This window comes from Protopterus annectens, chromosome 10.part0 (genome assembly GCF_019279795.1).
Source record: "Protopterus annectens isolate FY-2018-M chromosome 10.part0, PAN1.0, whole genome shotgun sequence".
Lineage (NCBI taxonomy): Eukaryota > Metazoa > Chordata > Ceratodontiformes > Protopteridae > Protopterus > Protopterus annectens.
In genome coordinates, this window is record NC_056744.1 from 365,173,262 (window position 1) to 365,245,350 (window position 72,089).

Sequence of the window (72,089 nt, forward strand, 5' to 3'; positions counted from 1 at the left end):
ACTGTGGCTGACCAAGTTCGCAGATGACTGCAAACTGGGCGCCATAATCGACTCTCCAGCCGACACAAGCATCCTTCAAAAGGGCCTCATAGAAACAGACAACTGGTGCCAGAGCCATGGCCTCAAGCTAAACTCCAAAAAGTGTATAGTCATCCCCTTTGGCAAAAACAAAGTGCCCACAAATTACCACATAGGTGGTAATCCATTAAGTATGGAAGAAGTAATTAGGGACCTGGGGACCCAAGTTGATAGCAATCTCTCATTTGACAACCACGTGGCCAAAGTGGTTAGAAAAACATTTTATATAGGCCACCTAATCATGAAGGGATTCACATCTAGATCAGGGGAGGTCATCTTGCCTCTTTACTCATCCCTCATCAGGCCCATAATTGAGTACAATGCCCCTTTTGGGATGTACCTTACCAGACACCTGCAGCAACTGGAAAGACCCCAAAAGTACCTCACCAAGAGAATCAAAGGGCTCAAACAGATGCCATATGCTGCCCGGTTAAAGAAACTCCAGCTCTACTCAGTGGCATACCGCCTGCTCAGAGGCAATCTGTGCCTGACATATAAAGTCATGTCCAACCCAGAATTAATGGACATGCTGCACCTCAGAAAATCCAAATCCCATCGAGCTACGTGCTCAAGAGACTTGAACCTCAGCACTGAAATAAATAGGACATGCTGGAGGGACAGATTCATAACCCAGAGGCTCCCTTCACTCTGGAATAAAATCCCAGTCCAGGTTAGGCAGAGTCCCTCATTGACTCTCTTCAAGAGGAATCTTGAGTGGATGGGAGATCGTAGGTTTACCCCGGGTATCAGTTCTGTGTCACTGCTAGACAGAGGCACAGTATACTAACCTCGAAAAAGGGCATAGCAAAATTCATTTAAAATGGGTGGCAAAAGCCAAACACACTCTGGCTAGGCTTATAAATGCCCTAGGGCAGATAGCCTAGTATGAACCTATGATTATAAGAGGTTGAGAGGTATGAACAGATCAACAAAAATACTTTGATCTGATAAAAGCAATGTGCAGTATTAGAACAGACCAGACCAGGATCTATTGTAGACTACTGCAAATAATAAACTAAAGATATCAGCACAGGCAGAAAAAGAACTCTTAGAACATATGCAGATAAATAAATATTAACTATAAATACAAAGGAAAAGTACAAAATAAGCAATTCGTTGATGACTCAAAAAAAGTTTTATAGAGAATTTAGAAACAAGTCAAAAAGAATAGAAATACCACCAAAAAAAAAAGAAAAAAAGAAGAAATAAACACATTTTGGAGAAATATCTATGAAGACCCTGTGGAACATAACAAAGATGGTGAATGGATAGAAGAAATAAAAGAAACAGTAAGAAGTTCAAATGGACAGAATATGTAATGGGATGAAGTAACAATCAGAGAAACTGAAACAAAATTAAGAAAAGCTTCTAATTGGAAAACCCAGGCCCAGATGTAGTACTTAACTTCCTGCTAAAAGTACTGTCATCTTTACATGAAGATTTAATCCTGAGTAAGAACTACTTATATGTGCACCCTGAACAAACACCAACCTGGTTACCAACAGGAAAAATGATGCTCCTCCTCAAGAGTGAACCTGCAAGATATCCTAAAAACTATAGACCAATAACTTGATTTCCGCCAGTGTATAAACTGTATACTGGAACTGATGCTGAGAGAGTTTATAGTCATTTCGAAGAAAACTCAGTCACGGCAATAGAACAAATGGATAACACAAAAGTCACATGAAACAGAGAATCATTTGTTGTTAAAGTCAAAATGGAGAATTGAAAAAAGGGGAAGAATCTAAGTATTACATGGATAGATTACAAAAAAGCATTTGACAGCATCCCACAATCATGGAAAAAGGAGTGCTTACAGATGTGTTAGATACACCCTACATTGATCAATTACATAACAGTGTTCATGAAACAGTGGCAAACCACTTTGTAGCTGAGCCATGATAAAGGACAAATTATCTTCCCAGGGATAAAAATTAAAAGGGGGATATTTCATGGGGTCTCTGTCACCACTCTTTTATTTTGCCCTTAACCCATCAAGCTGTCTACTTAACGAATTAGGCCATGGTTACAAGTTGGCTCCCAGAAAACAATTAAGTGTAAAAACTTTTCATCTTTTTGTGGATAATTTAAAACTGTATAGTTCATCAGATGAGGAACTGAAAGCACAACTTCAAGTAGTCAAAGATAAGATCATCATTTGGTTTTGACAAATGTGCAAAAGCAACATTTAAAGCAGGAAAACTGCAGTACCAAGAAAATATCAATCTGGGACAAGAATGTGATATAAAGGAACTTGAACAGGATGGAGTGTATAAATATTTAGGAACTGAAGAATTGACAATAAAACGTGAATAAAACTCAGTAAAGAATATTTTAGAAGACTAAAATTAATGCTGAAAACGTCCCTGACATTTAGTCCAAGTTATAAACTAATTTGGTCTTCCTGTTCTAGCTTACAGTTTTGGACTGGCCCCAAAAGGTACTGTATCAGTTGAACAGAAAAGCAAGAAAAATGCTTCACTTATCAAATGGTATATAAAAATCAGTGTATACCAAGATTGTATATTCCTCATTCTGAAGGAGGTAATGGCCTCCTCAAAACTGCTTACATGTATAATCGTAGGACTGTACATGTATCTGTTGACCTCGCCAGAGCCAAACACAGTGAAAGTTTTTAAAACATGCAGAGAACAAGTCGAAGATGACTTCCATGGTTAGTTTAGCAGAAGCATATCGGTGTAAAGTGGGAATGGAAACCAAACCAGAAGAAGACAAACGTCAGGCTGTAACTGAATGTGCCCAAAAAAACAAAAGAAAGAATATAAGGTGAAGGATCAGATGAGAAAGCAAGAAATGTGGAAAAGGCATAAATACAGTTGCAAGTACAGAAAACTCCTGGAACAACCTCATTTGTATCAGGATTTGATGCAGGAATGGTTTAAGAGAGGTGGATTTAACCCAAAAGATGAAAGGTTAATTATAGTAGCTTAGGACAGTGGGCTATATACATGATGGTTTACAAAGTCTATTGAATATGTGAGAGAGACAAATTCAGGTTCTGCAAACAGAACTGGAAACAGTCGCACTTCTTGTTGCTGGGTGTGATACACTAAACGCAGAGGGTCTGTATACTGAAAGGTATAATAATGTGACAAGACTGTTGCATTAGGATTCATGCAAACATTACAATATTGAAGTAACTGAGAAGCATTGGAAACATGAGCCACAAAGCATTATAGTGAATGATGACATTTATATCACATGGGATTACCCAATGTCAACAGTTAAAAAAATAGATGCAAGAAAAACAGATATAGTAGTCATTTAAAAAAAACAAAAGTAACATTGATCATAATAATTGCTACACCCAGTGACTACAGTTTCTTATGTACAGAGAGACATAAAGTCATAAAATATCAGGTTTTGGCCACAAAAAAAAAAGTAATATGGAAAAATTCTGGGACATTGTGGGTGCTGTGAAGAGCATGATTGGCTAACATCAAATATTGAAGCAATACTAATTTCACAAACTTTAATCATACTTAGGAATGGGGTCCAGTCCCGTCATGGTATTAGAAACCCAAACGACTTGGAGAAAACCCAGCTCATACAGCCAGGGCATCCTAGTATGACAATCAAGTAAAACAGTGATGGGTAATAAAATGCTGTAGGTGACAGTAAAGGAAGACGTGAAGATAAGAGTGGGTTACCAGTGGGAGAACCCTAATGTTTATTACTGCTGCTTGTGTTCTTTATAGATGATGCAGTCTATGGAAAGTATGTTGATTATATATATGACACAATGATCTAAAACAGAACTAACATGCGATGCAGTACTAAATGAGGTGACATGACTTGTGGAATCTTAAAGAAATTGTCAGCATTATAGTGACAAATCAGATACATGCAGATCTAATTAATGCAATTGAAGAAAATAGCAAAAGACATACAAAATCATAAGAGGGCTAGAGACAGTAAACTTTAGCCTTTCAACCTTTACTGTTACTCCAAAACTAGTTCATAGGTTCATAGGTTGGTACTAGGCTATCGGCCCTAGTGCCTATACAAGCCTAGCCATAACAATTCCCTGGATATTTCTTCCCACAATATTTACTTCTCTGGACCCCTGTCTAGCAGGGTGACTGGCATGATCCCCAGGGTGAATTTCCTATCTCCCATCCAATCACCAAGGTTCCTTTTGAAGAGAGCCAATGAGGCGCTCTGCTTGACATGTATGGGCAGTCTATTCCAGATTATGGGGAGTCTCTGGGTCAGGAACCTATCCCTCCAGCATGTTTTGTTCATTGTGATGACAAGGTTTAGATCCCTGGAGTGTGAGGCTCTGAGGGATTGGGATTTCTATAACTGGAGCATGTCCAACAGCTCAGGGTTTGACATGGCCTTGTATGTTAAGCAGAGATTGCCTCTGAGTAGACGATATGCCGCAGAGTATAGCTGGAGTTTTTTTAGATGGTCAGCATATGGCATCTGCTTTAGGCCTGTGATTCTTTTAGTGAGGTATTTCTGTGGCCTTTCCAGCTGTTGCAGATGTCTTGTAAGGTACATAGCAAATGGGGCATTATACTCTATAATGGGTCTAATGAGGGATGAGTACAGTGGGACAATGACCTCCTTTTTTCTGGATGAAAAGCCCTTAGTGATGAGGTGTGCCACATAGAAGGATTTCCTGACTGTTGTGGTGATGTGGTTATCGAAAGTGAGACCACTGTCCATCTCTGTCCCTAAGTCTCTCATCACACATTCGATGTTCAGTGTCCTGCCACCTATGTGGTAATTCATGGGTACACTTTTTTTCTAAAGGTGATAACTATACATATCTTGGCATTAAGCTTGAGCCCATGGCTCTGGCACCAGGCATTTGTTTCTGTAAGGCCCTTTTGTAGACTATCCACATCATTTGGGGATTCAATAATGGCTCCCAGTTTGCAGTTATCTGCGAACTTTGTTAGCCAGAGTCCCTTAGGGTTGGCCTGTACTTCAGAGAAGTAGATGCCAAACAAGAGTGATCCCAGGACTGAACCCTGAGGTACTCCACTTGTCACTTGTCTGAAGCTGGATTTGGAGTTGGCTACTTTTACAGTCTGGGTTCTGTCAGTAAGCCAGTTGGCAACCCATCAAGTGACGTAGGGATTTATGCCCAGCTTAGTAAGTTTATCTATGATTCCAGAGTGGAGGATGGTGTCGAAGGCCTTGGTAAGGTCCAGATAGGCTGTGTGGACTGCCTTACCCTCATCCACAGTTCTGGAGACTGATTCGAAGAAGTCAGTTAGATTCAGGAGACAAGATCGGCCCTTCACAAACCCAAACTGGGTGGGGTCCAGTGTTTGAAGGTTGCCAATGTCTTTGTTTATAAGTTCCATGATAATGCGTTCCATGCCATTGAAGATCAGGCTTGTCAGACTGATGGGACGGTAGTTCCCAGGATCCAATGTGGATCCTCCCTTGTGGAGCGGGATAACTGTAGCTGTGCGCCACTCAGTGGGCACGAAGCCTGAGGTGAGGCTATGATTAAACATGACACTTAGGTGAGGTGCCAGTTCATTTTGTAGTTCATGTAGTACACAGCCTGGGATGTCATCTGGTCCCATGGATGCTGTATTCTTAGCTTTGGAGAGTGCGGTTTCTACCTGTGTGGCCGTGATTACCGGAATTTGGCAATCCTTTGGTACTGAGATGGGCCCTTTAGTGGGTGAGAGGGGGCGAAGTTGGCACTAAATTGATCTGCCATGATATTGGCAATATCCCTGGGATCAGTATATTTAATGCCATTCTGTTGTAGCTCAGAGCAGATCTAAGCATTGCCATTTAGATTCTTGACATAACTATAGAATGCCTTGTGGTTGTCTTTGGAATCTTTGGCAATTTTATTTTCGTAACTAGCTTTTGAGGATTTTATGAGGGATCTCAGCTTCTTACTGAAGCTGGTGAGGGAGTTTTTTGCATCCTGGGATTTTTCTCTTTTCTGCAACAGTTTCTTCCTTCTGTTGTATAGTTTGTTTATAGCAGGGGACCACCAGATTGGCTTCCTTTTTTTTGAGAAGAGCATCTTGGTTCTATTTGGTTCCTTGGCTTATCTAAGCATTAAGTGTTTTACTGAAGGCTGACTTTAGTCACAATTGTTTGCTTCAGCTGTGAGTTAGCAAGCTTTTTTTTCCTTGGAAATTAGAATATCTGGCCGATTTTATGTTTGCAAGTTTTGTAGATTTTGTATTAGGGTTTGCAACTGGTTAGATTTAGTGAAAAGTTTGGAGTAAAAGCTAGAATTAACTCTACATTTAGGATTACTGCTGAACTTGTTATACATTTTATTTGTTTGACTGGTTAATTATATTTTGTGCAGGACTTGTTAAAGCTTAAAGCTATTGCTTCAATAACAGTGATTGTTAATCGTAGTTACAGCATTTTTTGGTATCACACTTATTAAATATATTATAGGTAATAACGATATTCTATTAGAGCTAGGGTCAGAGCTCAAATTATGGTTGCAGTTCCTTTTAAGGTTAGCATTTAAGATAAAGTTTGGGTTAGCATTACCAGAAACCTAGAGCAAAAGTTTGGGCTAAGGTTAAAATTTGTTTAGCGTAAAGATTGAATTTGAGGCTGTAGTTTGTAAAGTTGCAGCCTAGGTTTGGAAATGGGCTATCAGGTCAGTCAGATTTAGGTTGTTATGGTTATATTTAATGCAGGGATTGTGTTAAGGTTTATGGTAAGAAATTATGTTGTATTTTTTAGATGATATGTATGAGTAGAGTATTACGTCATAACTCAAATTCAGTATAGTGCATACAGTATGGTCATAATATAGGGAAATTATTAAAAATATCATCCATCCGTCTTCTTTAGCTGCTTTGTCCAGTTCAAGGTCACTGGGGAGATTGCACGTCTCCCTGCTAGCAGCTGGCACAAGGCAGATATGACCCTTCATGAGACACCAGTCTGCCACAGAGCACATCACACATCCACCTAGAACCAGTTGAAAGTTGCCAATCCATTTTCCAGCATATCTCTGGAATATGGAAGGATCACAGGGGCCCTACTGAAATCCAGCATAAATACAAGACAAACAACCATTTTAATCTCAGCACCACAACGACAACCTTGGAAAATATGAATCCATTCCAGCACATTAGTACTGGTTCATTTAGAGTTTCTGTTACCTCAGTATATGGATGGATACTATATGCACAAATGTCATGCAACAAGGTCTGTAATCTAATTCCAAAATATGTGTTTCAATGTGAAGTCCTTTTACACTGACTCCTATCCTGCAAATGAAATATGCTTAAATATTCAAGTGGTAAACATCTAGTACAAAATGCTTCTGATGTGGATCTGTAAAGAAATGACAAAATAAATACATGTGCAACTCTCTTAAAATGAGTAGATATTCATCTTAATGAGTAGACAACAGTAGACATACTATTTTTCTGTATGTTATAGTTCATTGAATGATGTACTGTTTTTCACATGTGGGTAGTTTGCACAACTGTCTTCCTTCTGTCTGTAGGTTAGGGACTGCAGAACAGACACAGTGAGGCATCGTTGGTGCTTCACTGATGATGTTTTCTTCACCCCTTGCAGCCAGGCAGTGTGTTCACTATTGAAGGACATTCTACAGTGCTGGTGTGGGATGTGGGGTGTGTGACTCTATACACTCATCTCAGCTACAGTGTGACCGTTTCTGAAGGACATTCTACAGTGCTGGTGTGGAGTGTGACTCCACACACTCAGCTCAGCTACAGTCTAACCATTTCTGAGGATGACTGTGGTGCCTTAATGGCATTGTCCTATAACAAGTGTGATGTAATAGTGACCCTTGTACCAATTCTCACCAATGATGAATACGACAAAGCTGGATTTTGTCTCCCTCCATCCTACCCAACCTGTTTCTTCAGCACCAAGATCTTCTAACTGCCCCTGGCCACCTGTGGGCAATCAGGGCTTTATCTCTGTGAGCCATGGGATCACCTATAGAATTGCTGTCTGATTGCTGTGATGCCCTGCACCTCCCCCACCTGTGTGTCTGTCTCTAGTTAGAAAATGTGCTTTTATTGTAAGGAGATACGGGCTATAACTTAGAACACCAGTTAAGGATTTCCCTGCTTTTTCTCAGTATGCAAGCTTAACACATGCATAACATGACTGTGCGAGGGATAGCTAGGCAGTAGTAAGCAGCTGTTATTTTCACATGATATGCATGCCTGTCAGGATGTATAACATACACTTTTTAGTAGCAGTAGAATATAATACTGCACCGCCATTTCTTTTTTATTTATATTTGTTTTCCAGGGTAGAGTACTAATCTCTATGGATCTTTTTCAGACTTAGTCTAGGAGCACTGTCTGTTTAAGTAAATTGCTCAGAGTTGCACAGTTAGGCAAGCGAGGCTGAGGGAATCAAACTTTGCACCTCTGGACTGCAGAAAACAGCTAATTAACAGCTCATTATTTATCTAAGCCAACTGCCAGCATTCAGAAGGAAGTGTGCCAATCACATGGAGTCTTCTCAATATAACATAGTAAAAAAAAAAAATTACATACATCTAAGGGAGGCCGAGTCTGTGTTTTTGATAGAAAGCAGGAAGTATGCCTTGCATAATTGTTTGGACTGAAAACAGTGGAAGGCTATTTTTTTATCTTAAACCACACTTCATTGAAAATGAGTATCACAAACCACGTATCAACAAAACAATGACACCTTCTTCCTTTCAATAAATAGAAGTCTGTTTATTCCACAATTAAGTAGATAACAATGAATTCCACCATAAAGTCTCCTAGCGCCTCGGCCATAACAGCCTTTACAGAGTAAAATGCAAACACTAAATGTTTCTTATTTATAACACAGTCAATTTCCATTGATTAATTACATCAATTAAGCAGAATAAAAATCTCTTCAAGGTAAAACAATCATTAAATAAAACTTTTGTCAGTTACATTCTTTATTTAGCCTATTAGGCTGCATAGTGTTATATTTAATAATAAAAATCAATTCCTTTTTCCTTAATGAATGCTTAAGCATATCTTCACTGGCAAACTGTAATGAAACCTGTTCCAAAAGTGTCACTTTTAAACTACTTGTATCTCCTAAATGTACTCTATTAAAGTGATCTGCTACACTCTTATAGTTTTGTTATTTTTTATATCCCTGACTTGCTCTTTTATCCTTTCACTTAAGTTTCTTTTACTTTCCCCAATATAAAAACAGTCGCAAGAACATTTAATAGCGTAAACTATTCCTTTAGTTATACAGGAAAAACTATCCTGTGTTTCAAACTTTTTGTCGTTTATTCTCTCAAAAGTTGATAATATAAACTGGCAGATGGAACACCTGCCACAAGGACTCATGCCCAATTTTATTATATTCCTGTTAATTTGAACTTTTGGTTTACTGTATCTACTATGTACTAAAAAATCTTTTAAATTACGACCCCTCTGATAGGATATTCTTAATTCTACTTGTGATAAAGAGGAAACTTCCTTTTTATAAGTTTCCAATATTCCTTTAATAATCTATTGAGTCTTTCTGAAAAAACAGTATATTTAGTAGCAAAAAATAAAGAATTGTCAGCTGAAACCATTTTTTATTTCCTGTGTTACCTATATGACTTCTTATTTCCTGTGTTACCTATATGACTTCTTTTCTTGCTTACACCAAACTTCCCATATATTCTGGCATAGCTTTCCATAACCAGTTGCTCTTCATATTCTCTTTCCAAAAACATTTTTATAACTTTCTCAGCTTCTATTTGTGACTCATTTGTATCACTACATAATCTCTTAATTCTAAGCAACTCCCCGTAAGGAATATATGCTAAAGTATGGATGGGTGGCAACTAGTGGCCTGTAACATTAAATTTAGCTGGTTGAACTTTCTGTGTATCTTAGTTTTAATTTTCTCATTAATGATGCCTTCTACAGTAATGTCCAGAAAGTCAACTTTCAATCCTATTTGTGCTTCATCATATTTGATTCCAAATCTGTTATTATTTAAAAAATGCAAAAATTCAAGTACCTCATCTCTACCTCCTTGACACAAAAATATGAGATCATCTATATATCTAAAATAGTGTCTAACATATCTTTGATAGAATACACTTCTGTAAATATGTGTACTTTCCATCAACCCCATAAACAAATTAACATACATGGGAGCAAAGGCTGCCCCCATGGCTGTATCTTGGTTTTCTCTATAAAGGTTCCCCTCGAATTCAAATATATTATTTTTCAAACAAAAGTGCACTAACTCTTTGATATATTGAGTTCTGGGATTATCTCCCAGAAAATACTGTAAAGCTTCTAGCCATATTGATGTTGTATATTAGTATATAGACTAGTCACATCTACAAATACAAAGTACATGTTTTCTCTTCACACTATTCCTCCCACCTTTTTCAAAAAATCAAAGAAATCCTTAATATAAGACAGGAGCTTAAGTGCTTCTTTCAACAATTTGTTTGTGTCTTTCGGCTTTTCCCGGTTAGGGGTCGCTACAGCGGAACTCCGGTCCGCCAATGATTGGTAGTTGATTTTTATGTGCTGAGTTACCAACTCTGACGCACAACCTTCAACGAAGGTACGCCCATTCAAGCATGTCTCCACGCAGAAGACGCTCGAGCTGAGAATCGAACCGGATAGCGTCTTACTGTGAGGCAACAATGCTACCACAGCACCACCACCGCGTGCTTCTTTCAACAATAATTCATGCAAAAGACAGCCCAAATTATGTGTAAAATATCCAGTAGCTGACACTATTGGGCAACCTGGAGGGTGCAACCAATCTTTGTGAAAATTAACAGGAATATAATAAAATTGGGCACGAGACCTTGTGGCAGGTGTTCCATCTGTCAGTTTATAGTATTAACTTTTGAGAGAATAAACGGCAAAAAGTTTGAAACACAGGAAAGTTTTTTTTGTATAACTAAGGGAATAGTTTACGCTATTAAATGTTCTTGCGACTGTTTTTATATTGGGGAAAGTAAAAGAAGCTTATGTGAAAGGATAAAAGAGCATGTCTGGGACATAAAAATAACAAAACTATAAGCCCTGTAGCAGATCACTTTAATAGAGTACATTTAGGAAATACAAGTAGTTTAAAAGTGACAGTTTTGGAACAGGTTTCATTACAGTTTGCCAGTGAAGATGTGCTTAAGCATTCATTAAGGGAAAAGGAATCAATTTTTATTATTAAATATAACACTATGCAGCCTAATGGGCTAAATAAAGAATGTAACTGGCAAAGTTTTATTTAATGTTTGTTTTAGCTTTAAGATATTTTTATTCTGCTTAATTGGTGTAATTAATTAATCAATGGAAATGGACTGTGTTATACATAAGAAGCATTTAGTGTTTGCATTTTACTCTGTAAAGGCTGTTATGGCCGAGGCAGTAGGATATTTTATGGTGGAATTCATTGTTATCTACTTCATTGTGGAATAAACAGACTATTTATTGAAAGGAAGAAGGTATCATTGGTTTGTTGATGTGTGGCTATTTTTTTATCTTTGAAGCCGGAACAATTCCCTGTCCATAAATCATCTCTTACCTGCCAATATTAGATTCAGATTTGGGAGCCCTAGACTTTGCATTATTAAGAATATTGCATTATGTTGCAATAGCTGCCTGTATTAATTTCTGAAAATGGCACATTGATCTCCCCCATGACTGTAGATCATCAGCCCCTCTTCCAGTCAAATGGCCCATTCTTTCCCCATCAGCTGGGTGAGATTGGACTAGAAGAGGCTATCATTCAGACAGTCATAAGGGGTGTATAAAGGGGTTTCTTTGTTGCAACCCTAACTCCCCATGTATGGTCAACTAATGAGTGGAAGGGGGGGGGGTTAACAATGGGCTGACCAAGCCGATGTCCCTCACTTCTGCAAAGGATATTGCCAGAAAGCAGCCCTTCCCCTTCTCTTAAACATGGGAAGTGTTTTCCCCAGCCTGCAGGGGAGAAATCTCACTTCCATGTGTGCACCCTGAGAGACTGTAACTTTCTCCTTCTTCTGGGAGAAGCAAACAGACACCACCCCTTCACTCCTCTCCATCCATGCCTGGATCTAACAGTTCTAGGGCTGCCAATCAAATCATTGTAACCTGGATCCCTTTTGGTGCTCCATCCTCCCTCCCTGGGTGACAGAGCCAGACGCATAGCTCATTGATGACATATTCAGTATGTTACAGTTGCACAAATACATTCTATTTGTTCTTATTTCATTGTCAGATGAGCAAGTACCTTCTGAGTGCTACTAGCCAATCAAATTTCAGGAGTCTTTTAAAACCATTTTCTTAAAGGTATTTAGCTCGTTGTTTTGAAATTGAAACCTGCCTTATTATAAAGCCTAACATTCTACAAATGGTATTCTTTAGTGAAAACTGTTACCCAAAAGTGCCTGTTTTCCATCATGCTTCTATTACAAAAGGTTTATTCAAAGAAAGCGGTCACACTACCATGTCTGGCATTTGAAAGACACGGGTAGCCAAGTCTCTGTGGATTCCAGCCTTTGTCTATAATGCTTTTGTGATGACTTTCATGTATGTTACATTGTACATAGAAGAAAAATCTTATCCTCCCATGGAGACACACAGCAGTCAATTCATGTGTTTAGTATTTTAGATTTAAAATATCTGCGTATTAAAGCAAAACAGGGATTTCATTTGGGACATGTCTAAAATTCTTTCTGCCCAAAAAGAGTGCAAACTTTATTAGATTTACATTAAAATCAGTTGTCTTACTAAGTGCTGTGCAAGCTGTAATCTCAAAAGAACCACTAACTTTATTAAATTTTGGCTTCTTACAGTTCCAAATGTATGCATTTTGTAGATCAAAGCTAGCACATAGGTATGAAGTTGTAATGTCCCAGTTCTAACACTAAATAAAACCATTCCATAATATGTATCAGCTGAAATGCTATATGAATTCTACTCTGCCTTATGCATTTGCAAAATAATCTACATTTACAGTTATATTTCCATATTTCTCCCTTGCTTTAGTAAGCTGTGTGTGTCACATGATGTATATTAACATCTAAGGCATATATAATTAAATGGATGGTATATGTATTTATATTTCATTCTAACTTTTTGCATGCATACATAGGCACTGTATGAGAATTTGTGTTATGCTATTCTTATGATTTTTCTTTCTGCAGCTAGTAGGAAAGTACATATCCAAGATGATTTTCTGCCAAAGCTGTATCCCCCTGTAAGAGCTAATAATCTAGCTGAAAATGATCACTTAACACAAACCATCCATTCATTTTTGTATTGACCTAAAAGGTCATTGCAGACTAAGTCTCAAACTCCAGCAAATATCTTCCACCAGCTGTATTCCCCAAAACCTTTATAAGCATATCCCTCATGTTTGAAGTGTCTGCTGTTTGCATGGTTTCTTCCTCTGATGGAAAACAGTTCCAAGTTTCTGACAGCCATTCTGAGATAAAATAGTTTGACAGTTTAGCACAGGAGGTTAAGAATATGAGCTGCTTATGACTTTGATCCTATATTCCTGCATCGGAATCCCTTAATCTCCATTTGCAGTTTATTTTATTTTTTTATTTTATTCATTTGTTAACTGGGCAAGCCCACTGGATACTAGTGTCTCGTTTCAGAGGTGAACTGTCTAGTGAAATTACTTAGTCACACAGCAGACAGATGGAGGTGGGATCTTGGCCTTAATCCCACTGTGCCAACTACAAGATGATCTTTGTTTTTAGATAAACAGTACTTTTAGGTCATCCCTTAAGAGAGGCAATTGCAGCTAGTGTGCTTATCTAATTAATAATGCGTGGGCCTGTTGTTGGTATGTACTTAACATTCACCCTCCATCTTAACCATAGCCTCCAATTAAAAAGGTTAGGTTTAGGGTTAGGCCTGGGGCTACAATTACAATGAGACTGGAGTTCAGCTTTACTCTCAGCCTCTGGTAACTCCATTTGTTGTGTATTAGGAACAGATCATTTGCCTTCTAGAATGACTTTTGGCATCCATCCCAGACTTCCTGTTTGTGCAGAGACGCCATTTTGCATCTTACTTTTCACGGCTTAATAAATAAATAACTAAAGAAAATGAGAATAGTTTCACTGTGCTATATGAAGGGGTGTGTCACGCTAAATAACAAACACACTGATGTTATATGTGTGTCATGGATGATTTTTGTGAAATTGGCTATTGTTATGATGATTCACGAACATATTTTTTCATATTTTTGTTAATGTACGATGAGCAGTTTTCAGAACCCACCTGATATTATATAAAAACGGACACCATAACATACAAAGCAGCACTGATATTTAACATGTACCATTGCTGTTACGGAAATAGCTATGTTTATATAGTTATTTGTGAGGAAGTGCTGTTTCTCTTTTTTATATGACAGTAGTTGCTTGAACAGTAATATTCTAGAAAAGTTACAGTTTTTGTAATAATTGGTTTCTAGTTTTGATTTTCTAGTAGTCATGATTGCAAGGGAGTGTCGTCTTCCTTTTGTATCTTGGTATTATATATAAAATTTTGGCTTATTAAAATAAAAAATATGCAGTTTCCACATTTTGTTAATATGTTAAAAGATAATAGAGTTTCATAAAACTGCATGGCAGCCTGTGAAAGGCAATCCCCTGAACACAACTGCTGCTTATCCTTTATGTTACCTGTGTACATCTGTGGAGCTATGCAGTGCTTGCTTATCCTTTATGTTACCTGTGTACATCTGTGGAGCTATGCAGTGCTTGCTTATCCTTTATGTTACCTGTGTACATCTGTGGAGCTATGCAGTGCTTGCTTATCCTTTATGTTACCTGTGTACATCTGTGGAGCTATGCAGTGCTTGCTTATCCTTTACGTTACCTGTGTACATCTGTGGAGCTATGCAGTGCTTGCTTATCCTTTACATTACCTGAGTACATCTGTGGAGCTATGCAGTGCTTGCTTATCCTTTATGTTACCTGCGTACATCTGTGGAGCTATGCAGTGCTTGCTTATCCTTTATGTTACCTGCGTACATCTGTGGAGCTATGCAGTGCTTGCTTATCCTTTATGTTACCTGCGTACATCTGTGGAGCTATGCAGTGTTGCTTATCCTTTATGTCACCTGTGTACATCTGTGGAGCTATGCAGTGCTGCTTATCCTTTATGTCACCTGTGTACATCTGTGGAGCTATGCAGTGCTTGCTTATCCTTTATGTCACCTGTGTGCATCTGTGGAGCTATGCAGTGCTTGCTTATCCTTTATGTCACCTGTGTGCATCTGTGGAGCTATGCAGTGCTGCTTATCCTTTATGTCACCTGTGTGGATCTGTGGAGCTACGCAGTGCTGCTTATCCTTTATGTCACCTGTGTGCATCTGTGGAGCTACGCAGTGCTGCTTTTCCTTTATGTCACCTGTGTGCATCTGTGGAGCTATGCAGTGCTGCTTATCCTTTATGTCACCTGTGTGCATCTGTGGAGCTACGCAGTGCTTGCTTATCCTTTATGTCACCTGTGTGCATCTGTGGAGCTACGCAGTGCTTGCTTATGCTTTATGTCACCTGTGTGCATCTGTGGAGCTACACAGTGCTTGCTTATGCTTTATGTCACCTGTGTGCATCTGTGGAGCTACGCATTGCTTGCTTATCCTTTATGTCACCTGTGTGCATCATTGGAGCTACGCAGTGCTTGCTTATCCTTTATGTCACCTGTGTGCATATGTGGAGCTACGCAGTGCTGCTTATCCTTTATGTCACCTGTGGGCATCTGTGGAGCAATGCAGTGCTGCTTATCCTTTATGTCAACTGTGTGCATCTGTAAAGCTACGCAGTGCTTGCTTATTCTTTATGTCACCTGTGTGCATCTGTGGAGCTATGCAGTGCTTGCTTATCCTTTATGTCACCTGTGTGCATCTGTGGAGCTACGCAGTGCTTGCTTATCCTTTATGTCACCTGTGTGCATCTGTGGAGCTACGCAGTGCTGCTTATCCTTTATGTCACCTGTGTGCACCTGTGGAGCTACGCAGTGCTGCTTATCCTTTATGTCACCTGTGTGCACCTGTGGAGCTACGCAGTGCTTCCTTATCCTTTATGTCACCTGTGTACATCTGTGGAGCTATGCAGTGCTTGCTTATCCTTTATGTCACCTGTGTGCATCTGTGGAGCTACGCAGTGCTTGCTTATCCTTTACGTCACCTGTGTGCATCTGTGGAGCTACACAGTGCTTGCTTATCCTTTACATCACCTGTGTGCATCTGTGGAGCTACGCAGTGCTTGCTTATCCTTTACATCACCTGTGTGCATCTGTGGAGCTATGCAGTGCTTGCTTATCCTTTACGTCACCTGTGTGCATCTGTGGAGCTACGCAGTGCTTGCTTATCCTTTACGTCACCTGTGTGCATCTGTTGAGCTACGCAGTGCTTGCTTATCCTTTACGTCACCTGTGTGCATCTGTGGAGCTACACAGTGCTTGCTTATCCTTTACGTCACCTGTGTGCATCTGTGGAGCTACACAGTGCTTGCTTATCCTTTACATCACCTGTGTGCATCTGTGGAGCTACGCAGTGCTTGCTTATCCTTTACGTCACCTGTGTGCATCTGTGGAGCTACGCAGTGCGTGCTTATCCTTTACGTCACCTGTGTGCATCTGTGCAGCTACGCAGTGCTTGCTTATCCTTTACGTCACCTGTGTGCATTTGTGGAGCTACGCAGTGCTTGCTTATCCTTTACGACACCTGTGTGCATCTGTGGAGCTACGCAGTGCTTGCTTATCCTTTACGTCACCTGTGTGCATCTGTGGAGCTATGCAGTGCTTGCTTATCCTTTACGTCACCTGTGTGCATCTGTGGAGCTACGCAGTGCTTGCTTATCCTTTACGTCACCTGTGTGCATCTGTGGAGCTACGCAGTGCTTGCTTATCCTTTACGTTCCCTGTGTGCATCTGTGGAGCTACGCAGTGCTTGCTTATCCTTCATGTTCCCTGTGTGCATCTGTGGAGCTACGCAGTGCATGCTTATCCTTCATGTTCCCTGTTTGCATCTGTGGAGCTACGCAGTGCTTGCTTATCCTTTACGTTCCCTGTGTGCATCTGTGGAGCTACGCAGTGCTTGCTTATCCTTTACGTTCCCTGAGTGCATCTCTGGAGCTACGCAGTGCTTGCTTATCCTTTACATTCCCTGTGTGCATCTCTGGAGCTATGCAGTGCTTGCTTATCCTTTACATCACCTGTGTGCATCTGTGGAGCTACACAGTGCTTGCTTATCCTTTACATCACCTGTGTGCATCTGTGGAGCTACGCAGTGCCTGCTTATCCTTTACGTCACCTGTGTGCATCTGTGGAGCTACGCAGTGCTTGCTTATCCTTTACGTTCCCTGTGTGCATCTGTGGAGCTACGCAGTGCTTCCTTATCCTTCGTGTTCCCTGTGTGCATCTGTGGAGCTACGCAGTGCTTGCTTATCCTTCACATTCCCTGTGTGCATCTGTGGAGCTATGCATTGCTTGCTTATCCATTACATTCCCTGTGTGCATCTGTGGAGCTACGCAGTGCTTCCTTATCCTTCGTGTTCCCTGTGTGCATCTGTGGAACTACGCAGTGCTTGCTTATCCTTCACATTCCCTGTGTGCATCTGTGGAGCTATGCAGTGCTTGCTTATCCTTTATGTTCCCTGTGTGCATCTGTGGAGCTACGCTGTGCTTGCTTATCCTTTACATTCCATATGTGCATCTGTGGAGCTACGCAGTGCTTGCTTATCCTTTACATTCCCTGAGTGCATCTCTGGAGCTACGCAGTGCTTGCTTATCCTTTACATTGCCTGTGTGCATCTGTGGAGCTATGCAGTGCTTGCTTATCCTTTACGTTGCCTGTGTGCATCTGTGGAGCTACGCAGTGCTTGCTTACATTGCCTGTGTGCATCTGTGGAGCTACGCAGTGCTTGCTTATGCTTTACGTTGCCTGTGTGCATCTGTGGAGCTATGCAGTGCTTGCTTATCCTTTACGTTGCCTGTGTGCATCTGTGGAGCTACGCAGTGCTTGCTTATCCTTTACGTTGCCTGTGTGCATCTGTGGAGCTACGCAGTGCTTGCTTATCCTTTACGTTGCCTGCGTGCATCTGTGGAGCTACGCAGTGCTTGCTTATCCTTTATGTTGCCTGTGTGCATCTGTGGAGCTACGCAGTGCTTACTTATCCTTTATGTTGCCTGTGTGCATCTGTGGAGCTACGCAGTGCTTGCTTATCCTTGACGTTGCCTGTGTGCATCTATGGAGCTATGCAGTGCTTGCTTATCCTTGACGTTGCCTGTGTGCATCTGTGGAGCTATGCAGTGCTTGCTTATCCTTTACATTGCCTGTGTGCATCTGTGGAGCTATGCAGTGCTTGCTTATCCTTTACATTGCCTGTGTGCATCTGTGGAGCTACGCAGTGCTTGCTTACATTGCCTGTGTGCATCTGTGGAGCTACGCAGTGCTTGCTTATCCTTTACATTGCCTGTGTGCATCTGTGGAGCTGCGCTGTGCTTGCTTATCCTTTACGTTGCCTGTGTGCATCTGTGGAGCTACGCAGTGCTTGCTTATCCTTTATGTTGCCTGTGTGCATCTGTGGAGCTACGCTGTGCTTGCTTATCCTTTACGTTGCCTGTGTGCATCTGTGGAGCTACGCAGTGCTTGCTTATCCTTTACGTTGCCTGCGTGCATCTGTGGAGCTACGCAGTGCTTGCTTATCCTTTACATTGCCTGCGTGCATCTGTGGAGCTACGCAGTGCTTGCTTATCCTTTACATTGCCTGCATGCATCTGTGGAGCTATGCAGTGCTTGCTTATCCTTTACATTGCCTGTGTGTATCTGTGGAGCTACGCAGTGCTTGCTTATCCTTTACATTGCCTGTGTGCATCTGTGGAGCTACGCAGTGCTTGCTTATCCTTTACGTTGCCTGTGTGCATCTGTGGAGCTACGCAGTGCTTGCTTATCCTTTACGTTGCCTGTGTGCATCTGTGGAGCTACGCAGTGCTTGCTTATCCTTTACGTTGCCTGTGTGCATCTGTGTAGCTACGCAGTGCTTGCTTATCCTTGACGTTGCCTGTGTGCATCTGTGGAGCTACGCAGTGCTTGCTTATCCTTGACGTTGCCTGTGTGCATCTGTGGAGCTACGCAGTGCTTGCTTATCCTTGATGTTGCCTGTGTGCATCTGTGGAGCTACGCAGTGCTTGCTTATCCTTGACATTGCCTGTGTGCATCTGTGGAGGTACGCAGTGCTTGCTTATCCTTGACATTGACTGTGTGCATCTGTGGAGCTACGCAGTGCTTGCTTATCCTTTACGTTGCCTGTGTGCATCTGTGGAGCTACGCAGTGCTTGCTTATCCTTTACGTTGCCTGTGTGCATCTGTGGAGCTACGCAGTGCTTGCTTATCCTTTACGTTCCCTGTGTGCATCTGTGGAGCTACGCATTGCTTGCTTATCCATTACATTCCCTGTGTGCATCTGTGGAGCTACGCAGTGCTTCCTTATCCTTCATGTTCCCTGTGTGCATCTGTGGAGCTACGCAGTGCTTGCTTATCCTTCACATTCCCTGTGTGCATCTGTGGAGCTATGCAGTGCTTGCTTATCCTTTATGTTCCCTGTGTGCATCTGTGGAGCTACGCTGTGCTTGCTTATCCTTTACATTCCCTATGTGCATCTGTGGAGCTACGCAGTGCTTGCTTATCCTTTACATTCTCTGAGTGCATCTCTGGAGCTACGCAGTGCTTGCTTATCCTTTACGTTCCCTGTGTGCATCTTTGGATCTACGCAGTGCTTGCTTATCCTTTACATTGCCTGTGTGCATCTGTGGAGCTATGCAGTGCTTGCTTACGTTGCCTGTGTGCATCTGTGGAGCTACGCAGTGCTTGCTTACATTGCCTGTGTGCATCTGTGGAGCTACGCAGTGCTTGCTTATCCTTTACGTTGCCTGTGTGCATCTGTGGAGCTACGCGGTGCTTGCTTATCCTTTACATTGCCTGTGTGCATCTGTGGAGCTACACAGTGCTTGCTTATCCTTTACGTAGCCTGCGTGCATCTCTGGAGCTACGCAGTGCTTGCTTATCCTTTACGTTGCCTGCGTGCATCTGTGGAGCTACGCAGTGCTTGCTTATCCTTTACGTTGCCTGTGTGCATCTGTGGAGCTACGCAGTGCTTGCTTATCCTTTACGTTGCCTGTGTGCATCTGTGGAGTTACGCAGTGCTTGTTTATCCTTTACGTTGCCTGTGTGCATCTGTGGAGCTACGCAGTGCTTGCTTATCCTTTATGTTGCCTGTGTGCATCTGTGGAGCTACGCAGTGCTTGCTTCTCCTTTACATTGCCTGTGTGCATCTGTGGAGCTACGCAGTGCTTTCTTACATTGCCTGTGTGCATCTGTGGAGCTACGCAGTGCTTGCTTACATTGCCTGTGTGCATCTGTGGAGGTACGCAGTGCTTGCTTATCCTTGACGTTGCCTGTGTGCATCTGTGGAGCTACGCAGTGCTTGCTTATCCTTTACGTTGCCTGTGTGCATCTGTGGAGCTACGCAGTGCTTGCTTATCCTTTACGTTGCCTGCGTGCATCTGTGGAGCTACGCAGTGCTTGCTTATCCTTTATGTTGCCTGCATGCATCTGTGGAGCTACGCAGTGCTTGCTTATCCTTTACGTTGCCTGCGTGCATCTGTGGAGCTACGCAGTGCTTGCTTATCCTTTACGTTGCCTGCGTACATCTGTGGAGCTATGCAGTGCTTGCTTATCCTTTACGTTGCCTGCATGCATCTGTGGAGCTACGCAGTGCTTGCTTATCCTTTACGTTGCCTGTGTGCATCTGTGGAGCTATGCAGTGCTTGCTTATCCTTTACGTTGCCTGTGTGCATCTGTGGAGCTACGCAGTGCTTGCTTATCCTTTACGTTGCCTCTGTGCATCTGTGGAGCTACGCAGTGCTTGCTTATCCTTTACGTTGCCTCTGTGCATCTGTGGAGCTACGCAGTGCTTGCTTATCCTTTACGTTGCCTGTGTGCATCTGTGTAGCTACGCAGTGCTTGCTTATCCTTGACGTTGCCTGTGTGCATCTGTGGAGCTACGCAGTGCTTGCTTATCCTTGACGTTGCCTGTGTGCATCTGTGGAGCTACGCAGTGCTTGCTTATCCTTGACGTTGCCTGTGTGCATCTGTGGAGCTACGCAGTGCTTGCTTATCCTTGACATTGCCTGTGTGCATCTGTGGAGCTATGCAGTGCTTGCTTATCCTTGACGTTGCCTGTGTGCATCTGTGGTGCTACACAGTGCTTGCTTATCCTTGACGTTGCCTGTGTGCATCTGTGGAGCTACGCAGTGCTTGCTTATCCTTTACATTGCCTGTGTGCATCTGTGGAGCTATGCAGTGCTTGCTTATCCTTTACGTTGCCTGTGTGAATCTGTGGAGCTACGCAGTGCTTGCTTATCCTTTACGTTGCCTGTGTGCATCTGTGGAGCTACGCAGTGCTTGCTTATCCTTTACGTTGCCTGTGTGCATCTGTGGAGCTACGCAGTTCTTGCTTATCCTTTACATTGCCAGTGTGCATCTGTGGAGCTATGCAGTGCTTGCTTATCCTTTACGTTGACTGTGTACATCTTTGGAGCTATGCAGTGCTTGCTTATCCTTTACGTTGCCTGTGTAAATCTGTGGAGCTACACAGTGCTTGCTTATCTTTTACGTTGCCTGTGTAAATCTGTGGAGCTACACAGTGCTTGCTTATCTTTTACGTTGCCTGTGTACATCTGTGGAGCTACGCAGTGCTTGCTTATCCTTTACGTTGCCTGTGTACATCTGTGTAGCTATGCAGTGCTTGCTTATCCTTTACGTTGCCTGTGTACATCTGTGGAGCTACGCAGTGCTTGCTTATCCTTTATGTTACCTGTGTACGTCTGTGGAGCTATGCAGTGCTTGCTTATCCTTTATGTTACCTGTGTACATCTGTGGAGCTATGCAGTGCTTGCTTATCCTTTATATTACCTGTGTACATCTGTGGAGCTATGCAGTGCTTGCTTATCCTTTATGTTACCTTTGTACATCTGTGGAGCTATGCAGTGCTTGCTTATCCTTTATGTTACATGTGTACATCTGTGGAGCTATGCAGTGCTTGCTTATCCTCTGTGTCACCAGTGTACATCTGTGGAGCTATGCAGTGCTTGCTTATCCTCTGTGTCACCAGTGTGCATCTGTGGAGCTATGCGGTGCTTGCTTATCCTCTGTGTCACCTCTGTGCATCTGTGGAGCTATGCGGTGCTTGCTTATCCTCTGTGTCACCTGTGTACATCTGTGAAGCTATGCGGTGCATGCTTATCCTCTGTGTCACCTGTGTACGTCTGTGGAGCTATGCGGTGCTTGCTTATCCTCTGTGTCACCTGTGTACGTCTGTGGAGCTATGCGGTGCTTGCTTATCCTCTGTGTCACCTGTGTACGTCTGTGGAGCTATGCGGTGCTTGCTTATCCTCTGTGTCACCTATGTACGTCTGTGGAGCTATGCGGTGCTTGCTTATCCTCTGTGTCACCTGTGTAAATCTGTGGAGCTATGCGGTGCTTGCTTATCCTCTGTGTCACCTGTGTACGTCTGTGGAGCTATGCGGTGCTTTCTTATCCTCTGTGTCACCTGTGTACGTCTGTGAAGCTATGCAGTGCTTGCTTATCCTCTGTGTCACCTGTGTACGTCTTTGGAGCTATGTGGTGCTTGCTTATCCTCTGTGTCACCTGTGTACGTCTGTGAAGCTATGCAGTGCTTGCTTATCCTCTGTGTCACCTGCGTACATCTGTGGAGCTATGCGGTGCTTGCTTATCCTCTGTGTCACCTGCGTACGTCTGTGGAGCTATGCGGTGCTTGCTTATCCTCTGTGTCACCTGTGTACGTCTGTGGAGCTACGCGGTGCTTGCTTATCCTCTGTGTCACCTGTGGTGCTTGCTTATCCTCTGTGTCACCAGTGTACATCTGTGGAGCTATGCAGTTCTTCCTTATCCTCTGTGTCACCAGTGTACATCTGTGGAGCTGTGCAGTGCTTGCTTATCCTCTGTGTCACCAGTGTGCATCTGTGGAGCTATGCGGTGCTTGCTTATCCTCTGTGTCACCTGTGCATCTGTGGAGCTATGCGGTGCTTGCTTATCCTCTGTGTCACCTGTGTACCTCTGTGGAGCTATGCGGTGCTTGCTTATCCTCTGTGTCACCTCTGTGCATCTGTGGAGCTATGCGGTGCTTGCTTATCCTCTGTGTCACCTGTGTACATCTGTGGAGCTATGCGGTGCTTGCTTATCCTCTGTGTCACCTGTGTACGTCTGTGGAGCTATGCGGTGCTTGCTTATCCTCTGTGTCACCTGTGTACGTCTGTGGAGCTATGCGGTGCTTGCTTATCCTCTGTGTCACCTGTGTACGTCTGTGGAGCTATGCGGTGCTTGCTTATCCTCTGTGTCACCTGTGTACATCTGTGGAGCTATGCGGTGCTTGCTTATCCTCTGTGTCACCTGTGTAAATCTGTGGAGCTATGCAGTGCTTGCTTATCCTCTGTGTCACCTGTGTACGTCTGTGGAGCTATGCGGTGCTTGCTTATCCTCTGTGTCACCTGTGTTCGTCTGTGGAGCTATGCAGTGCTTGCTTATCCTCTGTGTCACCTGTGTACGTCTGTGGAGCTATGCGGTACTTGCTTATCCTCTGTGTCACCAGTGTACATCTGTGGAGCTATGCAGTGCTTGCTTATCCTCTGTGTCACCTGTGTACGTCTGTGGAGCTATGCGGTGCTTACTTATCCTCTGTGTCACCTGTGTACGTGTGTGGAGCTATGCAGTGCTTGCTTATCCTCTGTGTCACCTGTGTACATCTGTGGAGCTGTGCAGTGCTTGTTTATCCTCTGTGTCACCTGTGTACGTCTGTGGAGCTGTGCAGTGCTTGCTTGTCCTCTGTGTCACCTGTGTACGTCTGTGGAGCTATGCAGTGCTTGCTTGTCCTCTGTGTCACCTGTGTACGTCTGTGGAGCTATGCAGTGCTTGCTTGTCCTCTGTGTCACCTGTGTACGTCTGTGGAGCTGTGCAGTGCTTGCTTGTCCTCTGTGTCACCTGTGTACGTCTGTGGAGCTATGCAGTGCTTGCTTGTCCTCTGTGTCGCCTGTGTACATCTGTGGAGCTGCGCAGTGCTTGCTTGTCCTCTGTGTCGCCTGTGTACATCTGTGGAGCTGCGCAGTGCTTGCTTGTCCTCTGTGTCACCTGTGTACATCTGTGGAGCTGCGCAGTGCTTGCTTGTCCTCTGTGTCACCTGTGTACATCTGTGGAGCTGCGCAGTGCTTGCTTGTCCTCTGTGTCGCCTGTGTACATCTGTGGAGCTGCGCAGTGCTTGCTTGTCCTCTGTGTCACCTGTGTACATCTGTGGAGCTGCGCAGTGCTTGCTTGTCCTCTGTGTCACCTGTGTACATCTGTGGAGCTATGCAATGCTTGCTTGTCCTCTGTGTCACCTGTGTACATCTATGGAGCTATGCAGTGCTTGCTTATCCTCTGTGTCACCTGTGTAAATCTGTGGAGCTATGCAGTGCTTGCTTATCCTCTGTGTCACCTGCGTACGTCTGTGGAGCTATGCGGTGCTTGCTTGTCCTCTGTGTCACCTGCGTACATCTGTGGAGCTATGCAGTGCTTGCTTGTCCTCTGTGTCGCCGGCGTACGTCTGTGGAGCTATGCGGTGCTTGCTTGTCCTCTGTGTCACCTGTGTACATCTGTGGAGCTGCGCAGTGCTTGCTTGTCCTCTGTGTCACCTGTGTACATCTGTGGAGCTGCGCAGTGCTTGCTTGTCCTCTGTGTCACCTGTGTACATCTGTGCAGCTACGCAGTGCTTGCTTGTCCTCTGTGTCACCTGTGTACATCTGTGGAGCTGCGCAGTGCTTGCTTGTCCTCTGTGTCACCTGTGTACATCTGTGGAGCTGCGCAGTGCTTGCTTGTCCTCTGTGTCACCTGTGTACATCTGTGGAGCTGCGCAGTGCTTGCTTGTCCTCTGTGTCACCTGTGTACATCTGTGGAGCTGCGCAGTGCTTGCTTGTCCTCTGTGTCACCTGTGTACATCTGTGGAGCTGCGCAGTGCTTGCTTGTCCTCTGTGTCACCTGTGTACATCTGTGGGGCTGCGCAGTGCTTGCGTGTCCTCTGTGTCACCTGTGCACATCTGTGCAGCTACGCAGTGCTTGCTTGTCCTCTGTGTCACCTGTGCACATCTGTGCAGCTACGCAGTGCTTGCTTGTCCTCTGTGTCACCTGTGCACATCTGTGCAGCTACGCAGTGCTTGCTTGTCCTCTGTGTCACCAGTGTACATCTGTGCAGCTACGCAGTGCTTGCTTGTCCTCTGTGTCACCTGTGCGCATCTGTGCAGCTACGCAGTGCTTGCTTGTCCTCTGTGTCACAAGTGTACATCTGTGCAGCTACGCAGTGCTTGCTTGTCTTCTGTGTCACCTGTGTACCTCTGTGCAGCTAGACAGTGCTTGCTTGTCCTCTTTGTCACCTGTGTACATCTGTGCAGCTACGCAGTGCTTGCTTGTCCTCTGTGTCACCTGTGTACCTCTGTGCAGCTACCCAGTGCTTTCTTGTCCTCTGTGTCACCTGTGTTCATCTGTGCAGCTACCCAGTGCTTGCTTGTCCTCTATGTCACCTTTGTACATCTGTGCAGCTACGCAGTGCTTGCTTGTCCTCTGTGTCACCTGTGTACATCTGTGCAGCTAAGCAGTGCTTGCTTGTCCTCTGTGTCACCTGTGTACATCTGTGCAGCTACGCAGTGCTTGCTTATCCTCTGTGTCACCTGTGTACGTGTGTGGAGCTACACGGTGCTTACTTATCCTCTGTGTCACCTGTGTACGTGTGTGGAGCTGTGCAGTGCTTGCTTATCCTCTGTGTCACCTGTGTACATCTGTGGAGCTGTGCAGTGCTTGTTTATCCTCTGTGTCACCTGTGTACGTCTGTGGAGCTGTGCAGTGCTTGCTTATCCTCTGTGTCACCTGTGTACGTCTGTGGAGCTGTGCAGTGCTTGCTTGTCCTCTGTGTCACCTGTGTACGTCTGTGGAGCTATGCAGTGCTTGCTTGTCCTCTGTGTCACCTGTGTACATCTGTGCAGCTATGCAGTGCTTGCTTGTCCTCTGTGTCACCTGTGTACATCTGTGGAGCTATGCAGTGCTTGCTTGTCCTCTGTGTCACCTGTGTACATCTGTGCAGCTATGCAGTGCTTGCTTGTCCTCTGTGTCGCCTGTGTACATCTGTGCAGCTATGCAGTGCTTGCTTGTCCTCTGTGTCACCTGTGTACATCTGTGCAGCTATGCAGTGCTTGCTTGTCCTCTGTGTCGCCTGTGTACATCTGTGGAGCTATGCAGTGCTTGCTTGTCCTCTGTGTCGCCTGTGTACATCTGTGGAGCTATGCAGTGCTTGCTTGTCCTCTGTGTCGCCTGTGTACATCTGTGGAGCTGCGCAGTGCTTGCTTGTCCTCTGTGTCACCTGTGTACATCTGTGGAGCTGCGCAGTGCTTGCTTGTCCTCTGTGTCGCCGGTGTACATCTGTGGAGCTGCGCAGTGCTTGCTTGTCCTCTGTATCGCCTGTGTACATCTGTGGAGCTGCGCAGTGCTTGCTTGTCCTCTGTGTCACCTGTGTACATCTGTGGAGCTGTGCAGTGCTTGCTTGTCCTCTGTGTCGCCTGTGTACATCTGCAGAGCTGCGCAGTGCTTGCTTGTCCTCTGTGTCGCCTGTGTACATCTGCGGAGCTGCGCAGTGCTTGCTTGTCCTCTGTGTCGCCTGTGTACATCTGCAGAGCTGCGCAGTGCTTGCTTGTCCTCTGTGTCGCCTGTGTACATCTGTGGAGCTGCGCAGTGCTTGCTTGTCCTCTGTGTCGCCTGTGTACATCTGTGGAGCTGCGCAGTGCTTGCTTGTCCTCTGTGTCGCCTGTGTACATCTGTGGAGCTGCGCAGTGCTTGCTTGTCCTCTGTATCGCCTGTGTACATCTGTGGAGCTGCACAGTGCTTGCTTGTCCTCTGTGTCGCCTGTGTACATCTGTGGAGCTGCGCAGTGCTTGCTTGTCCTCTGTGTCGCCTGTGTACATCTGTGGAGCTGCCCAGTGCTTGCTTGTCCTCTGTGTCACCTGTGTACATCTGTGGAGCTGCGCAGTGCTTGCTTGTCCTCTGTGTCACCTGTGTACGTCTGTGGAGCTATGCAGTGCTTGCTTGTCCTCTGTGTCACCTGTGTACATCTGTGGAGCTATGCAGTGCTTGCTTGTCCTCTGTGTCGCCTGTGTACATCTGTGAAGCTATGCAGTGCTTGCTTGTCCTCTGTGTCGCCGGTGTACATCTGTGGAGCTGCGCAGTGCTTGCTTGTCCTCTGTGTCGCCTGTGTACATCTGTGGAGCTGCGCAGTGCTTGCTTGTCCTCTGTGTACATCTGTGGAGCTGCGCAGTGCTTGCTTGTCCTCTGTGTCACCTGTGTACATCTGTGGAGCTGCGCAGTGCTTGCTTGTCCTCTGTGTCACCTGTGTACATCTGTGGAGCTGCGCAGTGCTTGCTTGTCCTCTGTGTCACCTGTGTACATCTGTGGAGCTGCGCAGTGCTTGCTTGTCCTCTGTGTCACCTGTGTACATCTGTGAAGCTGCTTGTCCTCTGTGTCACCTGTGTACATCTGTGGAGCTGTGCAGTGCTTGCTTGTCCTCTGTGTTGCCTGTGTACATCTGTGGAGCTGCGCAGTGCTTGCTTGTCCTCTGTGTCACCTGTGTACATCTGTGGAGCTGTGCAGTGCTTGCTTGTCCTCTGTGTCACCTGTGTCCATCTGTGGAGCTGCACAGTGCTTGCTTGTCCTATGTGTCATGTGTGTACATCTGTGGAGCTGCACAGTGCTTGCTTGTCCTCTGTGTCACCTGTGTACATCTGTGGAGCTGCGCAGTGCTTGCTTGTCCTCTGTGTCACCTGTGTACATCTGTGAAGCTGTGCAGTGCTTGCTTGTCCTCTGTGTCACCTGTGTACATCTGTGGAGCTGCGCAGTGCTTGCTTGTCCTCTGTGTCACCTGTGTACATCTGTGGAGCTGCAGTGCTTGCTTGCTTGTCCTCTGTGTCACCTGTGTACATCTGTGCAGCTACGCAGTGCTTGCTTGTCCTCTGTGTCACCTGTGTACATCTGTGCAGCTACGCAGTGCTTGCTTGTCCTCTGTGTCACCTGTACATCTGTGCAGCTACAGTGCTTGCTTGTCCTCTGTGTCACAAGTGTACATCTGTGCAGCTACGCAGTGCTTGCTTGTCTTCTGTGTCACCTGTGTACCTCTGTGCAGCTACGCAGTGCTTGCTTGTCCTCTTTGTCACCTGTGTACATCTGTGCAGCTACGCAGTGCTTGCTTGTCCTCTGTGTCATCTGTGTACCTCTGTGCAGCTACCCAGTGCTTTCTTTTCCTCTGTGTCACCTGTGTACATCTGTGCAGCTACCCAGTGCTTGCTTGTCCTCTGTGTCACCTTTGTACATCTGTGCAGCTACGCAGTGCTTGCTTGTCCTCTGTGTCATCTGTGTACATCTGTGCAGCTACACAGTGCTTGCTTGTCCTCTGTGTCACCTGTGTACATCTGTGCAGCTAAGCAGTGCTTGCTTGTCCTCTGTGTCACCTGTGTACATCTGTGCAGCTACGCAGTGCTTGCTTGTCCTCTGTGTCACCTGTGTACATCTGTGGAGCTACGCAGTGCTTGCTTGTCCTCTGTGTCACCTGTGTACATCTGTGGAGCTACGCAGTGCTTGCTTGTCCTCTGTGTCACCTGTGTACATCTGTGCAGCTACGCAGTGCTTGCTTGTCCTCTGTGTCACCTGTGTACATCTGTGCAGCTACGCAGTGCTTGCTTGTCCTCTGTGTCACCTGTGTACATCTGTGGAGCTACACAGTGCTTGCTTGCCCTCTGTGTCACCTGTGTACATCTGTGGAGCTACGCAGTGCTTGCTTGCCCTCATTGTCACCTGTGTACATCTGTGGAGCTACGCAGTGCTTGCTTGTCCTCTGTGTCACCTGTTTACATCTGTGGAGCTACGCAGTGCTTGCTTGTTTTCTGTATCACCTGTGTACATAAGCAGTGCTGCTTATCCTTTATGTTACCTGTGTACATCTGTGGAGCTATGCAATACTTATTCATCTGTTTATAAAAAGATATAATTTTCATGTTTTGCTTAATATTTCATAAACCAAGCAGCATGGCGATCCAGTGGTTAGCAGTGCTGCCTCATTGTTTATAGTTGTCTGATTCAACCCCCAGCTGGGGTTCCTTCTGCATGGAGTCCGCCCTTTCTCCATGTATCCATGTAGACTTTGGATGGATTTCTGATTTGTAGCCCTTATATTGTATCTAAAGGTCCATGCAGTATTTGTGTTTGTTCGTGAGCGTGTGTGCATGTGCATGTGTGTTCATGCACATATCTGTGTGTGTATTATTGTGTGTGTTCATGCATGCATATGTGTGTGTGTGTGTGTGTGTGTGCATGTATGTGTGTGTTTGTGCGTGTGCGCTTGTGCGTGTTCATGCACATATGTATGTGTATTATTGTGTGGGTTTGTGTGTGTGTGTGTGTGTGTGTGTGTGTGTGTGTGTGTGTGTGTTATAGCCTAATGCCCACTGAGGAAAAGCTTAGGATTTGACATCTCCCATGACTGAGAACAGGATAAAACAAGTACTAGATAATGAATGAATTAAAAAAAAAAAACATGGCTTATGAAAATAGAATGCCATCAGGTAATATGTCATATCAGGACAGACAAAACTGCCACTTTATGCAGAGTACATACAGTTTCTAGGATATTGGCAATTATTTGATTGTTTTGTGTCAAGACAAATAATTTTATTGATTACAATTTAGCACAGAACATAACATTATTTCCAATATATTTATTAATTGTTTTACACAAATATATTTTTGGAGAATAACATTGCATTTTATATCTTGCAAACATGTATGATTCAAAAGATATTGATATTTTGTCTGCTGTAAATTTATTATGCTTAATTTTTCATAAACAGGATATGATTCAGTATTATAAATATGAAGAGATGAGATTACATGTATTAATTACAGCACACTCTTGTGTCATGGCTTAATATAATGAAAGTAACATATCGACAAGACTGAATGCAGTACAAACACTAAAAATAAACATAAATCCACCAAAATGGAAAGATAGTGCATAACTTGAAGAATGAGCCTTTTTATTTTCTGGGAACAAGTTTTCCAGCATTCTATATACAGAGGGCTTTACCCTTATAGCCACCCCTTTTATTTATATCGTGTTCATGATTTCATAAGTTTGAGGATAAGAGGATATTTTAATAGCACTCCCTTTTCTCTAAATGCGGTATCCTCAGAAGAAAAGATTTTTCTTAAATAAAGTATATTATTCATGCACAAATTAAATAAAGAAATCTGCACATAATAGCATTGTGATGCTAAAATATATGACTAGCTATTTTACCATTGTCAGTATAGTAAGACAGGATACAAGTTCTAATAATTTGTAAAATGTGTTTTGTAGTAAAGAAAAATAATTTATTAGAGTTTAGCAGTGGTTGTGAATTATTTAGCCATGTTTCAATCAGTAAGAAAGGTTTTGAAGTTCAACGAGAGATTTAGCAAACCATATTAGGGTTAAGTGTTCAGTGTATTAAACTAGGCAGCATTATTGTAGCAGTGTAGAAGTCATTGATGAATATGGTGAAAAGTGTGGGGCCTACTATAGATCCTTGTGGGACGCCAATAGTTACAGGCTAGAAGGTGGGGAAATCATTTTTCCACTTCACCGCTTGTGCTCTGAGTAGTAGCTACAGAGCCATTTCAGTGAAGAGTTGGTGAGCCTTAAGGATAAGAGTTTGTGTATATGTTTCTGGTGAAAGACAGTGTCAAAAGCTTTTGATAAGTCTAGGAAAATGGTGGAGACTATGCTGCCAACACTTCTATGAGTTTTGACAGCATTAACAAATCAGCAAAGCAGTAGTGCTGCGATGAAGATGGAAGCTATGTTGGCTTGTACACAGAAACTGGTTATCTATCAGTAGCACACTGAAACCCAGATGCTAAAAGATACTTACCTGCAAAACACAGTCACTGATTGTTTTTTTTACACATTACTAATTATGTAGACCAGGTTCTGTTCTTCTGCTCAACTACCCTACCCCAAATTCCCAACCGCCCCTGTTCCTCTACATTTATTCTCAACAGAGACCATACCCACTCCTCTCAAACAGCCTAACAACAAAACCCCATCTTCCTTGAATTTCTCCATTTTTCTACTAATTAACTCTACTGTAGCCCACAACTCCATAACCACTGCTCACATATTCTCAAAGTATTTATGTTTACATCATATCTTCCTCCATCTCTCATACTTACGTACTTAATAAAAAATGTACCCTCCTCACAACCAATCATTTCTCCCTTACTACCTCTGAAAATTCCTAGCTCCTCTACTTCACATTTCAAAATAAATCAAAAAAGAATGATACCTCTATATGCTACCTTGCTTACAATTCTTGCACTTCTCGCTCAACTACCTACCACTCAAACTTCAACACACCTCAATATCAACCAGGCCACAAAATAACTTCCCCGTATCCACATCAGAAAAAAAACATATACTTTCAAATATCCCCAACTATCTTCAATACTATATTCTTTGATCAGTTCATGTATAATAACATTCTCACTGATTGCACAACACACACATTTCTTTCAAATACCATGAATTTATCTCCAAACTCCTTAGCACGCTGGTCGACATACCATAAAAACTAATGACAAGTGGAGACATAGATCCAAATCCAGATGCCAAAAATACCCCACCACCACCTCCTACAGCATCAACTGATCCACAAAGTATATTAAATCTATTCAAAAAAGGAACAGATTTACTATTTCTAAATATAAACCTTAGAAGTATTGTTAATAAAGTTCATGAACTCCATGCTGCCATCTCACTATACTCACCTGATATAGCCATTCTAACATACACCTGGCTGAAACCAAACATCAACAGCAATGAGATCTCCCCCAGGTTTAATATCACTGAGCAGATAGAGAAGGAAGAAAGGGTGGAGGGGTAGCCATACAATATAAAAACAATATTGTACTGCAACCACTAAACATAGACAAACTAATTTTGAACAATGCTGAAATACTATTCAAGCTGAAAATCAGCAAAAAACACATAACTGTAATTGTAACTTATATTCCATCTGGAAATGACCTCCCCACCATAGAATATATCCTTCACTGGACTTCAAAAATATTCATCATGAAACTATTATTATGGGGGATTTTAATACAGCCTGGTACTCCTGCAAGTCACAGGCTCCCAGTAATAACATCAACCTCGATGGCTTTACACAAATTTTCAATAGCCCTACTAGGATTGGCAAAACAACTAAGAGACAATTTATCCTTGACTGGACCCTAACCAACAAACCATACCTCTTTCAACAGTCTGGCTGTCTTCCTGAGATAGCCTCAGTGATCACTTACCCACCTATATTATCAGGCAGTGTACCGACCTTCTTAAGCAACTCATTTATTGTCAAATACATAACACGAAAAACTTCAAACCGCAAATGCTAATTACCACCCTCAAACAATGTAATTGGAATCCTTTTAAATCTCTGCCCCTAGATGCTGCTATTGAATATTTCAATGATACATTCTTAAACATTATAGACAACCTAGCACCTACTAGGACAATTTGGGCAAAATCAAATTACACCCTTTGGTTACCTAAGGAAACTAGAACACTCCTTAAACTAAGAGACAAGACCTGGGAACTATGGTATAATAATAATATACAACCAAATTGTCTAGCATATCAAGAACTAAGGAACAAAGCTAAATACCACATTAGGCAAGACAAAAAAGTTGCTACACCTATATACAACTAAAACATCAAAGAAGTCCACAACTATTCTGTTCAGAAATTGTAGAACAGAGCGTGTGTGCTGTGTCCTTAAGAAGCATATCAAGGGCTGAACATGTTTATATAAATAGCAGGCACATGCTATACTTAGTGCCATTTTGAAAGTGTGGCCAGAGAGTGAGCATGTATGAATGAATGTAGCTAGTCTGTATATAAGTTACCTAAGTAAAAGTTAATAATTAGGAATTAGGAATTAGGATAAGCCCTGGCTGCTGTCTGCTCCGCTCCCAGCATCTAACCCATGTGTTACCTGCCCATCTTGTGCTACCTGCACTAGTCTCTAGGAGAATAAAGTACTCCAACTTATCGGAGGGCCACCTCACTGAATAATCCACCTTACAATACCTCTCCAAAGGACACCAGCAAATTACCTGCCCATCTTGTGCTACCTGCACTAGTCTCTAGGAGAATAAAGTACTCCAACTTATCGGAGGGCCACCTCACTGAATAATCCACCCTACAATACCTCTCCAAAGGACACCAGCAAAGTATGTTTGTGGAATAATTCCTGCCAGAGAGACTTTCTACTATTGTACCTATACCACAGGTTAGAGAAAGTCCTGAGCTAGGACAGCCAGCAGCCTCTACCCCCCCCCCCCGCTGTACCTCTTACTCTCTTTTCCCATCCCCTCTTTAAACTCCCTTTGTCCAGCAACCTTCTCTTGTTTTACTCTTTAACTCCCTCTCTTACCAGCCTTGCAATTACCTGATCTGTCCACTAGGGGGCTCCTCACCCCAGCTTTTCCCTCTTTCTTGTCACTTATGCCCAGAACTTACACTATTTTCTCCTGCTGCTCCTTAACTACCTTTTAGTCCTCGCACTTCACCCTCTACTTCTACTGTCCACACTCTCCTCTTCTAGGTTAGTTCCTCACTACCTTCTCCCACATGTATCTTGTCTAACTTCTCCTCTAGAGTCAGTCTTGCTGATTGTTTTTTACAATTGCAACTGAAGCTTTCTCCTGTACTAATCCTTTGTTTCTGGACTACCTCTCCATAGACTCTTACTCCTCCTACTTACTTCTTCTCTCTGCCCATACCTTTTTCTATCCCTCTTTCTATTTGCACCTCTACCTTGTACTATATAGTATCCCTTGCTCCTCTCTAAGGTTTTTTCTCCCTCTTCCTCTCGGTAATTGTCTCTCCCTTGCCCCTCCCATCTACAACTACTATTACCTCCTACTGCCCTCCCCCCTCCACCTTTATCCTGAACTCCCATAAATACCCTGGGCCTAGGGGGGCGCCATCTTTAGGAATTAGGATAAGCCCTGGCTGCTGTCTGCTCCGCTCCCAGCATCTAACCCATGTGGTATGTAGGTAAAGATATTGTTGCCGCTGTTTATGCAAAATGCCTGCAATGTTTTGTGCCAAATAACCAGACTGTTCGAGCTGCTGTGAATGAATTACTGAAAGTGTGTATCTTTTCACTTGTTTTGTTTATCAAACTGTGGAGTGCTTGTGATTTTTCACTGCTAGCGTTTTTTTAGTATCTACTGTTTTAGCCCCACGAGACTGCTTGGGAAGGATTTGCAAGTGTTATTTCTAGCTGTGGTTAAAGGATTGTTAGCACTCTTCCCTCGCTTATTCTCCAAAGCTAAAAACGCTGTCTGTTAGAGTTCACTGATTTGCCTGGCTCGGCTTCCTGAACTCCGTCTTCCACGTGGAATTCCTAAATCTACTTAATTATTATCAGTCCTGATTACCTAAACTGCTCGCTCATTTGGGTCTAAATAATTTGTAGCCCTGCTTCGTGAGCAGCTGTAAGCCGATATCTGCTTATCTGAAATTGCTCGCACTCTTGGGTCTAAAATGTTTGTAGCCCTGCTTCGTGAGCAGCTGTAAGCCGATATTGGGTTTTGGTGTACTACAACACCTGTCTTTAACTATTTCCCTTTACTTCTACCTAAGCAAACTTTTCTCTGAGTGTCCCTACACACATAGGGACCTCCGTAGCCTATAAATTGTGTTCTGTGCTACACTAAATCAATTTATTCAACTTATAGCCTAGAAATCCTGACTTGAGCTATACTAATCAGTTTATTTAGCTCATTATCTTCACTTATGAAGTGAAATAGTGTTAATCTATCCACTAAACTGTTTTTTTTTTACACTTGCTCGCTTAATGGGCCCTTTCAGATTCTAGCACTGCCGCCCGTGCAGCTGAAAGCCGATATTAGGCTTTGGTCTTTTGTAGATATCAATGTAAACTGCTTTGGTAATCTCCCTTAAAACCGGGTCTTTCCCTGAGTGTGAGAAATCAGTCTCTGAATCATGTTTTAGGGGTTTGACCTACACTAATACATTTTTTTTCCTAGTGTACTAGTACAGCTATTTACCTGATATTAGTGGATTACTTGTATATTACATACTCCATTGTTTATTTGTGTTTGCTCACACAGAGGGCCTAAATAGCCTACAGTACTGACTTTGTGTAGCAAATAGTCGGCATTAAGCACTGATTGCCTCTGAAAGCTGACTCTAAGCTTGGCGCACGGCAAAACTGACTCAACCTATGCAATTTTATTCACTCCCAATCAAGAGGACCTTTTCTGAGGGTACTAGCTAATATATGGGTCCCTAAAGCCTGTAAAAGACTTTTGAATAATCACTAAATATTACTTTTCTTTTACCCTGATGCTCGACTCTTCCCCAAAGACCAACCTAGTGCTGAGGAAGTGTTAGCACTGCATTTGGAAAAATATGTTTACATGATGTACTACTACTGTAGTTCGAGCATAGCATCTGTAGATGCATGTAACATGTCTTACTTATTACTGAAGTTAAATATTTAATCATGTCCAATTGCTTTATTTAATTTAGTACTACTTTCAAATTACTTTATTTAATTTAGTGCTACTTTCAAATGGGCACTGTACTATAGCAATATAGAGTAATAGATTGTTGTCAACAGGTGTTCTAATTGACATATTTGTTAAATACCAATACTGTTTTTGTGAATGCTTAGCCCATTCTCTACAGAATTATGTGTTCTCAAGAAATGTAATTTACTATTATGGATGTGTCGCTGATTAACTAATGTAATATATGAGTAAGCTTACCTTGCTATGTGGAATCCACTGTTTCTCATCCCTACCTTCTCTCTCACCTCCTCAAGTTACCTGCCCATTTTGTGCTACCTGCACTAGTCTCTAGGAGAATAAAGTACTCCAACTTATCGGAGGGCCACCTCACTGAATAATCCACCCTACAATACCTCTCCAAAGGATACCAGCAAAGTATGTTTGTGGAATAATTCCTGACAGAGAGACTTTCTACTATTGTACCTATACCACAGGTTAGAGAAAGTCCTGAGCTAGGACAGCCAGCAACCTCTACCCCCCCCCCCGCTGTACTTCTTACTCTCTTTTCCCATCCCCTCTTTAAACTCCCTTTGTCCAGCAACCTTCTCTTGTCTTGCTCTTTAACTCCCTCTCTTACCAGCCTTGCAATTACCTGATATGTCCACTAGGGGGCTCCTCACCCCCAGCTTTTCCCTCTTTCTTGTCACTTATGCCCAGAACTTACACTGTTTTCTCCTGCTGCTCCTTAACTACCTTTTAGTCCTCGCACTTCACCCTCTACTTCTACTGTCCACACTCACCTCTTCTAGGTTAGTTCCTCACTACCTTCTCCCACATGTATCTTGTCTAACTTCTCCTCTAGAGTCAGTCTTGCTGATTGTTTTTTTACAATTGCAACTGAAGCTTTTTCAACCCGCTCTGTTCGCCCTGCGGGCTCACTCTGCTCCCCTCCCTACCCCCAATTCCCACACACCCCAAGGGTCCTACCTTTATACTTACTTAACCACACCTCTTCCTCTTTAAATCTATTCTAGTAATTACTAGCCACACCTCTTCCTTCACCTACTACTCTCATAACACTCCACCACATTTCATCTTCTCTTATATCTACCTTAATAACACTCCCTTCCACCTTACCATATCCTTCACATTTCTCCAACCTCACCCTTTACATATATCCAATAATAAATCTGCACAATGTATAAACCTCATACCCCACTACTTATCCTACCTCTATTCATACTACTACTACTTTGTCCACTAATCTTTGCCTACATACTTACTTCCTATGAATATCCACTACATCTAGACTATCCCTATCCCAACAAAGAAACCAATGCTCCATCCATTCCACTCCTCCTTAACCATGCTAACATAACAACTTCACCTAAATACCTGCTTGCAAAGTATCATAGAATACAACATCTGAAATATTACACCCTCAATCTCAGGAAAAATCTACTTCTATACAACAAATTCCCTAACCCAAGCTACATTGATGTACTACTCCGTATAAAAGATGGAGATATCCACCCTAACCCAGGCCCAACAAATACTCCTACTACTCTCCACAGCCAAAATCCCTACCCAATCAATCCACATAGTAAAACATCTAACTCCCTCCATGTAGCCCATCTTAATATACGCAGCATAAACAACAAAATACCTCAACTACAAGCTCTAGTAGAAGTATACTCCTTTGATATCCTCTGCTTAACAGAAACATGGTTAAAACCTTCTACCAAAGACAATTAATTCCTTTCACCTGGATATAACATACTAAGACTCGACTGAGTAGCCAAGAAAGGTGGAGGGGTAGCTATTCTATTTAAATCAGGACTACAGCTTGTCACCCACAACTGTAAAATACCTCTTGATTCAAATGCTGAAATTCTCATATCCAAACTTCAAATTAACAATGCCAAATCCATCTATATCATCTGTATGTATCTTCCACCCGGTAATAACATTTCCACCATGGAAAATATTCTTTGCTGCCTTTCCCAATACTTGCCTCAAGAAACCATAATCCTAGGAGATATAAACATTGACTGGAGCTGCTATTGCAGCAGCCTCCCTACAACCCACACCAACCTACATGGTTTTACTCAAACTATTACATCCCCTACAAGGATCAATAAAACTAACCAGAAAGCTGGCATATTAGACTGGATTCTCAAAAACCATCACCCTCTCAACTATGATTCAGGAACCCTCCCTGATGATATAAGCGACCACTCACTTACCTATATTATCAGATACAAAACCCATACTCCCAATCCTAAATCTGTCAAAAATATCAGATCCAAAAAGAACTTTAACCCTGACCTATTCAAAAATGAACTAAGAACATGCAATTGGTCTCCCTTAAAATATCTCCCTTTAGAAGAAGCCATCAAGTACTTTAACTCTAAATTTCTGGCGATTCTTAACCAACATGCTCCAACCAGATTAATTAGAGTCAAAACCAACTCTGCCCCATGGCTTTCAAAAGCAACCAAAGACAAAATGTACCTTAGAAATAAACACTGGGCCAAATGGAGAATGACTAAGAACCCTGTTGACGAACAAACCTTTAGACAGTTAAGAAATGACACTAAGAAAGCTATACTATCTGATAAAAAAAATTACTACCTACAATTCCAAACAACTAATCAAAACAACCCTCAAAAATTCTGGAGTAGCATTAACCAACTACTCCACCCAGGTCAATCCACCACACCAAACCCTCAAGACACTGACCATACTAACCCTATAAATACAGCCAATACTTTCAATACCTTCTTTACAAATACTATCCAAACACTGGCTAGTCAGCTAACACCCAATAGCTTTACAATACCCACCTATAACTCTACCTCACCCCTCCTTTTCATTTACAACCTGTCCCAACTACTTACATCCAAACCCTCATACAAAAACTAAAACCATGCTGTCCCTCTGCAGATCAACTACCTGCTGATTTTCTACAGCTATCAGCCAAATCCATAGCTTTCCCTGTTTCCATTCGGATCAATAGGACTATTACCAAAGGTCACATACCTAGCCTATGGAAAGTCCCTCATATTATCCCTCTCCATAAAGGCGGAAACTCTAATGGGCTCTCCAACTACCATCCTATTGCCCTTCTCTCCCCTCTAGCAAAGATCATGGAGAAATGTATCCATAGACAATTACTTAACCACTTAACACAAAATAACTTACTTTCCAGCTGTCAACATGGTTTCAGACCTTCACACAGTACTACCACTGCCCTCCTTTCCTTTACAGATTATATTAACAAAAATCATAACCTTAATAACCTATCCTCGGCACTATTCATTGACCTGTCCAAAGCATTCGACATGGTCAATCATCAGATTCTCCTCAACGTACTAGAATCACTATCATTTGATGCACCTTCTATAAAATGGTTCCAGTCCTACCTAGATAAAAGACAACAGGCAGTTATTTGGCATAAGACTCTTTCTACCCTCCAACCAGTTTCACTGGGTGTCCCTCAAGGGTCTATACTTGGACCTCTCCTCTTCTCTATATTTATTAATGACCTTCATCTAGCCATCCCCCAAGCCACATGCATACAATATGCTGATGACTCGACACTTATATGCTCAGCCAAATCCACATCTGAACTTCTCTCTCATACCCAGAAAGTATTTAACACAGTTTAACAATGGTTTACACAACGTTGTCTTCTTCTGAACCCCAAAAAACTAAACTCCTCCTCTTTAATCCCACCCACAAGTCCTCTCCACTTGATTTCTCAGTTATATCCACTAATGGCACCATCATATCACCTGACACTTCTACCAAACTACTGGGAATCACCATTGATAACAACTTGAGCTTTGACATCCATATCAACAACACAATAAAAACTGTCAACAAAAAACTTGACTCCCTCTACAGAATTAAATCATATCTTTCTCCCACAGCTAGAACAACTATAGCCCATACTCATCTAATCTCTACCCTCCTTTATGCCTCACCTATTTTTACTAACCTTTCTAAAAATAACCTCAGCAAACTGGAAACTTCCTACAATAATATTGCTAGATTTTCAACAGGTAACCCTTACAGAACCCACCACTGCTTAAATATAAAGCAGCTGGGATGGCTGGAACTACACAACTTGATTAAATTCCATCAACTAACCATCGCCCATAAAACTCTGTATAAACCTTCCTGCACTCCTAGTCTATCTACCCTCATCACTCCATACACAAATCTGAAATCACTGCGTTCTTCTCACAAAACTCTTTTGTACATTTCTAAACCTAACAACAAAGCTGGCGAATCTCTCTTCTCCAATGCTGTTGGAAAAACTTGGAATCTTCTCCCCAGTGACCTCTCCTCTCTTCCCTCTCTAACACTCTTCAAAAATAGACTAAAACCCTTCCTTAGAACACACTGGTTGTGCCCCTGTACTAAACCTGACTAGGCAACTATCTATCTAATTGAACTAAACTCTGCCTAGCCTTCACTACTCAGAAATTAGTACATATTTTATCCCTATAAATTCTACTTTCCTCCCAAACTTCAATATGCAGAATCTCACTTTACATTTCCTACTGAAAAATATACTTGTTTTTCTTCCTTTTACATTATGTATATACATATCCTGCCTCCCCTCTAGACCTTAGTCTTTCTATTTATAAATGACCTATAACTGCATACTGTATAGTAGAAGCATTCTGGCACTACAAGATTTATTGTTTATCTTCACAGAATAATATGTTCAACCAGCAATATTGTTTTTCACTTTATATATAATTAATTCTGCTATTTAGTTATCTTTCCTGTTATTTTTTTGTGTTTATGTACCTGAAATCTGCTAGTTTTATATGAATTTCTTTCATTTAGTCTTATTTTATATATTGATTACTAAGCTTTTCATTTATCTGTATTGGAGCTTATCTCCTCGGGCCTCTACTGAAAATGGACATGTATCCAGTTAGACTAGCCCGGTCTACAAATGTAAAATAAATAAATAAATAATAAGCCACAATCGTGATGTGTTTGTACATAATAAAGCTGCTTGAACAGAATCCACAAAGACTTGTCTATTACATCCTGACTAGACGTGCAACATGGTGTCAGAACTGGGTTTCCAGAGATTGATATTCAGAGCCGCAAGATGCAGAGAAAACAGTGAAGGTAAACTAAGAGAAACAAGTGCGAAAAAGAGCCAGAAAAGAACCAAATGTAACGAAAACTTACACAAACAGTTTATTTTATAAAAAAAGATAAAATGGCACATTACAAGGGCACAAACTGCATTATTAAACAAGTGGGAGGCACAAAAGTTTTATTAATTAAACAAAATGTTAAAGATTAAGATATCTGATAAAATGATTATTAGAAAAGCAAAATGAGTATGTTTAAAGCAAAACAGGCATGTTTAGAGTAAAATGAGCACAAGAAAAGTACAACAGGCATGGAAAGACATTAAACGAACACAACAAATATAATAAGGGCAAAAAGGGCACATTAAGTATAAATAAACCAAGGTGACTGCATGTTCTTTGGCAAAGTGCTGTGTTTTGGCATAATTACGAGTTTGTATTGTATCAAGGACATAACTAGAGTTATTTGAAGTATCTCAAAGTGTGTAAAACTGCTTACAGTGTGTGCTTATTACTGTGTATGTATTCCAAAGAATTTATTTGTGTGTAAAGTGCAACTATTTTGTGAAGTACAGTCAAAGTACAGCCATTTTGAAAAGCTTCTTGTGCTGGGTGTATCTATTTGCAAAGTGCTGCCATTGCAAAGTGTTTCTTGCAGTGTAAAGAATTATCTAGCAAAGTACTGCCATTTTGGAGAAGTTTCAGTGTGTTGTATACTGTGTATTTGCAAAGTGCAGTTACTTCAAAATGTTTCTTACTCTGAGCTTTTCTGCCCAGTTCATTCACACAGTTCAGTTATTTGAAACGTTTCTTAAAATGATGATAATTTACTTTTGCAGTACAGCAATTTTGAGAGCATTACAGTGCCCAAGAGATTTTATTCAGAAAGTTCAGTTATTCAAAGTCTTGTGCCATTGGGCAAAGTGACAAATACTGGCATAAATTTCTGGCATATGTGCATATGTGTGCATTCGTGCATATCTGCAAAAACCCTTCACTGGTAAGTGTTAATATGGCAGATGGATTTCGAAAGCCTTCACCACTTGTTTGATCAAAATATTGCAGGGAATTTGAGAGTATATGAGAAAGAGTATGTTATTTTTATACAAGCAGCTTATTCTGACAAAGATGCATGCACTAGGGCATTCATTTTGCTAAACCTAGCTGGGTCAGAGGCCATTGAAAGAGAGCGTTCATTTGTGTATGCACCAGCAGTATATGAGGGAGAAGGTGAAAATCATCATATTGTTGTACAGGCTGAATCAAGGGAAGACCCTGAGTGTTTGAAGCATACATTCAGGGAAATATGTAACTCCCAGACGAATATCACATTAGAGAGATTAGAAACCAGGGGGAACTTTTGCAGCTTACATTAATGACCTGAGAAACCAAGGTAAAATGTGTTGGTTTGGTGACTTAAAATATCAGTTAATAAATGACAGACTTGTGTGTGGTATTAATAGTGTTGGTCTGAGAAAGATTTTGCTTCATGACAGTGACTTAACGTTGGGTAAAGCTATTGAGATTTGTCAAATCCATGAAGTTACAGAAAGGCACACAAGTATGCTTGCAAGAGACAAGAGCATGATTTCAGCAGACTCAAGAGCAAATGTAGATAGCATGCAACATGTGGCAAACAGAAGCAGGCCTAAGCACATGGCAGCCACAGTCTGTGCTGGTTCATCAGGGAAACCATGTAGTTTTCCAGCAAGTTCTAAGAAAGGAGCATGCTCAGTGCAATGCATATGTGAGTCAGCAAAACCCAAATCCAGCTTTATTGTTAACTGTCACAATTCTGGTGCCAATCATGAGTCTAAAAGACAAAAATGCTTAGCATTTGGTCAGCAATACCACAAGTGTAAAAAATGGAACCATTTTCAAAAGTTTTGCAAATCAGGTAAGCCTCACATGGTTATAAAGAAGGGTCACTTAAAAAGCCAGTTGATCATATAGAGAGCTACAATTCTGCTTTCTATGTAGATAGTGTATCAGTAATTGGTGAAAAGGATGATGCAGTGAATTTGCTGGCAAAGAACAAAGTGTTTTGTACTGTCCAGATCAATGGAAAATCAACCGAGCTCAAAACAGACACTGGTTCAAAGTGTAATGTTATATCAGCAGACACATTTGCTAAGATGAGAACTAATTAACAACTCAATGTGGCTAGTAGTGCAAAACTTGTTGCTTATGGAGGTGAAGAAATTTAAACCGAAGGCTCAGTAGTACTTTCATGTTATTTGGCTAACAACTGTTACAGTTTGTTATTCTATGTAGTTCGAAGCCCTATGCAGTCATTATTGGGTCTCAGAGACAGTTTGAGAATGAATCTGATTTCTTTTACCAAAGAAGTTCATCATATAAGCGCATATCCTATTTCCAATTTTTCTGAAGCCATTTTCTAAGAGTATGCTGATGTTTTCAATGACAAGTTGGGCAAACTTCCAGTTGTGTATTCTATAAAGTTAGACCCAGAGGTCAGTCCAGTAGTCAGACCAGCAAGAAAAGTTCCAATAGCTATGCAGGATAAAGTCAAAGCTCAGTTGAATAAAATGGTACAGCAAGGTGTAATTTGTCCAGTTACAGAACCAACTGAATGGGTGTCATCTATGGTAGCAGTCCACAAGAAAGGCTCAGACGAAATCAGAATATGTATAGATTGGAACAAAGCATTAAAGACACTGCATCATCCAATGCATATGGTTGAAGAGGTCACAGCCCTAATACTGAATGCCACTGTTTTTCTGTCTTGGATGCAAAAAGTTAATTTTGGCAAGTGATGCTCGATCACAAATCCTCATTACTGACCACTTTTGGTACCCTGTTTGGTGGATATAGATTCATGAGGATGCCATTTGGAATAAATTCTGGAAGTGAAGTCTTCCAGTGTGCAATGGAGCAAATTTTTTCAGGTTATCCTTGTGCCATAATAATAGATGATTTATTGGTTGGAGGCAACAGTGACGCAGAGCATGACAGAAACCTTAAGAGAATTCTAGATAGAGCATGTGAAGTGAATTTAAAGCTCAATCCTCTAAAGTGCAAATTCAGACCAGCAGAAGTTACATATGTAGGTCATTTATTTACCAACACTGGCTTAAGACCAGACCCATCTAAGCAAGCAGCTATTCTTGAGATGTCAGCACCAGATAATATTCAAGCTGTACAACATTTCCTTTGGATGGTCAACTGTTTAGGGAAGTTCATACCAGACTTCATTTAGTTGACAGCACCTTTAAGAGAGCTAATGTGGAAAAATGTTACATGGTCTTGGTTGGAACAACACCATAAGGCATTTGAAGACCTTAAGCAGAAGATTGCCATCCCACTTACATTAAGATACTATGATGTCAATAAACCAGTCACTCTTTCCTGTGAAGCTTCAAAATTTGGTCTTGGAGCAGTTATTCTTCAGGAAGGCAGACCAGTAGCCTGTATATATAGACCACTTAGCCAAACTGGAATGCAGTATGCTCAAATTGAGATAGAATGTTTGGCAATAGTATTTGAATGCTCAAAGTTTCATGATTATATTTATGGTCGAGCTATTCAGATTGCAACTGATCACCAACCTCTTGTTAAGAAGCCTATGCATTCATCTCCAGCTAGACTACAAAGAAAAATGCTCATATTGCAAAAATGCAACTTCAAAATGGTCTATATAAAAGGCAAACTTCTTTATGTGGCTGATAATTTATCCAAATTGCTCAGAAGTACAATGGAACAGCTTAACACAGAGAATTTTGACTTTGACATAATGGCAATGCATAATTTTTCTACCACTAGATTTGATGAGCTGAGAGATCAAACAAAGACTAATCCAATTTTGCAAAAGCTCAACCACTACATTAATGCTGGATGGTCAAAGTAGTCTAGTGTACCAACCGAAATACAAACCTATTTTTCTTAAAGAGATGAGATGTTGATGGAAGATGGCATTATTTTTAAAGGTCCTAAAATTGTTGGTCCTGCTTCCTTACAACATGAATATATCCAAATTTTGTATTGTGGTCACCCAGGTTCCGAATCTACCAAAAGAAGGGTGGAGAACTATTATTTTAGCCTTCACTAGTGAAAGACATTGATAAAGTACTTTCTTCTTGTCCAGTATGCAATGGTACTAAACCACATTTGCAAAGAGAACTACTTCTGCTAAGTCAAGTTCCTGAACTACCTTGTCAACACTAGCCACTGACATATTCGAGTGGAACAATCAGCATTGCTTAGTATTGGTAGACTCTTATTTGAACAGGTTTGAGATTGATTTACTACCTAATCTAATATTCACTACTGTTATTACCAAGTGGAAATGTCATTTCTTAGTCCATGGTAGTTCTAACAAAGTTATTTCTGTCAATGGTACTCAATTTACTAGTCAGTTGTTTCAGAAAATTGCAAGAGAATAGGAGTTTGTACATGTTACTAGTAGTCCTGAATATCCACAGTCAAGTGGGCTAGCTGAACATGCAGTGCAGAGTGCAAAGCAATTACTTGAAAGGTCAAAGCATGACAATACCGATGTCTTTTTGAATTTACTTAATCTCAGAAACATACCCCGTGATGATATACTTGGCTTGCCTGCTCAGAGACTTCTGTCCAGGTAAACCAGAACAACACTGGCTGTTAGTTCCAGTTTATTGAGGCCTAAAGCTAAAAACAACAGAACCATCACAGCCCAATTATTCAGGAAGCGTTCTATCCAGAAGCCCAGTTTTGATAAATCAAAAGAAGGAGAGAGAGTGAGGATATAAATGGCAAAAGGTTTCGACTGGATTGGTCAAGTAATAGGTATATGTACTGAGCCGAGATCCTACTTTGTAGTATCTGAGGGTGTGGCGTACAGGAGAAATCACAGACATCTTCTTCCTGTACCAGAATCATTATCGCAGCATTGTTCCTGTGATACAGACTCTAGATCTCAGAGCAATCCGGACAATGTTCCTGTTTCAGAACGTATCTTACCTTTTACTTCCATTCCTGATGATGTTCCCGATATTCCTAAAGTTGAACATTCAGCAGAGACAGTTCCAGTTCCTAAGTCTAATTCTCAGTTTTATGTCACATGATTTGGTCGTACTTCCAGACCTAGTGTGAAATACACATCAACTTGGACATAACAGTAAATACATACCTAATTATGTATAATTGCATGATAAAGAGCTGTTTGTATTGTTTGCATGCCAACTGATGTTCTCAGCATTGCATGATCAATTTCTCGAAGAGGGAGGATGTAGAACAGTGTGTGCTGTGTCTAAGAAGCATATCAAGGACTGAAGGTGCATACATAAATAGCAAGCATGTGCTATATTCAGTGCAATTTTGAAAGTACAGCCAGAGAGTGAGAATATAAGAATAAATGTAGCTAGTATGTATATAAGTTACCTAAGTTAAAGTTAATAAGCTATAATTGTGATGTGTTTGTACATAATAAAGCTGTTTGAACAGAACCCACAAAGACTTGTCTATTACATCCTGACTACACGAGTGACAGAAATCAAAAAGATGCTCCATCCTGGTCAGGCACCAACTCCACCCCCTTCCATACCAAAAAATGCATCCGCCACTACTGAACATTTTAACAATTATTTCACAGAAAGCGTCCTATCTCTCACCAAAAACAACTGCTCCTCCCCACTTGCAGTACCCATAACACACAATAAAAATAACAATTCTTTATTCTTCTAACCCGTCCTCACTAATACTATGTAAAAACTACTTAAAAAACTCAATCCTACAACAACTGCTGCAGATAGCTTACCAACTGAATTTCTCAAGATTGCAGCTAATGCCATTTCCTACCCTGTTTCAGTACTCATCAATCCTTCTATTACTGAACAATATGTTCCACCGATCTGGAAAATCATCTACATAATTCCACTACACAAAGGTGGCAACTCAACTGAAGTCTCAAGTTATAGATCCACTGCCATCCTGCCTCCACTCTCCAAAATTCTAGAGAGGTGCAATCACTCCACACTTATGCACTACCTCACTGCTAATAACTTGCTAGCTAACTCACAGCATGGATTTAGACACAACTATAGTACCACAACCACACTCTTGAGTTTCACCAACACCATTAATCAGCTTAGGAATGATGGTAGAATGGTGTCATCTGTCTTTCTGGATATGTCAAAACCCTTTGACGCAGTCTGTCATCACAAACTTATAGCAACACTATCTAATCTAAACCTTAGTCATTCTGCTCTTACTTGGTTCCATAGCTGTCTAACAGATTGCCAGCAAGCAGTAAAATGGTTACAAGACCTCCCCCTCCCAACACCCAGTAGCACTAGGTGTCCCACAAGGATCCATTCTGGGTCCGTTCTGTTTAGCATCTTCACTAATAACCTTAATACTGTAACTCCTCTAGCTTCACTCATCCAATATGTTAATTATTCTACAATTATCTGTGCTGCCTCTACCATAGCAGAGCTTCTAGACAAAACACAAAAATATCTTACTTCAATAGAATCATGGCTGTCTAACCAACAACTTATACTTAACCCCAGCAAAACTAAACTTATGTTCTTCCAGCCCACTAGAAACACAAATCCCTTCCCACATTCTTCATCTCAGCTACTGATAATGCAGTCATTACACCAGTAATCCAAACTAAATTCTTAGGGTTAATTATTAATAATAATGTGAGATTTGACCTACACATAGAACACACAATAAAGAAAGTACATAAAAAACTAGAAGCCCTATATAGAAATAATTCCTATCTGATAGCACCAGGATAGCCATAGCTAGAACCCATCTCATCTGCACACTCCTTTATGCCTCACCATACTTACCAACCTCAAAAACACTGACTTAAGAAGACTAGAACTATGCTACAATAAAATAGCAACATTTGCCACTGATGCAGCATATAGATTACACAATTGTCTAGCCCTAAAAAAAAAAAAAAAAAAAACCTCTGCTGGCTTGAACTGACGCACCTCTTATCATATAACCAGCTCTCCAACACATACTGGAACCTTACTCTAATCAACTCCACCAACAAAACATCTATTTATGGACAATTTCAGGCCATTAAAGACAAACCCTCTAGCTGTGGACATGCATGTTTCTGCCTTCTTATGACATCATCAGCACAGCATAAGAGGGATGTTTGACCTTAAGAAGGCAGAAACATGCATCTCCACAGCTAGAGGGTTTGGCTTTAATGGCCTGAAATTGTCCATAAATAGACTTAAAAATGAAAGTAAAAGGAAAAAGTCATGGACATTCAGAATTGCCATTTAGCTGAAACACCTGCTATCCTTAAAGGGTGATTTGCATATATCCCATGAGGCCTCTGATGCAAGAGGTTTAAGGTATCACACAGTTAGATGTCTAGCTTTGCTAGATTTTTTTCTTTTTGTGTTTCATTCCTTGGGTGTATGAAAAAAACATCAGTCTTAATATATTTACATGTATTACATCCATTGCAAGGATATGTCCCTACTTTGTTTTGCACCGACTTACTAACATATATATTTAAATTCAAGGATCTATAACAAAGCATTTTCCTCAAGCAGGGACCATTCCTAAAAAGAAAACATGGCTCCCTAATAAGTATACCCCTACATTTAACATCAGACATCAATTAGCCATGTCTTGTTTTTAAGAATGGTCCCTGCTTGAGGAAAATACTTTGTTATAAACACTTGACTTTAAATAGAGATGTTAGTAGGTCAGTGCAGAAGACTGATGTTTTTATATACACCCTGTGAATGGGAAATTGTTTGAATTTGAATTATATGCAAACTGAAGTATATATATATCTTGCATGTAGTAAATGAGGGTGCTACACACAGCTTTAAATTTATTGTCATTGAGAAATTTTATGATACTACTAGAGGGGGTGATATTAAGACTCAAACAGAATGCATTGAAATTAAATGGATCCTTAGATTAGCAGCTCACAGGCATAAAGTATTAAATGAATATGTCCCTTTAAGACCTGAACTGAGATTGAGAGGTCTGAAACACTGATTGGTTGAAGTAGTTTAACTAGAATAATTAAATCTGTATATATACTGAACATGTTTTGTGTTGTTTTAGATCTGATGAAGCACCTAGTAGTGGTGTGAAAGTGCACATATTTTAATTATTTTTATTATTTTTGTGCGTTATTTTATGTGTTATAAACATTAAAACATAATCCAAATATAACTCTGCTTTTACATTTACTCACATACAGCTTGAACTTATGCTATCTGAATGTATTTAGGAACTGTTTCTCTTACGTACTATTTTTGTCAAAGTCCAAGCAAGGATATTATCCATGGTGTTAACAGTACCAGTCATTCAATAATTTGCTCACAGCTCTGTGAAACACTTCAAGTGTTAACAAAATGCCAAATGGAATCATGAGGAACCTGTATCATTCTAGAGATGTATTTGGTGTACACAGCATGAAACTTGCATTGTGTAGCTTGATTTTCCAAAATCACTGATTAGTATCAAGTAAAGAAAACTCTTTCTGTTGACATGTCAGTGAGAGATACTTCTACAGTACAAAGCAGATAATGTTACTTCTATATAACTTTGGTCATGCCTTTCAGATGTATGTATGAATGGATCTTGCCTGATTTAACCACAGTAGTCATATTATTCACCCCGGTTTGATTCTCAGCTAGAGCGTCTTCTGCGTGGAGACATGCGTGAATGGGCATACCTTCGTTGAAGGTTATGCATCAGGGCTGGTGACTCGGCACGTCAAAAATCAACTACCAATCATTAGCGGACTGGAGTTCCGCTGTGGTGACCCCTAACCAGGAAAAGCCGAAAGAAACAACAACAACAAGTCATATTATTCACCCATACAGTAGTTTCAGTCTACTTTTAACTCATACCCATTCTACCCATTTTTGTAGAACTACATACCTTTGAATGCTAATGCAACTTTCCTTACAGCATGCATAACTAGAGAAATGACAGTACATACTACCTGAATATGGTAAACTCCTGGAAAACAACTAAGAGTAAATAAATAAATCTTCATAGTCATAAAATGAATAATATGTCTACAAGCACATTATGAATGCTTTATCATGCTAAGCTTCTGAAAGGTCAGACTACCCAATACTATAATAATTTCTATTATTCTAACTTTCTGGTAATAAATCTTGTACTTAATAATAACAATACTGATTTTGTTAACCAGGTGGGCCAACTGGACACACATTCCCCTTCAGGGGCAACCTGGGAACAATGTCTGGTTAAGTGACTTGCTCAAGGTTACATAGTAGGCAAACGAGGGCTGAGAGAATCAAGCCCTGCACCACAGGAGCTATAGCTCACAGCTGTAACTGTGTGTGCCAACTGCCAGATTTGGCATATTGTGATATAGTGATGATACCTGATGGGTTGAATAAGTAGGCAACTTGTAGTTGGAAAGATTCTGTTTATTTTCTTTTGATTTTAACATTTCAAGTATTTAACCAAATTTCATGTTATGCACTGCCACACTTTTAGTTTTAGCTTCTCAGTACAGATATCAGACTGATATTTTAATTCTCATTTGGATACTCTTATTCACTATGCATACTCCATACATATTATGCCCACAGGTAAATAATTTGCATGACTTTGTTCTTCCAGGTGCATTTTAGTTCTTTGGTCCATTCTTTCATTTTACACACTTTAGCAGATTATTTTATTTTGTCTTATGCTATTACCCATTGTTATATAACTGACCCAGGGTTGGACAGTACCTTTTTCTATGTTTATAACCATTCTATCTTATGCTATTACCCATTGTTATATAACTGACCCAGGGTTGGACAGTACATTTTTCTATGTTTATAACCATTTTATCTTATGCTATTACCCATTGTTATATAACTGACCCAGGGTTGGACAGTACCTTTTTCTATGTTTATAACCATATTATCTTATGCTATTACCCATTGTTATATAACTGACCCAGGGTTGGACAGTACCTTTTTCTATGTTTATAACCATTTTATCTTATGCTATTACCCATTGTTATATAACTGACCCAGGGTTGGACAGTACCTTTTTCTATGTTTGTAACCATTTTATCTTATGCTATTACCCATTGTTATATAACTGACCCAGGGTTGGACAGTACCTTTTTCTATGTTTATAACCATTTTATCTTATGCTATTACCCATTGTTATATAACTGACCCAGGGTTGGACAGTACCTTTTTCTATGTTTATAACCATTTTATCTTATGCTATTACCCATTGTTATATAACTGACCCAGGGTTGGACAGTACCTTTTCTATGTTTATAACCATTTTATCTTATGCTATTACCCATTGTTATATAACTGACCCAGGGTTGGACAGTACCTTTTTCTATGTTTATAACCATTTTATCTTATGCTATTACCCATTGTTATATAACTGACCCAGGGTTGGACAGTACCTTTTTCTATGTTTATAACCATTCTATCTTATGCTATTACCCATTGTTATATAACTGACCCAGGGTTGGACAGTACCTTTTTCTATGTTTATAACCATTCTATCTTATGCTATTACCCATTGTTATATAACTGACCCAGGGTTGGACAGTACCTTTTTCTATGTTTATAACCATTTTATCTTATGCTATTACCCATTGTTATATAACTGACCCAGGGTTGAACAGTACCTTTTTCAATGTTTGTAACCATTTTATCTTATGCTATTACCCATTGTTATATAACTGACCCAGGGTTGGACAGTACCTTTTTCTATGTTTATAAGCATTTGTCATGCAAAATGTATTATCTTTGTCATGCTTTACAAGGTGCAGTTTTACCATTTTTGTAAATACTGTTTTCTTTGCTTTCTTGGGGTTTTCTTCCAGTTCTAACATTTTTTTACCATCTTTGTTAGCATCTAAGTAATTTGAATCCTTCTGCATACATGTATCGCTTTAGATGTGCTTCTTTTCAGATTATTCTATCTTGTGCACACAATTCTATATCGTGGTAATGAGATATACAAGTCACCAAACTCAAAAGCTATAGCTCAGTTCTTCAAGCACTTTTGCTTTCCCTAGGAGACTGTTCCCTTCTGAAAAACAAATGGTGAGCATATGCTAGATTGTGTTTTCCAGCTCATAATAATTCTGGAAGCTCTTCTTATCTCTCAGTCTTGAAACTAAACTGAAAATTCATACATGATTTAATCATTGCTTTCACTGCAGCAACTGGAAACATGTCAGACTGTACCTTCTCATACTTTCAGCTATTCTCCACACAGCCAGGAGCAAATCAAACTGCTCGGCCTGCAAATTTTGGTTTTCTGATAAACTGCATTGCAGAGAGAGAGAGGGAGAGTTTTCTAGAGGCTTTAGCTACACTACATCTCAAACAAGACATCCTAACTGAGTAAGCAGGGTGTAAAATAAAAGATGCAAGCATTTTATTTCCAGTCATTACAATGACAGGGAATAGCTTCACAGTTTTCTGGAAAGCAACTAAATGACAACCATTTGTAGCTCTTGTTGCCTTATTCCTAATATTGTGTATGTTTTAAACAAGCGTGCACCTTACATCTTCCACAGCCATGTAATCTATGGATAAGGAGCAGTTTCAAAGTCACACTCACTTGTCTTTCTAACATTCAAAATGCCTTTTATATCAGTCTCCCCACCTCTTTATGATCTGCAGTAGTTCATTTTTGGTCTAACTCAGTGAAACTAAACAAGTTTGCATCATTTTATCTTGTTGTAGAGTGGTAAAAGAACAGACAGAATGAGACAGGAGAGGGAGAAAGAAAGACATAGAGAGATGGGGAGATACTTAAATATGTAGGCCACAGACAACATCCTGCCAGACCTCTTCAATGCCACTGACTAATGATATCTACACAAAATGTTGCGACAGATTCAAACATCTATGGCAGGTATACCTGAGCTCAGCACGAGAGACAGCAGTGCACATGTAAGCCTCACCTGTATGGCGCTGCTGATACTTAGCTAAAAGGTACCGGAAGCATCACCTTCCATTGAAAAAGCAACCTATTCATCCACCAATGATTGACACCTAAATATGGCAACACTAAACACTGATCCACAAAAGATAAAAAAAAAAGAACATCACACAATGTTTTTGCAGGACAGCAAGCCCCTATACACCCCCTCACTAATTATGCCAACTCTGAGATCACGCTACAATAGAGAAGGGGTATACTCTTCAGTCCCAACTGTACCACAATCTGATACTGACAAAGCCAGTACATTTTGATTTGTTAGTTTTTGATTGTCTGTACCATCTCTGTCACTTGTTAATGAATGGTGTTTGCACTTCCGAGGCACCATATGAAACCTATGCATGCCAATGCTGTTATAAGTAGAAAGAGGTTAACCCTGAATATTCTGCTTCCAAAGGCAAATAATGTCAGCTTTTTCTCTTAACCTGAATCATGCAAACTAACCTTCTGATACTGTGGGTCTTAGAACTGCTATAGCAATACTAATTACAATAAGATGACCTTTCTCCCTACATAGTGATTTCAAAGATTTTGCCACAACAACATATATTTAAGACATAAGTTCCAAATCTATCCCCTTTAATATGAAAAACTATGAATCATCATCAGTCCCCTTTTTCTCATTTTCTACATGAGGTTGGGGGTCACTAACTTTCTTAATTCAGCACCATTCCTGCCTTCTTCAACAGTCATGTCTGACTGTTGCAGGTCTTTTGCACAATCCACCCATTCATACCTCTTAATCTCTTAACACAAAACATCAGCACAAAGCCTGACATAATGGGGGGGGGGCTCAAAGGCCCAAAAATAGGGACAGATTTTAAATATTGTTCTTATAAATTTAGTAAGTTTCTAGAATAACAAAATTTGTCTTATCATGCATTTTTCTGAAGGATATGAAGTCTGAAACTCAAACATATGTCATTATTTAGTGAAAATCATACCTTCTTATGAGGAATAGACTAGAAATATGACACAAAAATCTGGACATTCTATGAAAATCTGGACAGTTGAGAGATATACATCCATTTCTTTGCTGGATGCCCTTGTTTCCTCTTACCTTCTTCCTGTTTGTTACAAATTTTCTTCATCCAATTGTCTCCTGCTTTTCTGCATGTGCCCAAACCACCGTAAACTGTTCTCTCTGACCTTTTCTGCAATTGGAGCTACTATGGCTTTTGCTCTTATGCCTAATTTCTTCACCTGTCCCACTGCATGCATCCTACAACTCATCTGAGGCACTTCAACTCTTATCACCTCTACCTTCCTCAACTGTTCTGCCTTTACTGCCCAGGTTTCTGTACCACACATTAGTACTGGTTCCACCACTGTTTTTACACCTTACTTTTCAGCTTCTTTGGCATTCTGTTGTTATACACCACCTCTGACACTCAGTGCCAGTTGCCTGTAGCCCCTCTAATTCTAACTTTAACCTCATCATTCACTCTTCCCTTCTTCTGAACAGTCTATCTTATATACTTGAAGCTACTAACCTGTTTGACTACTTTCCCCTTTTATCTCAATTTTCAGATCTTCTGATTTCTCCAGTTTGCTGCCACGACAGTTGTCATCCTGTGTGCATTCAGTTTGCATTCCATTTTCCTATCATTTGCTGAAGTTGCTGTTTAGAGTTTGCCTGCAATGCTGCACTCAAAATATAGCAGCTTTGTTGATTTGCCTCGTGTGACCTGTTTGTTAATGTAGTCCATCACCAGTATGAACAGCAACAGGCTTAGAGCTGAGCCATCATGCACACCCAATCCTATTGAAGTCACCTCAGTGAATCCATGCACTGTTTGTATTTGTATCATTGGATCGTTGTACATAACTTGCAATAATTCTATTTCTGGGACTTTGAGCCATTGCAGCCTAAATCAGATTTTTTAGGACCTTGTTGTATGGTTTCTCCAGATATAGGAATGCCCAGTTGGACTCTTTTCTCCTCTCCAGCTTCTTCTCCTCCTCCACCTTTTTGACGGCAAACTTTGGGTCAGCTATGCTGCACCCTGATCTGAATCTGAACTGATCACCTGTCATCTTCCTTTTTACTACATTTACTCATTTCTCAAGCTCTCTCAATAGCACTTCGATGTGATGTGCTAAGAGTATGACACCTCTGTACTGCCCACAGTTGTGAATGTCTCCTTTGTTTTTGTACACTGGCACTAGAATGCTTATTCTGCAGTCATTGTGGATATGCCTTTCTCCATACTGCAAAGAGTACCTTTAAGAGCCATTTCTTCCATATTCCACCTGGCATCCTGATCACATGTTTGTCCTCTTCTGCTGATACTTTCCCTGACTTCATTTTCCTTATTGCCTTTCTTCCTCCTTCTACAGCGGACTCTTCTTCCTCTTTCACTGTAAGCTCTGCATGAGACTGCACAACTTCGGTGGGCTTTTCTTCATTCACAAGCTGCTGGAGGTAGTCCTTCCACCTGACTTGGATGCCCTGTGGACTGGTGCGTGGGTTGTTGGTAGCATCCCTTATGAAAGATGTCTAATGACTTTCTTCTTTATTGTTTCTCTCTTTGCCTTCAATCTCATAGAGTTTGTTTGGGCCATTTACTTAGTCACTTTCCGGTAGCTAGTAGTGTGCCTCTGAGGCCTTGTTCTTTGCTATTGCAACTGTTCTTTTAAGTCTCTTTGTTAAAGCCGCTATTTCTTCTTAGTCTGGTCTGTCCTTTGTATCTTCCACTTTTTCCTGCACTCCTCCTTTCTTTTTATGACTTCCTGGACTTCTGCATTCCACCATCAGCTTTCTGTATGTATCTTATTTCCGTACCTGGCAGGGATGTGTACCTGTTCTGTAGTCTTCACGCAAGCTTTTTTGAGATGCTGCTATTCTTTTTCGACTCTTTTCTTCCTGAGGTGCTAGAGTCTTGAGTATTTTCTCAAACTCTTCTGTTTTCTCTTCAGTCAACCTCCAGGTCTTTGACTTGGTCTCTGATGACCTTAGAGCCTTCTCTGACCACTGCCTGCAATGGATTGTAGCCACCTGTGGTTTATGGTGTGGGGTCAACTTTGCTATCATTAATGATGAATACTTGAATAGCTATGAATATGTAAGGATATTCAGAATAAAATTATAATTTATTCTTGTCTAATTTTAGATATATGAAATCATCTCTTACTCTTTTCAAAGTGTTGGTTGTTGCAAACAGAGTCAGCCAGGTACTGAAATACTGCCTAGAACAAGGGAACCTTTTCCTTCTGCCATCTTCCAGAAGAGACTGGAATAGTCTTCATGACTAGCTTTGTCCTTGTTACAAGTAATCAATCAATCAATCAAGCAATAAGATTAATCAGTCATTCAGTGTTTATTTCAGTGCCTGAACCTAGTCCATTTACAAATAAAGACATGATCAAGTAAAAAAAAAAAAAAAACATAAAATCATTTAAAGCACAGGTGGTGCTGCGGTAGCATTGTCACCTCACAGTTAGACGTTGCCTGTTCGATTCTCAGTTAGAGCGTCTTCTGTGTGGCGACATGCGTGAATGGGTGTTCCTTCCTTGAAGGTTGTGCGTTAGGCCTGACAAGCCAGCACATAAAACTCTACTGCCAGTCATTAGCGGACCGGAGTTCCGCTGTGGCGACCCCTAACTGGGAAAAGCCGAAAGACACAAACAAACAAATGTGGCATGCTTTAGTGTGCAATTCTTTTGATATTAATAATAGTAAATTTGCGGTTGATAAATATTTCAATTGTGAATCAAGTTGGGTGGTTTACGTTGCTTTATGTGACTCTTGTAATGCATTCTATATTGGGAAAATTTCCCATAAGTTAAAAAATAGAATGTATGAACATGTTAATAATGTAAAGAAAGCTAAAAGATCTAATGCATTATATAGACATATATTGCAAGACCCTGACCACAAATTCCATTTTGTTGTATTGGATCATGTAATATAAGCTCCAAAGGGTTTTATACTAGAGGAAAATCTATACAAAAGAGAGCTTACTTGGATTCTTAGACTTAATGTCATGGATCCCCTTGATCTTAATGACTCCTGGTCTATAACACCATTGCTTAAATTGAAAAGTTTATAAGGCTGAGTATGGTTGGGCTATATTGTTTTATATATATATATATATATATATATATATATATATATATATATATATATATATATATATATATATATATATATATGTGTACACCTTTAGATTCATTTATAATTATATATTTTAATATAGTTAGATATAGAACAGATTTTTGTACATTTTTTTACCTTAACTTTAACCTCAATTATTTCAAATTTGACTGATGTTGGTTATTTAAGAACTGGTGAATTTTTAATAAGTTAATTCATTGATTAGGTTTTTATTGGTTGTTTATGTCATGTGATACATTAAGATTATGCTATTTAAATGTTAGTTTTTAGTATTAAGGCAGTAATGATGAATTCTTTAAGTTGAAGATGAAAGTGCTTAACTCCTGTTGTTTGTGGAATAAATTGGTCAGTGAATTAAAAAAAAAACACTTAACTGCTGTTGTTTGTGGAATGAATTGGTCTGAGAATTTTCCATCCAGTCTTTGGAGTCTCCTTCTGTTGTTTTTTTCTGGTTTTTGGTGTGACTGGATGTGTAACATATGCCAGCATAGCTAGTTGGAGTTTTGTAAAGAATTATGTGTCATTTCTATATCAAATTAATTTGTACAGGTGCTTGTGTTGAAAATGTATTTGTAAAGCTGCTTGTGTTAAAAATGTACCAACAGTGGGTCCTTCTGGACAGAAAAGAAATACACCTGTATGTCAGACTGTATTGTAACTGCTGAAATGAATATATTTAACAGAGGATACTGGAAGAGAAGAGGTTAATCTCAGTCCAGCTAACTTTGAAAATAATCTGAAATTAGATTACCTGGTTTAGGCCATAAAGATTGTATCTTACAGTTCTGATTGCAGGCAGAGACAAAACATCTGTGAACACTAGGACTAGGACTTCTACTGTACTGTCCTTAAGGGTGAACTAATTGCTACTCTGGAAAGGTGAAAGTTTTGAAATGGTTTTATAGCTTCCAAGTGCTATAACACATTTTAGAAAAGCTCTATGTGCTAGATTCTGGATCAGTTTCTAGTAAAGGAGGTAGGGTGGGAAGCAGAGTGAGATGACCAGATGTATGTGATGTCATTCTGTAATTCAGCACTGAAATTATGTTTTAATACTAGATGGTAGAGAAGTCTCAGAGCAGTCTGTTTTTGAAACCTGACAAACAAAGATCATTCACCCACATAATCTTCACTTACTTTAGTAAGCAACCAGGGAATAGTAATTCTTTAGATCAGTTAGGAAAATATAATGAGATTAGTTAAGTACTGTTTTTCTGTATCTGTGTGAATCTATCCATTTGTGTTATTTTTAATATTCCCTGTGATTGAAATGCTGGTGTTTATCATAAATTGATACTTAGTATTTTTATGTGCTTTTATTATTTATTATTAAATATATTTAAACTTTCTATTGTGGCTGGTCTTTTAGAGAATATTTTAACATTTGAGAGTTTGCTTGTTTGTGTCTTTCTGCTTTTCCCAGTTAGGGGTCGCCACAGCGGAACTCCAGTTCGCTAATGATTGGCAGTAGATTTTTACTGGCTGGCTTGCCGGGCCTAATGCACAACCTTCAATGAAGGAACGCCCATTCACGCATGTCGCCACACAGAAGATGCTCTAACTGAGAATCGAACGAGCAACATCTAACTGTGAGGTGACGACGCTGCCGGAGCACCACCACCACAGTCTATTTTACAGAGTACTTATATTTATTTGGTGACACTGTGGCCAATCCTGAAAACCTTGCTGCATTGGTCAAACACTACCATTTGTATTAGTGTTAATTTTACTCAGTATAATTGGGTAGCCTTGTAAGAGCCTTAGAGTAGCTGGCTTTGGAGTCCATTGGTGGCAGTACCTACCTTATAGTGTGGGAAGAGGGGGAATAGCTAGTAAATCTGTGCAAACCTTTCCCGTGTGTGTGTGTGTGTGTGTGTGTGTGTGTGTGTGTGTGTGTGTGTGTGTCAGTGAAAACCAAATCTCAAAGAGTGTGTGTGTGTCAGCTACTTAGAACAAGGAATCAGAGCACTAGTTTCATAGAGAGGGTGATGGAGGACTCTGCTTGGAACACTCAGCTGAGGACTGAATCTTGCAGCTATGTTAGTGTGGAGTCTTATTTGGGGTCTGGAGAAAGAGAGACAGAGAAACACAGCCCTATGGCTGAGTGTATTGCCTGTGTGCTCTTAAAGGAAATTGTGATTGGTGCAGAGAGTTGCATCTAGAATTACTGTGTGTAGCTATTTTTGTTCCAAGTGAATGTCCCTCACCAGTGTCTGTGGTGAGGATTAGGACTCCTTGATTATTGGTGGCAGTGGTGGGATATTAATTCACCCTTTGTAGCCTGTAGGCAGTTGTCACTGAAGGTGTGTGTACTCTTAGCAGCCACAAGGTAAACATACAGAGTTTCATTTTCACAACAGTTTCATTTTTTGTTAGTTTAGTTTAGTCAGGGAAAGCAGGCAAAGATGTCAGCAGAGTATTATGTTAAGCTGACGAAGAACCATTTGGCCAAGGAGTGGGAAGCCAGAGGACTAGTGCATGTCAAGCCAACCTGACTAAAGAGGAAATGATTTCAGCCTTAATCACAGTTGCTTCACGGATCAGCAACCAGGAGGATAGACAGTCTAGTGATGGCAATTTGCAGCCCTCAGAAACAGGACAAATTACCTTCTCCTCAGAAGACTTAAAACCCCATCTGAAATCAAAGACATTTGAAATGGAGGCCAAACTTTTGGAATTAGAATCAGCATAGAGGCTATGGCAGGTAAAACACGATGGAATTAGAATAAGCAGGAAAATGTGGTATTTGGAGGGTGAAGAAAATGAGATGCTGACTCTTTATCAGGGTCATGGATGTAATGGGGAAGGGAATAACTGAACCTCATAAGCAATAAAAGTCAGTAAAATTCTTCCAGAGTTTACAGAGGGTGATCATTTTGATAGCTTTATTCATATATTTGAAAGAGTATGTAAACAGTATAATGTTGACCAAGAGCTCCTGGCACGGTTCCTGACCCACTTACTTCATGGTAAAGCTGTAACTGCTGTTTCTAAATTGTCTGATACTGATTGTTTAAACTATGCTAAAGTAAAATAATATTTATTTGAATGTTTTAAGTTAATATCTGAAGCTTACAGAACGAAAGTTTCATGCACATAGATGCAAGGCAGATAAAAGTGTATGTGATTATATTGCTGAGTTAAGCACTTATTTTCATAGGTGGGTGAGTGGGTATCAGGTCACCACTTTTGAAAGGCTGGCAGACCTTTTGGTGAGGGAACAAGCCCTTAGCACTTTGCCTGAGGACATGAGAATCTGATTGGCAGACGTAGAGTGTAACTCTGCAGGTGAGCCTGGGAAAAAAGGGGATCATTACTTCGCAAACAGGACATTACTGCACAAGAGGGGATACCAACTGCTGCATATGGATATAAGGGAACTCATGGTAGGTAGCCTGGAAAACTGCAACAGAGTCCACCAGTTACAGGGTACACAGCCAGGATCAAGAGTTAGCTATTTTAAATTTAGCCAGCGGGGGCATGTAGCATACAGATGTCCACAGAAGCAAGGTGGGGAACAATAGGTGGGGGAGCCAACAAGTGGGAATAACAATGTGTAAGTTGTCTAGAGACAACAGGGGTACCAAACTATCATCAGAGTTTGTATCCTATCTTAGTGGATGGAAAACAGGCCACTGCTAAGAGAGAGACAGCCTCTGACATAACCATTGTGAAGCCTGCAGTGGTTAAAGAGGAACAGTACTTGCTTGGGCAGTCCACTCCAGTCAGAGATTTAGGAGGGACTCCATTCCAAATGCCTTTAGCTAAGGTTCATCTTGACTGGGAGGGTGAATAAGGAAACAAGTAAGTAGGTGTGTTTGAGTATATCACTGCAGAGATCTTGATAGGGAATTATTCTGATAATGTTGTAACTTGTGTGCATGCAGTTACAGTCAGTCAGGCTTGGAGGCAGGAATGTGGGGCTGGTAGCTTGGGAGACCTAGACAGACCCCACACCTGAAGTCAGGATTGGTGAGGTGGCTATTTTGGGGAAGTAGTGAGCATGAAGGTGAGACACAGCTGTTGATAGGTACTGATGTTTCCTTGGACAGAGTGACTGCAAGGGCAGAGGAGAGTGGTAGTTCCCCAGGCTGACAGTGAGGCACCACTGTCAGAGGATACCAGGCTTTCTGTGGAAGGGGAGCTGGGAAGGGTTATAAAGATAAAGTTGAGACAGGCTCAGCTCTCAGACCCTACACTATGAGGCTTGAATGAGGTAGCTAGGGAGGCACCTGATTCTCAAGGAAAGGGGGAGTCTGTATACTGGGTTAAAGGGTTATTATATAGGGAGTGGACCCCTAAGGGAGGGCTAGAGGGTGAGGTAATACAGCAGTTGGTAGTGCCTAGATCCTACTGTCTGGCACTTCTAGCCATAGCCCATGACATTAATTTTGCAGGCCATATCTGCATAAAGCATACCAAGAGACATATTATCCAAAACTTTTTTTGACCTGAGATTGCAAGGGATGTAACACGGTACTGCAGGAACTGTGAGCAGTACCAAAAGGTAGGCAAGACAGGAGATAAGGTCAAAGCTCTTCTGATGCCTTTTTCTGTGATTGATGAGCTATGGATATTGTGGGGAATCTGAGTACACCAAGTTCCAAAGGGAAGAAGTATATCCTGGTGGCAGTAGATTATGCTACTGGATATCATGAAGGGTGGCTCGGTCCTCTATCGAGGCAGAGAAGGTGGCAAATGCTTTGTTAGAGATTTTTCAGCAGGGTAGGTTTCCCAATAGAAATACTGACTGACAGATATGCCAATTTCATGTCAGTCTTGCTGGCTTCTCTGTGGGAGTGCTGTGGGGCGAAGCACCTAAAGATCACTCCCTACCACACCCAGACTAATGGTCTTGTGGAGAGGTTAAACTGTACACTAAAGACAATGCTACAGGCACTTGCAGACTAGTTTAAGAGAGAGTGGGACAAATATTTCCCCATCTGTTGTTTGCATACAGAGAGGCTCCCCAGGAATCCACAGGTTTCATGCCCTCTGAGTTGCTGTATGGGCATAGGGTGAGGGGGCCTTTAGATTTGATTCATGATGAGTGAGAGGGGGAGTGTGAATCCCACATGGAGTCTGTTGTGCAGTATGTCCTGAACCTCAGCACAAGGCTTAATGAGATCATGTACTTGGCCCAGGAGAAACTGGCAGGAGCCCAACAGCAGAAAAAGTTATGGTAACCAGGATGAAAGCCCTTATTTTTACAGGGTTGTGCTTTTGGAATATTTGGATTTTATCATTTTTTCTGTCTGTGTTTGGATTTAAATAAACATAAAATGCTTAAGCCTGAGTGTATGCTGTGGGACAGCAGGTTATGGTTCTCGTTGCTGTCAGACACAATAAGCTGCAGGCAGCTTGGGAGGGACCCTTCAAAGTGGTAAGGAAGGTCAGTGAAATTAACTACATGGTAAACCTGCTAGGTAGGAGACAGTGGCACAAATTGTACTATGTTAACATGATGAAGCCTTAGCGTGATAGGGAGGCCCTGGTGCTGAGTATTTGCAGTGGATGGCAGGAGGAGTCTGAAGGGGATCTATGGCTACATTGAGCCAGCCAGCAAAATGCCAAGTTACTAAGGTAGAGCCTAGGGTTGCAGGCATATGACATGACAGTGTAGCACTGTAGTTGGGTCAGCAATGTCAATGCAGATGGATTCTTAAGACAGGGTATTAGTTATTGTGTTCCCATACAGTCTCATTTATCTCAAGCAACATTTCTCAAGGGTCACTAGAAAAACTAGCTTGAGTCTTGAAAGGGGGGAGAGATGTGAGGTATTGCCATCTATGCCAGGACAAGTAGGGCAGTGGATGCGTAACATATGCCAGCATAGGTAGCTGGAGTTTTGCAAATAATTATATGTCATTTATATATCAAACTGATCTGTACAGGTGCTGCGTTGAAAATGAATTTTTAAAGCTGCTTGTGTTAAAAATGTACCAACAGTGGGCCCTGCTGGTCAAAAAAGAAATACACATGTATGTCAGACTGTATTGTAACTGTTGAAATGAATATACTGAAACAGAGCATACTGGAAGAGAAGAGGTTAATCTCAGTCCAGCTAACTTTGAAACCTAGTCTGTAATTAAATTACCTGATTTAGGCCATAAAGATGTCTGTGAAAATCAGGGCTATGAATCCTACTGTATTGTTCTTAGGGGGGAACTAATTGCTACCCTGGAAAGGTGGAAGTTTTGAAATGATTTTATAGCTTCCAGATGCTATAACACAAAGCTCTATGTGTGTATATGATAACACGTGCTAGATTCTGGTTTAGTTTCTAGTAAAGGGGGTAGTGTGGGAACCAGAGTGAGATGACCAGATCTATGTGATGTAATTCTACATTGAAAAGATGTTTTAATACTAGATAAGGCAGAAGTCTCAGGCAGCCTGTTTTTGAAACCTGACAAAGAAGGATCACTCACCCACATCGTCTTGCCTTTCTTTAGTAAGTAAACAGGGAATAGTAATTCTTTAGATCAGTCAGGAAAATATAGTGAGATTAGTTAAGTACTGTTTTTCTGTATCTGTGTGAATCTAACCATCTGTGTTATTTTTAATATTTCCTGTGATTGAAGCTCTGGTGTTTATTGTAAATAGATATTTAATATTTTCTTGTTTTCTTTTTATTCATTATTAAAAAATATTTAAATTTACACTGTGGCTGATATTTTAGAGAATACTTTAACCTATGAGAGTACTTATATTTATTTGGTGACACTGTGGCCACTCTTGAAAGCCTTGCTGCATTGGTCAAACACTACCATTTGTATTAGTGTTAATTTTACTCAGTATAATTGGGTACCCTTGTAAGAATCTTAGAGTAGCTGGCTTTGGAGTGTTCTGGTGGCAGTACCTACCTTATAGTCAGGGCAGAGGGTCATAGCTAGTACATCTGTGCTAGCCTTTCTCAGGTGTGTGTGTGTGTGTGTGTGTGTGTGTGTGTGTGTGTGTGTCAGTGAAAATCAAATCTCAGAGTGTGTGTCAGCTACTTGGAGCAGGGAATCAGAGTACTGGTTTCACAGACAGGGTGGTGGAGGACTTGGCTTGGAGCACTTGGCTGAGGACTACACCCTACAGCAGTGTCAGTGGGGAGTCTTATTTGGGCCCTGGTGAGAGAGAGAGAAACCCAGCCCCAGGGCTGAGTGTGTTCCCTATGTGCTCTGAGGGGAAATTGTGCTTGGTGGAGAGAAGCTGCATCTAGAAGTACTGTGTGTATCTATTTTTGTTCCAAGTGAACATCCCTCACCAGTATCCGTGGTGAGAATTGGGACTCAATTACTTATCCAGAGGCAGGACGTCACAGTACTGCTACAGATTAATATTGCTAATTTTTTTTTTTTATTTATTTATCCTTTTTGACCAGGTTAGTCCCAGTAGGCTAGTCATTTCTTTTCAGGGAGACCTGAGGTGGTTTTATATTACTGCATGAAATTTGACCAGAGCATCAACACACTTCCCCTATTCTTTTTGACAGGTGCTTCAGGAGTTTTTACATCAATCTGAGCTAATAAAAACTCAAGCAGATAGTGCCTCGATTTAGTTACTCGTTCAAAGGGTGGCACACTTAGGTGTGCAGCATTTCACTTAAGCTGCACTTCGGTGTCAACAAAACATCTGCCTGGTGTGGGAATAGAATCCACAACCTTCTGCACCAAAGATGACTGTACTACCTACTGCACCACAAAAACTGTAATATATTTAATTAATACTAAAACAGAAATGGGCCTTTACTGATTTCCTGAGTGTCATTTATTTCTTGTAGTACTGATAGTGATTAATATCACTAATACATTTTATTTACATTAAGATATAAAAGGTATTTCTACAGATGCCCTGTGTACAATTATTTATGGTAGTACTACCATTGTGTAATATCACTGATATATAATTAATTGTAAGGTGTCTACACTGATACCTTGAGGGCCTGCTATTTCTGGCATTACTGTCACTGATTAATAGTAATATAATTCATTATAATGAAATCCATTTCTTTTGATGCCCTGCATGTCCACTGTTTGTGGTAGTACTGCCACATATTAATATCACTAATATAACGAATTAATATTAAAACATAAGAGGCCTCTCCATTGTTGTCCTGTGTGCCAGCTGTTTATGGTAGTATTGCCATTGATTAATATCACTAGCATAATTAATTGATATTAACACATATAAGACCTCTCTACTAGAAGTTGTCCCATATTTGTGTGAACCAATTCATTGGTGTGCTTCCACTAGTAAGGGTGTAGACTATCTAGTCTAGTGAGTTTCTATTTATGAAGACCAGAAATCTCTGGGCATACGTGTTGTGTATAAGTTTCCCAACTGATGGAGGGGTAGTTGAATTCCCCTAGGAGAATGGTCTTTAATTAAATGCTTATAGCTTCCAGTCTAGATAAGTAGGGGACATGAGAGGGGGCCTAAAGCTAGCTTTGTTGAGATATGGGGTTATGTTAATGATAAGCTGGACATGGAGAAGTTCCAGGACTTTATCCTGCCTAATGAGTTTGGAGGCAAAACGTTGTTATACAAATACAGAAACCCTACAGCCTTTAGTGCCCTCATCTAGAGCAGTGGGACTGAATGCATGGTAGGCATTGAAATATTGCACTGATGGAGTGCTTTCAATACTTTTAAACCAGGTCTCTGTGACAACGCATGCATCAATACATTCTAGGGTCAGGAGTGCCTTTAAGGCATATAGTTTTTTATTAAGGCTCTTAATACTGAGCAGTGATACCTTCATTTTATCTGAATTTTGTTTTTTATGTTAGAAACTTTTGAAGACTGTCTTTGCCTAAAAAAACATAATGGGGTGGATACGATTTTTACCAATATATAAGAAAGCATTGGTTGGATAGGTGCATGCCATTCCAGGATAAGAAGTTTGGACTGTCTTCCATGTCCTCTCAGGCAGATTTCTATTGTAACCCATTTGAATGGCACCAGAAGCTAAGCCAGTTGTAGATGTCAATTACCTTTTCTTCGTATTGTGGCATCATTCTTGGTCAAGGTAAAATGCTGCTTGGGGCTAGGCTCATACCTGTCTTGAATACATATTCTGGGAGCTCAATTATGTCTGTTTTCATATAGTCCAAGGAGGTAAGTCTCAGGTCATTTACTCCCACTTGTACTATGACCATGTCATATGCGTACTTATGGTGCAAGACTTGAGTGTGTGTATTACGTGCTGAATCCTGGCCCCTGATAAGCACCTGACTGTGACTGTCTCCTTACTCAGCATGGTGAGTAGTCCATCAGTATGTCTTGCAGTGGAGTCTATTTTGACTTAGATGTTGAGCGTGGAGGGTTGCATTATGGACTTTTGTGATGAAACACCATGGGTTATAGGTACACGATTTGTTGTGGGTGCTGCTTGTGTTGAGTGTGAGGGTATTTGTTGCAATACTTTCATCCAGGAGGCTTTTGAGGTTTAGGAAGATCATTTTTATGATCCTCAGCATATGTGAGTCTATGTGTTTGGTCTTTAATGTGTGTGATAAGTAAAGTATGGTGTTTTGTGTTGCTGAAAACCTGTTTGGTATATGCAACTTCTGTATGTGAGATCCTTACCTCTGATGACATTGTATAACTACATCTCTTACATATACTGTATTAGATTGCTTAAGAATTAGGTGGTTGTCAGTAAACATGAGACAGTTGCTATGTCACATCAGGATGTCCATTTCCACTAAGCTGGCTGCAGAGATAGTAGGAAAGTGCAAATCCATAGTTCCAGATTTTGATTGCATAGTCTATAAGGGGAGTTGTACCTGAGGTATTTACAACCTAATTTGCTTTGGTACTGTATGGGTAAAAACTACAATCTAAGTCTGAATTCATGGACCAGCGCTCCTTTGCATGCAAAGCAGTCACTTGTCTTGCAGCTAAGTACTCAAGAAATTTCTGAGATTGTTTTTAATAGAGAAAATTTGGTTTGAAATATCTACATTTAAACAGGGCACAGCTAACTGCCACTGAGTCATGTCAAGATAGCACAAATGCTGTGATTTTATACAAGCAAAAAAATTTAAAACAGATTCAAATAGCCATCTGGCCAATCACAAAATGACACTCTCTTGGGTTCTTTAAGTAATCTCAAGAAAAGACATGTCATGTTTCCCCTTTAATGTCACTTGAATGTAAACCAAAGTTTTCTAAACCAAATCACAAAAATGGCCAAATAAAGTGCAAATATAAGGCAATATAAACATTTCATTGTGTAGACACTGAGTACATCTAGCAGACAAGCACTTAATAACACAAAATAATCAACTGCAAATCAGCAAAAAGTACTTATCCAGCTTGTACTGAAGCTTGTGGTAAACCAAAGCACAGTATTTTAGTGGTGTGATTGCCAAGTATTGTGAAGGTCTGTGGAAATGAACCAAGCGTTGCGCAAATGTGACAACTACACAAGCAAAGAAAATTAAAAAAAAAAAATTTAAAAAAGCTCTCTGGCCAGTCACAAAACAGTATTTCTGGTAGCACTACTGCTGATTAATATCACTTATATAATGAATTAATATTAAGACATTTAAGGCTGCTCTACTGATGCCATGTCTGGTAGCTATTTTGGGGTTTATATCAGACTGAATGTTTAAAATCTCAAATGCTTTAAAGAGCGAAAATGTTGGAACTTGAAGTGCTTTTTTTGAGATTGCGGTACAGTGAAAATCAGAATATTTGTCCTTTCCTCACTGTAGTGCGATCTTGGAGTTGGAATATATATTTAGCAGGGCGTGTGGGGGGCACAGACCCCCACAATAAGGAGTTCGGGTTCCGGCATTTTCGCTCTTTAGAGCGTTCGAGATTTTAAACATTCGATCTGATGATATAGACCCGCTATTTTGTGGTAGCACTATCACTGATTAGAATCGCTAATATTAGGATACATAATGCTTATCCACTCATACCCTGGTTGCCAGCTGTTTCTTATAATACTGCAACTGCTTAATATCACTAATATAATTAATTAATATTAAGACATTGAAGCCCCGTGTGCTAATTATTTATGGTAATACTACCAATGATTAGAATTACTGATATAATTAATTAATATTCATATATCTAAAGCTTCTCAGCTGATGCCATGTGTGCCTGCTGTTTGTGGTAGTAATGCCACTGATTAATATCATTTGTACACATGATTAAATATTAAGCCATAAATTGCGTCCCTACTGATACCCTGTGTGCTAGTTATTTCTGATAGTACAGCTTCTAATTAATATCACTAAAATAATTAATGGATATTTAAACATATAAGCCCTTTTCACTGGTGCCCTATGTACCATCTGTCTCTAGTAGTACTGTCACAGAACAGCGTATAAGGTCTCTCTAGTGATGCCCTGTGTGCGGTCTTTTTCTGGTAGTATTGTCACTGATTAATAAAACTAACTTAATTAATTAATATTACTCTCTGCTGATGCTCTCTACATCTGTTGTTTCTGGTATTACTGTCACTGATAAATATTATTAATTTAATTTATTAATATTAAGACATATAAGGCCTCCCTGCTGACACCCTGTATGTGAGCTATTTCTGGTAGTTCTGCCACTAATTATTTTCACTAATATAATATAATTAATTAATATTATGACACATAAGGTTTCTCCTCAGTTCCTTTCATTCCTCCTTTGTATAAATTTCTGGATGGAAGAAAATATGTTTTATTATATTTTGTTAACTGGGTTCATCACATTAACTCTAGAAAGCTTATTTTCAGGAGGTACAAAGTAGATGGCATATATGCAGAGGTAATTTATTTATTTTTAAATAGAATTGCCAGTTGTCATGGCTTTATAATGAGACCAGATTGCCCAAAGGAACCACATGAGCACAGACATTTTATGCAAACCACTTTGGCAGTATCCAGTGACCAGATATGAACCCTAAAATAAAAGATAACAGCACTAAGTGCTGTACACCATGACATGAAGAAAAAGTTCTGAACAGTCTTTGATTCTTCTGCCATGATAACCTAGATCCTTTCCACATACAAGACATTCCTAGAAGAGTTTGAAGTAGCTTAGTTTTCCTTTCCTCGTCAGAAATTGCAATTAAATAACTCTCTATCATTGTATATCCTCCAGCAACCTCTAGCTGTGTTAGCCTTTGTGAACAAAACCAGACTACCCTGAGGGTGTGTATCAATTTCAAAAGTAACTAACAGAATGCAATCACAACTTCTAAGTCTAAAGGAAGATTGAAGCTAGCCGTGGACTAAAAGGCAAGCTGTCAAGCTATGTTTCCTTTGTTGTGTGCTGAGTTTTATAACAGCGTAACCAAAAAAGGCCGTTCTGTGTCCTAATATAATTGGAGTATGGATATAAATTCAACAGCTTATGTAGTGATCCAGTCCAAATGTGCAGTTCTGGAGTGCAGAGTTAATTACACTGGGTTAAAAGTTCACTGTTAGTATACTAATGTCTTCTACCAACAGTTTAAATGACTTGTTTTTTCCCATTACAGCAGGAATGCTGTTTTCAATTGGTGACATTTTGCAAGTGCCCATGATTGCAATGACACAAAAAGACTTTGATCAAGAGTTTCCTGTTTGAATTAAAATATTTTTAAATAGTTCAGTAAATATTTTGATGCACATAAAAATGTCAGCTTACTCCAAATATTTGGGCAAGACTTGAATAGGTCTTCTCATAGCTGTAAAATGTTATGCCTGTCAGACCTGCCGCAGTCTGAGTATGCAATGAAGGAAAGCTTTAATAAAAATATTGAGCAATCTGAATCCTGTTAGTTAACAGCTTGCTAGAAGTTAACACTCTGTATGTATTTCTGAGGAAGTACTGTATGTTGCCTTGTACATTTTTTCAGCTTTCGTGAAGTGATTAGTCTAATTTTCAAAGGATCAGCTATCATACACAATTGAATGTTATTCCAGTCACAATCAGCTGTAATATATGTGCACTGTGTTTTAGTCGTGTCATCATAATTTCAGCCATAGATCCCCAAAATTATTATTTAATGCTGACATAGTATTTCAATAGCATGTTGAAGTAAGCTGGCCATTTCATTAAAAACTGGACAGTAGGGTTACATTTTATTGTTAATTTACTGCTACATATTAAAAAAAAACATTTTGGGCAGGAGTTATGTAAAAATGCATTCACTTCTAACAACTCCTTTGTCTGATGAATTATTTTATTTTGCTATCAGGGTAAATTTCACTGTGCTGAAAACTCTTTTATAGGGGTCAGCTACTGAAGAGCTCCACTTCTTTTGATTACTTTTTGCATTGAATACTGTTAGATAATTACGGTTTCTAAGGGTAAGAGGTCATCTCCATATACTTTTGGACAGTAAAGTTCTGTTTTCTGATACTTCCTATTTAAGGCCATGTTAGGAAATTTTATCATGAGCAATTCAGAAATTAGTTACCAGTATGATGTAGTTAGGACTTAGAGGCAATTGATATATGATTAAATTTTGATGAATTTCTTGTCAACACACAGTCTGACAGAAATAAAAGCAAAAAAAAAAAAAACTAATCAATGAGACAGCACTGAATTTAGTGAAAAAAAAGCTTTTTTTCAGCAGGGGCTAGGGCTTCTGTACATTCCACATGGAAAGCTAAACTCCTAATACCTCCACATCTCTAAATATACTACCTTATGCCCACAGATCTGTAATCTCTCTGTTTACACTAGAAAGCTTTTGATGAAATAGAGACTTCATTAAACAAATGACTAATTCTCATTTTGATGAAACACCACAACAAACAGCATGTCTTCCAAAAATGTCATTACCAGAGGACCAGGATTATGAAGCCTGTCAAGATCATGAGTCCTTTTCAGTACATCTATTTTTATGAAATGGTCAGGAAATATATTTCAGTTACTTTGTGCAAGAAATATCACCAGAGAAAGCAATATTAAGTACAAAACTAGGCGACGTATTTGCTTATTTTGTCTATAATATACACTCTGTGTATATCATATAATAGTAGATTTTCTTTAGATTTTAAAATATTAAAAACTATGAGTGCACATATATGGCAAGCTGCATGACTTAACTAGCTGAAAATGACCTATAAACTGAGAAGTGTACTGTAGACCCATGTTTGGTTCCTACTTCTTCCATATGTATTAAGTCACATAAAGTAAAAAATGAATACTGCAAAACAAAAAAAAAAATATGGACTTTATATGGGCAACAAAATAATTAAAAAACAAAAAATAAAAATAAGGGCCCTGCAGAAGTATAAAATGATTCTATCATATGGCAGCACACACTATAGTACAAACCTTACACACACACACACACACACACACACACACTCTATAAACCTACATGTGTTGTCACAAAAAGTCCTAATAGAGACATAACCAAACATGGAAAGAAAGTGCAGAACTGATATCAAAAATGAAAAACAGGAAGTGATTGTGATGGACAGACTGAAAGCCATTTAAATAAAAATTAGCTGGTTGAGGGCACATGAATTTGTATCTGTTATCTTAACTCAAATATGCTGTGCGCACACACACACACACACACACACACACACATATATATATATATATATATATATATATATATATATATATATATATATCTACCACAACAGATCAACAATTTTCACTGAAAACAGATCAGCACAGAAATACTGCTTCTCTGCAAAACAGGCAAAAATAATCCACAGACAAGAACTTGAGGCATCATCTCACCATCTTTAATTGTAGATTCTGCTGAGTTCCTGGTTGTGGATTATTTTTAAAACTACAGAAAACCAGGAAAAAAAAAAACAAAATCCAGCAAACTATGAAAAAATAAACATCAACAATTTTTTTTTTGGCAATGGGAGATGCAACCAGAATCCATTTCTTAAATATTCTTGCTCAAAGTTTGCAGGTACCAAGAGAAATAGCAAAACATGTTTCAATGTATAGAATTTGCTTCTACTTTTTCTCCAAGTTTCAGTGATGCCAGACAGACCACATAGAATAATACAAAATTAAGTACCTCACAAATGAGCCCAAATTTATTTAAACAGCTTAAACACCAGAAACACTGCACTGGATAGACACATTCTGTCCAAACCCAAATCAAACCACTGAAGGGAATCCTGCAAGTTCTGTTTTCTACATGGCTGTTATATTTCTTCTTTCTATGCCATTTCCAGGTGACATCT